General features: G+C 36.3%; 1 protein-coding gene across 1 annotated transcript; it reads left to right on the top strand.

The window, feature by feature from the left end:
• Positions 1-30,875: 30,875 nt before the first annotated feature.
• NOX3 (NADPH oxidase 3) lies at positions 30,876-68,150 on the top strand. The gene is made up of 13 exons (XM_026044395.1): positions 30,876-30,920; positions 31,563-31,658; positions 31,861-31,971; positions 33,466-33,550; positions 42,109-42,254; positions 45,207-45,388; positions 48,048-48,177; positions 51,239-51,331; positions 52,440-52,693; positions 56,373-56,535; positions 63,080-63,226; positions 65,700-65,824; positions 68,024-68,150. The coding sequence occupies exons 1-13, from the start codon at positions 30,876-30,878 to the stop codon at positions 68,148-68,150; spliced, it is 1,704 nt and encodes a 567-aa protein (XP_025900180.1).
• The last annotated feature ends 3,939 nt before the right edge of the window (positions 68,151-72,089 follow it).

Raw genomic sequence — 72,089 nt, 5'->3', positions numbered from 1 at the left:
CTTTGTCTGTCTAAAATCAAACTCTTCTGTAGGTACTGTTAGAAAAATAACTAAAAACAAAGCCTAAAGACACCACCTTGGGTTCTTTGAAAGTCAGTCCCACTCAAGAAGAAAGGCATATTTCAGAAACAATAAGGTGTTCATTCATACGAATAAGATAGTAGCATATAAATAAGAGAGTAAAGACTGTGTGGTTTATTCTGACTTACCTTTTCCCACCCTTGAATCCTTTCATCTTCTACCTCTGAGTTCAGGTTTTTGCTAATATAATTAGAGAAAAGCTGTAAAATTTTTCACTAAACATGGAACCTCAAAGATTTCTTTCTAGAATCTATCACTTATGCAATGAAACACACAACACAAATATGACTTAGAGATGGAACTTATTTACTTCTCTGGATCTGTTTTATCTTCTCAGTCCTGGATCATACTTATTTAACTTTTTGTCAGCTCTCCCATATCATAAGCTGTGGTGGAAACTTATAAAATGTCTCCTGAATGAATTAAGGCGCATTATCAGAGCAAAGATGTTCAGCTTCAGTTACGTCATTGTAGCTGGTATAGTTGACTTTTCCCATGCTACCCTAACTTGAACTACGAGTAAATCAGTGAAAGGGTTTTATTTTATACCTCAATTAAAAAAGTGGAAGAAATTCATTAGACAAGAAGATTGGTTACCCACAGTCTGTCATATTGCATGGCAAAAAGGGGTGAATCAGTCTGCAAAAAATCCTGTGAAATATAAAATTGTTACAGAAGGTAAAAGCTGAAAATGAAGGAAGCTTATATTGCTTAGATATAGAAAAATCTAGAAGGCATTTAATAGTAGAGAAGAGTGAGCATGCAAGCTATACTTATAGTAAACTGAAGGCCGTTGCCTTGCACTCTTTAATTTTTATCAGGTTTCCTACAAAGTTTGTGGCTGGGCCCTTTGCCCCAGGCAATGGGGCAGGGACTGCAGTAGTTTGGGCCAAGCATTGACCCCAGTGAGCAGTGTGGTAGGGACATTTGTTTGGAGCAAGGAAATGGTTATTCTTTAGCTGGACAGATATAAGCCAGAGTGCGTACTTGCCCTGAGAGACAGATTATTACAGGAATGGTCACTATTGGTCATCATATGGTCACTTTATTTGCTAGTTATTGCAACTATAGCCACAAATGTACACATAGTGCAGTATAGTCTTTTCGCTCCTAGAACCAAATATATTTTAATCTGATAATCATAGGAGTCCTATGCTTAGGTATTGGGTTGTTGAGGGGCTTGGGGTTGGGGCATGGGAACTTTATTGCATTTTATGGAAAGATCCATAGCCATTAAAATTATTGGTAAAATTTTACCAAATAAATCAATTCTTTTAATTCATTTCTCAGAAGAAACACACAAAGAAAGAGGAAAATCCTTCTTTGTTATCAGAATTGTATTGTAGCTACTATTGAGTAATTTTAGCTGTGTTTTCATATATGAATAAAGATTCTCTGAGGCCTAAGCAGTGAAGATCTGATTAGCAAAGCTCATGAAGATATTCAGCTTAATACAAGTGACACTTATTTGCCTACAGCCATCTTCCTAGTAAGTGAAGTAACTTAATGAATAATTGAAACATTGCTATTTAATATCCGCTCAATTATTCAATGGAAAAAGAGAGAATATAAATTTTTAGGTAAACATTGTTATCCTGAGTTTGTTTAGCCCTGGTGTAAGGATCACGGTGGCTGCTTTACCCCAGTGAAAGCGAAGAAAATACAGTTTCTGGATGGTCGTTCTGTGTTCTAGCAGACTAGAAGCTGTATTTCCAGAGATATTTACACTGGAAGCTCTCGCTGATGTTTGTGAATCTGGGGCATGCTCAGGAGCTCTGAAATAAGATGGGAGATTTTTTTGCATTGTGCAGCAAAATGTTTTTTGCTCTAGGCTTTGCTATTGTATCTTGCAGAAAATCTGTAATTTGTCATAGAAAACTGAAGCAGAACATATTTTGCTCAGTTACTGGCAATTGATTTAACTTTCTAGGCGACATATGAGGAAGGTAATAGGATTTTTATTTTTAGGATTTGAAACAGTGATCAAATCCTAATCCAGCTTTAACAAAAATGTATTTGTAGCTCTAGGTTATACATGTAAAATGAGGGCCTAGAAGAAATAACTACTGAAATAAATGTGTATGTATACAAGCAGTATATACATGCAATATACACATTTAGATAAAAAGAGAAAGCTTTCTCCCTTGAGAGAAATCAATGTTCCACAGGAAGGATTTTATTATATTTTTAATCAAAATAGCAAACTTCAACCATTTAAGAAATACAGCGTTTGTCAGCCAAAGTTCAGACCTGTGCAGACAGAAAAACTTTTTTTTTTTTCCTGCAGGGTTTGCAAGAATGTTTGAGTAGGCCCTTGGAGACATAGTTGAAAAGGGCTTCGAGCCAGTTATGGTTCTCAACAGTAACAAATTGACTTCCTTTGAGGTGGTCAAAATGAAAAGTCAAAAAAAAAATAGGACTCAAATCTGAGATGAAAACTGATCTTACCACTACAACAGTTACATTCTCACAGGATCACTTAAATAAAATAATGAAATCTTTCCAAAATCTGTCTAGAATTTAGATTTTATTTCCTGATAAATAAATTCTAGTCATTCTGTCTCAAATGTTGCAGAGGAATTCCAAATTGGGAACAGTTTGCTCAAACCCACCAACACACCTGAAAGGTTCAAAGGGGAGCGTTAGGAAACATGGGAACTGTTCACAAGTCTCTATGGAGTGAAGTAACACCATTTTCCTGACTGACCCTTATTCCCACATGATAGTGATCTGGATAAAGATCACTAAAGGTCACTAAAGGTCATTTCATTATGAATCTTTGATTCAAAGTGCAGAAACAAACCACCTTTTATGTCTTGCAGGGCTAATATTCTCAAGAAGAAAATCTTTAATAGCTAGATGTTTCTGGGAGGTAGCTGGTGGAAGAAACCATTTCATTACTGAAGCCCAGATCATATATCTGAAATACTCTTTCTGGACTTTCTGAAGTTTCTCATTCTAACTCTTCTAGGAATAACCCAGACCTTCAAGTTGTGAAGCAAATGAACTGCATATTCTGAAGGTAGTCTCTGTATAATGTAATCATATTCTAGACTACCAGTCCCAATTTCTTCGTGTGCACACCACTGTTTTTACAAAACTTTTCAAGAGTTGCCACTTGACGAATTGCACTCCTCCAAGCAATGATATTTGCTATCATCTGCTCTGGAATAGCGGGAGCATTAGATTATTATACATGCATAGCTTACATATACTTAATAAAAATATCATTTGTTTTCAATATCATTTATTCCAGAGGCATAACTGCTGGCTTAGATCCAAGTAATTGAGGTTATAGCATAATAAAATTGCTTACAGCTCGATAGAGGAAATATTTCAGTTTTCTCTAGAAAACTTCTTGCAAATATTACCGGTTACCACCTAGTCCAAGCTACTAATTCTAAAAAGGACAAAAGGAGAAGCAAGGAGAAGCATATGGTACAATTTCCTAAAGTAATTTTGTTGTCCCTGATGCTTTCCCAAGTTTGACAGCAATAGCAGAAGAAACAAGGTACTGTTTCCACAGCTTAATGATAATGCCTTCATCCAGGACAACAATAATTGAGTTTTAATATCCTGTGCTGTTGCATGTCATAAATCCTCTCTATGTGAAACTCTAACCTCTGGTAGGCAAGATTAATGGTTAACAGTGTATATAATATTTATTAAACCTCTTTTTATATTGCTTGGCAATCTGTGCTGCCATCAAACAACTTGAAATAATTGACATTTAACGCATCAACCTTCTTTTGACTAAGAAGCATGACATTCATGTAGATAGTAAACATTTGGCAATTGCTGTAAATGTCTCCAAATTTAACGTCATGACCTTTTCTCAGGTAAATGTTTTGGGATAAAATGTAAATAGTGATTTGCTGTATGTCAAATATCATGCAACGTCAAGTTTACTGTCTTGTTATTCTTGAGAGGTTTTCAAGTTTATTCTGACCTGTTGCTTCTTCTTTTAGACTCTCCTATGAAATACATGCAACCTTTTTTCACTCTCTTTTATGACTTGAAGAAGGGATAAATTCATCAGTTTTTTTTTGTCAGTTTTATAATTATACTGACAACAGTCCAGTAAAACTAAAATGAAAATAAATAAGATGACATACATAACTTTTAGCAAAATTACCTTTGCATTGTTGTATATGTTAGAGTGTTTTGAAAAAAGGAAGAGTTTTGTTCTTTGCATCTATTGCCATATACTCTGAAGACAGTGCTATAAAAACAAAGAAAACAGACAAAGCTCACACTGTGAAAAGCAGCTGAAGATTAGATGACTAGAAAAGCAATAAATGATGACTTTGTTCAGGTCAAAAGCTACTACTCTATGTTTGAATTTGGTCCAAAATGAAGTATGTGATTGAGTTTGAGGTCAGTCATTAATTGTTTATATTTAAAGATTTTAGAGTACAATGGAAGCAAAAACTGGAATATTATATCCCTATATACCCCTGTGGTTTAGAAATAGAAGCACTTTGTAACTAACAGTTCCCTATCAATGAAAATGGTTCCTGGAATGAGAACAGCAGGAGTATAGGCAGTTACAGAGATCAACTTCAGCTAATCGGGAGCCAAAGCAATATACTGTTATAAACTGGAATAAAGATAAGGCTTGGAATGTGAAAGGTTGAATCACCTGACTTCTTATTTGGCTCACGGTAATTTGGTTGAGCTTTAGCACACTCCTTCCTTGTTTGTTTTGTGAGCCCCCTAGAACCATTGGCCCGAAAGCCAATAGCTGTGGGAGCAGCTATTCATTCCTGTAGGAAGAGATGCCTCAGTTGTTGTCTTAAGGAAAAATGCCTTTGATACTGCTGTCACTGTCATTTTAGCTATGGATTTGGAAACAGTTTCTAATCTGAAGATGTCTGAAGGATAGACACAGCAGAGCACATGCTTTCTGTGACTGGATGGCTGATGCTTATCACTCCGTGGTCCTCTCTCATCTTTGTCTTCTTCAGCACCCTCCCTCAGTCAATCTACTGCTTTCAGAATACCAGTTTACACATTAAATTTCAAATAAGACCTGTGAGATTTCAGCAAGATTTTATTATAATGCAATACTGTACACAGTCTCAAAACATAAGCAAAATCCTATCTAGGGGCAAAAATAGTCTTCCTTTCTGTTTATTTGTTCCAATAATTAAGGTTTCATGCTTCTACTAAGTCTTTTCTGCTAAAGTGTTATTAATAAATCTGAAAGAATTATTAAGATTTATCAAGAATAATTCTGTAAGAATTATTAAATATGGAAGAATGTCCTGTAAAAAATGCAAAAACATCTGAAATTATTGTTGAAGGGGAACTAGAGAAGCAAAGAAATGCATAAAATAGGCTATCAAGACGTAACTGGGATTATCAAAATCCAAATTCTTTAGATTTGCATTTATAACAAGGATATGAAGTAATGAGAGGAGCACAGAGCAAAAACAATTCACTCAGCGTAACAGAAATTTCAAACATTAGGAGAGTGGTAGATGTATGACAGAAGTTAGAAGAAGTCATTAGTGTGGTGATAAAACACGGCATAACCTGAGAACAATAAAAAAAGTCAATCAAGGCAGCAGAGTAACAAGGACTCTATCCCAGGAAATACAAAACTCAAAAAAAAAAACAGAGTAAAGGATGCTATATTATTCCTTGGGTTACACGACTGGTGACATGACAAAAGGGATGAAACATACTCTGTCAATCTGTCACTATCTGCAGAGTATCAAATAATATGTGTGGATAGGTTTTTTAAACCTAAGAAATTAGGTTTGTGTTCTCAGTGACATACTCAGTGGCTGAAGACATCTATCAGCTGACTACACATTTGCAGAACAGGCAGTATAAAACTCATTATCTTTTGACTCAAACAATAATCAAAGACACTGATGAACAAAAGAGCTAACTCCACCAAGTCATCAGTAGACATAATCAATAATCAGAGCCATAGGTTTGGCCATCAAACTGTAAGTGGCAAGAGAAGATAGAGCACCCATTTGTTACAGTAATAATGACCTCGTAGTCAATAAAAATGTTTCAAACACATAAAAGTTTAGCTGGATTTTGCCAGCCTCTGTCTTCCTTAGATATTGTGTTTCTGGATCACATTTAGAAATTTTGACCTTCCTTATTGATTAAATGGCAATTTCATATGGCCAATGATTAAATAATCCAATCTCATCTGCCAAAAGTGATCAACTGTGTATGAAATAAAGGGCAGAAGTTGTGTAATTTACAATACAAATGAGCTGGTTCCTGTGGCTTTGATTAAATAAAACAAAAAAAAATCAAATTAAACAGTGATCAAATTACAAGGGTGGCACTGTAACAATTTTAATTTTTCATGATTCATTTAATTTAAGGCAGCACTTAGCTAAAAGTAAATAAATAAATAAGTAAACTCTCTTTACTCTTTTCTTCTTTGAAGTAAATTAGCCTTACTTGAAAGTATTTCTTGAAATGCCATGGTACATACATTGAGAACTGTTTTCAAAGTCATCCAAGTATCATTTCTACAGTATATAAAACTGCTGACAGCATCTTCAGTGACAAACTTAACTTGAGAATAATGCTTCTACACGTTTAAAAATATTTTTTCTAAGATGCCTCTGTCCATTCAAAAGAAGTTGTTTCCAGCAGAATATTGAAAAGATATCTTCAAAGTATCACCTCAAGTCATTATGCCCAGCAACTCACAGGGGAATTCAGCTTGGAGAACTTATATCAGTGATATGTGAGTATCGCTTAACCTCTTCTGAATATCTCCCTGATCTCTCTATGTGATACATAAAATTTACTTAACCTTTTCTGAATGTTCACTTGATGTCCCTTGTCAGGGTTCAGGAAGACAGCAGCTGCCCTGGGACGACCTCACCCTGGAGCAAAGGGAAGGCAAAAATATGCACAGTCATATATGCGTGTTATTTCTGGTGATCCCTACCAGGCAACAGAGGCAGTACACAGCGATGTTGGAACTATGTCAAGCATTAGGAAGACATGTCCTCAATGGCAGAAGTATTTCTGGAAATGGACAGGCTAGAGCTGTGCCTATCAAAGCATGGGATGGAAAGAACATGCACTTGTTTCCCCATAGTCTGCAACTTGAGACAGTTCTGTGTGATATAGCTGTTTTTGTCTGATATTTGTCTGGAGAATAGGATCTACCTCCAACCATGTCTTTGTGCTATCTAAGCATCAAAATAGCTTCCTGACAATCTATATGCTATCTTCATGACAACCTTTGGAGAAAGACCTCCCATAAGAAAGTATGATATAACAATATCAAAATCATTCCATCATTCTAATTAAACTTCTTTTCCTCTGATGACAACTGAAGAATTGATGTTGTTAGTTGCAACATTATGTGCAATACTGTGTTTCTTTGGTGCCATTATTTATCTTGGAGTGCTACTTCAGAAATAACTGTATCAGGAAAAGCTGAGACACAGAATTACCAGATCTGTATTCCAGGTAAAGTAGATAGACAGCCACTCTATGCGTGTGTGTGCATAGTGCAATTTTCAGAACTTATATTTCCAGAGTTCTCCATATCTGCATGAGTGCATTGTCCCCCAGGTAGATTTCATGGCCTTGATACTTTTAGTACTTTGGTATGTTCTCAGTTATGGGATCCTGCCTTCTTGGTAGTAGGAAGAATACTGCAAGGTGCATAAAGGTAAATGATAAAAAGCAGTTACTCAACACTAAAGAGGAAAGAGTAGATTCGCTTTATTGTAACCATCATTACCTGATGAGTTCTAAAATTACTGAGCTTTTGAGCACATGGTTGAAATTCAGTAAAATGATACCACTTAAATGAAAGGATGTATTTCAGGGGTGGTAGGGTGGGGTGGGAGTGACAATCCTAAGTACCTATGCAGATTTAGTCAATTTTCAATCCTATGAAGTTCCAGTGCTGTGAATATCCATGAATATAGACACTCCAAGTAAACTGCATAGTCATCTATGGGATGTCAATATAGCTGTATACAACAAAATTTGTTTTTACAATCACTGTAAATAACACACAAAAAGAAGAAAATTACAGTCACAAGTTCAAGAACATCAAAGGTAACATTCTTAAATCAACTCCCATTTATTATATATAATGATACAGACTTTAGTGGCATGATAATATAACCCTACCTCATTAGCTGTGTGGAATGTACTGTGATTAAAGGAAGAATGTTTTACAGCAGGAAAAAAAAAGCACCTTCTGTTACAGCCCATGATGAAAGCTCAGGTATGCCAGATGCACTCGTGCTTCTCCATCAGATTGCACATATGATGGCTGTGAGAAGGCAGATGAAAAAGGGTTTGAAGTACGATGGCATGGCCAGACTCACCACTTATACTTCCTAGTTTCTGAATGCTTGATTTTTTCAGGAGTATTGTTCTCTTAATGACATTTTATGCGTGCCATTTTAAACATAACTTACGTGCAAGCAAACTTCAGCAAATTTATGAGGTGCTTATTGAGTAGTTTTCCTCTGTGAGGATTTCTTTTTTATTTCAATAACATTAAACTATTGCAATTCTTAGGAATAGCAGACTAGAAAGTGTCGTTTTCACCACAATGGGATTTAAATTCTAATAATGGACTGCAAAACAATGAGGAAATTGGAACATTCTTGCCATTTTAACTCATCTGATACTGATTTACTCATTAAGTCATGAAACAAAGGACTCTTACAGTATTCAAAAAAAAATATGATTAAATATTTGATCTGTCCTGACAATGCTTTTCTGTACAAGACATTTTTTGGCACATAGTCAGTTTCTACACAAACAAATTTCAATTCTAGGCTTAAAAATATCGCACTGCATATGAAACAGGGCCTTACACAAGTAAGTTGTTGAGTTTCTTCAGCCAATACTTCATTAAAACACTTTGTTTCTTGTTTGTCTTCAAAGTATTGCAGCATTTCCAAGCACCAAGGAGGAAAAGGCATTGTTTGAGATATTTCTTATAGTTAAGACACTGCAGAGTAACTACTATCCTGAAAGATCATAATCATAAGTTAAAATGCATGGAAAATAATAGACGCATCTACTCTGAAAGCTCATTTTAAAGAAAACTACATATTTTTAAAAATGTTAGCTAAACTGTAATTGTCATTTGAAACTAAAGTCTAGTGAAATAGAAGTGATTAACAGTCTGGAATTGAGAATTAGTATTGGAAATACGTAAAATACAATGAAAACTTACAAACAGAAACATTTTAAAGCAAAAACCATTTGTGATTAGAACTACCTTACACTGAAAAACTTCTGTTGCTTCCCAAAATTTAATCTTAGTTCTCAAAGTCACCTCTATTTTTTGTACTAGATAGATTGTACACAAATACACAAAGCTAGTGTTTACAAATCAGAAAAAAAATAAAGATATTTTCAGAACTGGAACACCATAGACTAAAACCATTGGATACCTAAATGCAATGTGGAAAAGAATTACAAAAAATGGAATTTGATTCTATTCTCTCAACATTTTTGGGTTAATATGATGTATATATAACCTGTGAGCTGTGATTATTAATACCTGTAGATTTTGATCTACCAGTAAGTATTTTTGATTCTCCTTAAAATATCCTGTCTATTTCTGAATTTGAGCATAGGTTTTAAAACTCATTGAGAATAATGCTGTGTATTTCAGTTATTTAAGCTGCATTTTATAAATCTAAATACCTTTGATTATCTTAGGAACTTAATTCTATATATATATATATAAATAATTTAAGTCAACAGGAAGGAATGCACTTTGAAATGTGGGAAAGAGTGCAAAACTAGCACTCACTACATGCATTAGTTATACACTATCAATCATTCACCTCACTGAATGTGGGCTTCCCAGGGTTAGTAATGCTATTGTTGAGTTTTCTGTATTTCTGAAAAATGCAATCGAGATTTAGAACACCTTGCAATACAGATTTTAAGAACTGGAGCACAGGGAGCTATTTAATAATAATATACAGAAGAACTTAAGTGAAAAAAAAAAAAAAGCTAATCCACAGTTTTATTTCCATGGAGCAGGTTTTTTTCCCTACTCTAAAACATTAGCTAGAACAAGCCAGAGTCTCAGTTGTGGACTAATATCACACTGATTTATCCCCTTTATTTCTCCGTCTTGTAGAAATTTCAAATTACACTTCATCAGTTGTACCAACCTATGATAAATCAAGCTTTTAGATTTAATATTTACAGTGATATGGGAATTTAGGACACTTTCAAAGCTCAAGGGGATCTGTTAGATGACAAAAAACAAATAAACTAGAAACAACAATGAAAAAAGTTCATTTTCTGAGGATGGCTGAAAACAGAAGTTCCAAAAACATTTTTTATATATACCTGAGAGAATAGGTCTGTACTCAGCATTTTTAATTTGTAGATCAGGAATTAGGTTCCATGGAACCATTTCAGGCACTTGTTCCAGTTACTTGCCCCGCTTGCACAGAGCGCAGAAAGTAGCCAACCCTACCCTGTGACTATCAGTGCTCTTTCTCTAGCTCCCACATCAGACATTTCCAGGAGAATGACATACACTGGAAGGCACCTCTCCCAGCAGCTAGTTGAAGCAATGAAGTCACCACTTGTTGCCAGGGTCTAGGCACAGCAGGAACAATATGTTTGCACCATTCCCCTACATGTGTGCATCCCTGACATGAGCAAGTACTTTTCAATGCAAGACACACACAAAGAAAACATGAATGAGCACTGCAAAACAGAATGTATAAAATGGGACTCTGGGAACCCTTCTAGCATTAAAATTGTCTTGAATTTCTATAAGGGATTTTTAGCACTATATATTTTTAACTTAGAGAGCCCATGCACTTTCCAAAATGACAGGTAGCCCAATGTTCTTGAACATGGCGAGCCTGAGGTTTTAGCTTGAACACGCTATATAGCAAAAACTATTTATTATAAGTTAGTTTGGTGGGGTTCTTGATATTTTTTTTCCCTTTCCAGACTTCCTCTTGTACTGAGTTGAATGTCTGCCAGTCTTCAGATGAGCACCTTCATGACAGAAGTTTTCTATCTGAATGCCACAGTTATTCTTAGAAAATGTTTCTTTAAAAATCCTATTTTAATACAGCTGGTTGTTCTTGACTGCTAAATATATCTATATAGTGACTTTCCACCCAAATTAGGTCCAAAAATTCCCGGCATGGAAGATTTGACCCATACATCTTTGGGGATAGATCAAGAACTGTTTATTACACATTTTAAAAGTTCTTCTGAATTCATGCCTCTGGTCAACTCAAACAAGTGAAGTGCTACAGGAGATCCCCTATCAAGAAGATAACTTGTCATATTCCCTGAAAATATGTCAAAACACATAGAGTAATGCCCTTCATTTAATAAGGTGAAGTTTGTAAAATTTCGTAATACTTTTCATTTAAGGTCACAACATTTCATGTTCATATTCACGGTAATGTGTCTTTGTAAATACTAGAATGCACACAGAAAAACTAATTCCTAGATCATCAAAGACACAAAGAATCACACTTTAGTGACCTAAGTGGTATAAAAAAAAAAAAAAAGTAAAAGAAAAATGACCATTAAATTGTGCTTGTCCAAAGTGCTGTACTACTAATCAATTAAAAAAAAAAGAAACATGACTCTCAGGTATAAAATTTAATCTTTTAGGAAAGCAATGAGAGAGTCCTGCAGGAGGGCCATCCCTTGTCTAGATCTTTCATTGAGGTGAACCTTTGCAATTCACAACTAAATCTAGATGCACTAAGTGCAAGTGAGACAAAGCAGGTTTTGGCGTATGCAGAAATCTGAAGATATTCTTTCCTGATTAAAATAAATGCAACCAAGTGAAAACATGCTTAAATGCATTCTGTTCTAATAGAAGTTCTCTAAGTAACAGAGAAAATTAGTAAACATCCTATTTTTATACAAAGGACATAAATCATTTAATAGCAAATCTAGTCTACTCTGCATAGAGAAGTCATGATAATTCTTTAAAATAAAATAAATAGGAAAAGCAAACCATAAAACTATGCATACATCTTGGTTAGAATACTACACTATATGAACAAAATCATGTTCTTTTGAGATGCTAACTACTCTTTTGTCTCTTTAACAGGGTGTCCACTAACAGAACACTCAAACAAAGCACCGTATTTCAGAAACTACTAGAAAAAATATATAGTGAACAGAAAAGTTATGAAGTTATAACTATAAATAGAGCTTAGAACATGTTACTTTTAGCTCCTTTTCAGTGATCAAGCAAAGCAGTTATTAAGTGCAAAGAAATTGCTAGTTTTCAAATGTAGTTATTCTGAGTACACTTACTCAGTAATAGCTGTACTATTTAAGTTAAAATGCATGGTAGTAAAATGACTATGAATTGGTGACAATTATCATGAAAAGTATAAAAATAAGCCCTTACCTTTGTTAGTGAGCTGATAATAATTAATTTTTATTCTATTTCAAACACATGTATTCAAAATCAATTGTGAAGCAAATGTTAGATAAATCAGATTATAGAAAAATGCCAAGAATCAGAAATACATACCAGTTTAATCCTTTACTTTTTCATTGGACCAACAGAGGAATTTGTTTTCACGTTAAACATTTTACAGTGTACTGCACACAAGAGTATTTTAAATTAAGTCCTGAAAGATAATGGCTAATGATTTAACTTCTTGGATGTGATCTACATTTAATAAAATTGACAGCAACATCCCTAGCAGCATTAGGAGACACAAGAACAGACTGATAGATACATGAATCAGATTTCCTCCAATTGCCAGGAAAATTAATGTCTTAGAAATCCACATCTAAACAGGCCAAAATTTGTGCAAAGCAAGTTCTAACCACCTTGTGGTGTCTGTATATACATAGATTTTGACAGGTCAAAACTTGGATCCAAGTGTATAATTAGCTTCCATGTTTTAAAGATTATTTTCTTTTTCTTTCAGTAAAATTAGAAAATATTGACTGGATTATGTGGGAGCTCTGAAAATCTAAATTGATAAAGATGTTTTGAAGCAGAAGAGTTCACTTACATTTCATCTTCCATGAAGATCAAAGAAAGTGATTCCCATCAAAAGCTGCCACATGCAAGATATTGAGTACTACCTTTCACAGAAATCTGGACAGCTCCCCATCATAGAAAAATACAAAAGCATTTTGTTCTAGTTCTAGTATTGTACACTTCTCAGAAAGTTCCTCTCCCCAGAGACACTAGCAGCATATCTGTCAATGAAAAGACTTATCCTTACTAATCCCGCAGTAGAAGAGTTGCTGGTACAAGACTTTTCCCTTTTTAAATAGCTCATTACTGTGTTATAGAAGTACTTGAGTTATTTTCCCACTTGCAGATAAAAAATGGACTTAAATCTGCTACTATTTCACTACTTCCAGTGCTTCCTGAAGTTCAAAGCATTCCCCCAATGCCATTTTCACCATGCAGTCCTTATGCAGAAGCAGCAAGACTGTTGACAGTAGTAGTAGTTGATCTTTTTTTGCCCTTATTTCCACATATAAAATTTTCAGAGAAGTAGGATCCCAACCTGACATATTCTTACACCTAAAATTTCATGCTGCAAATGTATGGTCAGTGAATAGATTGGACCTATGATTGAAAGCATCTCAAATGATGCCATGGCAATGTTGTTATTGAAATACCCAACATATGAAGCCATATGACACAATAATTTTAAACACACCTTGTCTGAGAATTGAAGATAAATTATCAGTTGCATCATCAACAGACATATGGCTTGAAATCTGTTCTGTGAATTAAGACATTTGCTGATGGAATTTATAATTATTTTACAGATTGGATTAGTTGATAAGGCATTATATGTGATTTGTTCATACTGACTTTAAATGCCAGCAAAGAAAACAGTACTATTCAGACTCTAAAGAAACTTCAGCATTTTCCCCAACAGCTAAATCATGAATTAGAGGTACTTTGTAACTATCTTTTAAGTGAGTTTTTTTTAACAAGAGGCATTTTGTGAATGCACCTGCTAATATCAACTATCTGTAGGACATCGGTTGGCCATCACTAAAGTAAAAGTCACCACAAGAACTCAAGATTAGCTACATAGATAATGAAGGTACGTAAGTCACTAGTGTGCTTAGTGCTTCCTGTCCCCTTTTTTTCTGAAGTACAGAAGTGGATGGGTGAGAAGGAAGCAGTGGCAACCTTTTCTGAGCTCCTGGTAAAAGTAATAAACCTATCGCTACCTGGAGGATATTCATATGAATGTTCTGTGAAAGGGATGAAGTTAGAGGAGAAGGAAGCAGGGACCATGATGAATTTACAAGCATTATAGATTATCTGTAGTACCATTCATCTATGGTAACTCCTATCTGGGAGCATTTGACAAAGGTAAGCAAGGAACCAGAATAAAGTAAATCTCAGCAAGATTCTCAGTCACAACGTCAAACCTAAGGTCTGAGGGGACCCATGTCTGCAGTGGGAGAAACAGATAAACTAATTTCTCTCTTTTGAAATGCCAACCTCTGTGTATTGCTAGTCCACAGATCTGATATTTTTTGTCTTTTGTTATGAGGACACCTGAGAGGTAAAATATTTCTTTCTAAATGACTACATGTAAAAACATAGAGCATTAAAGGTAGATATATGTTTTTCTAAGGCAGTGAAAGGTCTTGAGCTTATTCTCGAAATTGTTTTTTGATATCAAAATTTAAAATGCACATACCCCACTTGTCTTTTTTTTTCTAGGTATCAATGATAGAAGAATTCAAGATTCCTTCTTATTGCATTTGGCATTAATCTTACACTTAATTTGAAGCATGTGGTGAAAGTCAGAGATGTCATTCTATGATCAGTTTCCTTTTCAACACACAGATCCAAATTTTATAGTAAACCACATTATCAGTAAAAATAACCTTTTTATTCCACTTCATATAGACTTGTTCACAGGAGCAGCTTATTAAGGCAAATTATCGAGACGTTCAGTTATTGGAAGTATGAATCTTCCCCCCAAAAAACAGGTATGACCTCTGGATTCTTTATAATTGAGATACACTGTAATTGGCTGCTGAATTCCTCATGGACTGTAGACTACAATTAAGAGGAAGAACAAACTGAGTAGCAAGGTGCCGGGTAGAACTTTACTCTCCTGATCTGTGAATTTTGAGGTACCTATATGGCTTGAATGTCCTTGGTAAGTTTTAAGAAACTCAGAGTATGATTTTACCGTTCCATGAGGATGTGTTCAAACTGTTGCAAGTTTGTAATCCTTTTCTTACATCATACAGACGGCAATCTATAGAGTTATCATTTTTATAATTTCCCAAAAGCACTGATGTCTTTTGAGTAAACATCTTAAGGCAATGAGATTGATTCAAGATCAGATTCAAGAAATAATAAAGTACCTTTTAATTTTACTATTGTTACCCCCTTTTCTTAAAATATTTTGCAGTTCAACAATTAAGAGGCTTACAAATATGACTTCTTTGATTTTCTTCTATTGCTGTAATTTATAAACAATAGGGAAATTTTTGCTGTATCATATGCATTTTCTTCATCAGTTTCATATAATTCTGTCTTATCTTAGAGCACAGATACTTCCATAACAAGCTGCAAGTCACTGAATGGCACCTTTGCTTTGCTGAAGTTAATGGTTAAGTTACCAGAATTTCATTTAGATCTTCTTCTAAATTCAATATTTATATCCAATAGCTGGCAGAAACCATAATTGACTTTTTCCATAATTCTGTACCATATTTTGTGATAAATAAATCATACAGACAGTAATACAATCATGTGGATGTTCATGCAGTGTTTTACGAAGGTCCCTCTGCATGATTAAGTTGTTGAAAGGTTGTGAGACAAGTTATGCTCCTCTATACTGACAGATACAACTTCCTAGCTCGAGCGTTAAGTATCTTGCTCTTTTATACATGAAAAAAAATCATTAACTAAACGTTCAGTTTTAATTTAATAATTGAAATATTTTATCCACCGTTAGTTATACATTTTTTCTTCCTCTTTTTCCCTTCTTCCTCTTCCCCACTTCATAATGCCATTAAATTATGAATGAAAATGAATGCCTCTGTTTTTTTCATTTCAAAAATCCATAAGATAAAGCTATCATAATGAAATTGGTTTTGAGTAATTCAGTACTCAAACTGGATTGAAGTGTGTAGAGAACTTGGTGCTAAATTATGCAAAGAAGCCAAGTTGATTTGACACCTTTATTGTCACAGTATTTTTCTCCCATTATTTAGAAATGACATCCTAATTTGCCAGATAAGAGCTATAGGTAATCTCTCCAGTGGTAATGCTAACTTTATGAAACTTAAGCTTACCTACCTAGCTGCTGCTTGTCTTTTAACGAAATTGCACGAAGTTGTATCTCTTGAAAATGAGATACATTACTACATTGGCTGTACAGTACAACTCAGATGGTACTAAACCCCAGCAAATATATCAGTCTGTATTTGTAGTTTGACCTTGCAGCTTGTATGCTTTCAGGTTCATCAGAGAATGAATAAATTTATTTACTATGTGCTCTTTACTAAAGAAGGCAATTCACATGGGCAAAAAACAGTCCAGGTTACATGCATAGTCGAATAAATCATAGATATACTCCTTCCCAACTGACTTTGGCCATTTAAGAATTAGGTCTTTACTTCATGAAAAAAACATCTTCATATGTCTAAAATTCTGAAATTGATTAGGCACTAATAAAAAAAGATCACACAGAATCACACAGAATCACAGAATCACTTCAGATAATTAAATCTAGGCGAAATGAACTCTGCCTGTAGTGCATGACTTACTCTAAAATCTTGAAGAAAAATTTGGAGAAAAGACTTCTTGTGTCATCTTACTTCCACTGATGTAGTGGACTAGTGTGTGTAGTATTAAAAAATTCCATAAGATTCTTTACAGAGCCCGAGTTTTGCAAGTTCATTTATTTTTAGCTGTAGGAGACTATACAAACCACTACTACAATACTAAATATGTCTCATATCCAGAGCTACATATTCTATTTTTACTTTGTGAAATGATGGAAAATTGGGTGAAAATATTCCATCTATTAATTTACCAAGCATATCATTTGGAAGTTCTGTTCTGATAAAATCATATATGAGTTCATACATTGTCTATGGATACTGACAACTCTTCATAAAGCAGAAGTATGAAATGCTTATTATTGCTTACTTGAGCTTTTTATTGCCCACTAGTTGCTTATTATCGGTCTCTTGAAATGGAAGGAAAGTACATACCGTCCTTTTAGAGAAATTCACTAAAATAAGATTCTCTTATCATTGCATCTTATTGAAAAAAAAATGCAATTACACTTTTTTTCTAAAGTATAATTAATGGTCAAACAAAAACTTTTCAGATATTTTTTAATGAAAAACAAAAAGAACATTTTCCTATTAGAATTCACTGAGTTCCAGTGTTCTCAAGTTTTTTGAGTTCTATAATCTTTTTCTGTGAAAAATAAGTTATTTTAATGGTCGTAAAACATGTTTTTAAAAGTTGCATCTGCAATACTAATTAGAAAAAGTCTTTGATATCTTTCCATCTTCCATTTTCTTGTGAGGAAATAATTTCAGCTCTAGCCGCTGCTGTGAGCTGAGGAATGTACCAAGTATCTAGGGGTCATTATTCCCACAGAGTTAGAAAGAATGTTAGGGGGAAAATGTGAACCACACAACATGCATTTTTAGCAGGTCAAGCTATTGATGTAGCTACTATATAGCTGGATGTGTTGAACCATCATCCCTCCCAGGACTAAGTTTGGAGAGATTTTCTGTTTTCTTTCTAACCTGAACAGCAAATAACTGGGAGTCGGACAATACAACTGTCTGTGGCCACCTAAACTGGAATGAGTTTGGTATTAATGCCATGACTCTAGAGGAAGCACATGAAATTTTGTGCAGATTCAGCTCACACTGCCAGAGCAGTTCTCTCTTACTAGCTCAATCCACCTGGTTTATCCTCTTTGTTGGGGGCTATTTTCAAAGATATACAGAAGATGTTAACCACGCTCCTCTGCTTCAGACTTGAACTCATGGTGTAAATGTGCTCCATCATTAGAAGAAACTTCTACAATTGTTTATTAATATACAGAGAATATCCAAATAAAACAAATACATCCTATGCAGAACAAATGGAGAAAAATTAATTCTTTTTAACCTCTTGCTTTTTGTGAAGAAGCCGTGCCTTCTCAGGATATTTTATTTGCTTCATGTTTCACCTGAAATTTCTGAGAAGGTCCAAACTTCACCATGTCAGTAGTAGTTAAGGAGAATTATAGTGATTCAGCCTTAATTTCTTCTTAAGGTAAGATCATAGGAGAACTTCTGCCCAAACCATGCTCTAATTCCTCCATCCTGAGCGTTGTTTATTCTCTTTAACAACTTTTTTAAAGCTATGGGTGTCTTCAAGGAGGAATGTTTTCTGAAAAACCTCATTTATGTTATGCATTTCATTTAAGATAAGGGGAAAAAATGTGGTGGGTGTCAAGAAAAGGGATTTAAAAATGGCTTGGCTAGAAAGGATCTTCCTTTTGTGCTAGTTATTAGTAAAGGAACAAAAAAAAATAATAATTAGAAGATCTGAAGCCCCTCAGGCAAGAAAAGGACCATACATAAACTTAATGACTTTCATGTAACGGTTACATGAGAAAGTTGAAGATGCATCCTGGGAAAATATTCATAAATTGCAACTCAATTTATGCATCCCCCATGGTCATTTTTGCAAAATGATGTATTTGACCAGCTTTGGACCATGGACAAAAATTAATTTCAAGAGAGTCTTGGCATGTAGAGCTAGATTTCCATGAAAGGACACAACAGTTCTAATGTGGGACAGGCTATCAATTTTTTTTGCATTAAACTATACTTGTTACAACTAAATTAGAAGACAGCTTTAAAAGATCATATATTATATTAAGAGCATCATAGAAGCCATTAGTAAAATTGTTTTCCAAAAGTAGTAAGTAATATTTTCAGTGTTCTTTTTCCTCCATTTGTTTTTATTTAAAAAAAAAATACTTGTATGAAAATTTCTGCTGCTGCTTAGAAGAACATTTGTTCTACAGGGATTTTGATTTCAAGTTAGGAAAAAAAAAACAGCAGCAGCAGACAAATTCCTATGTGTACATTTTTATGCCAATATTTCTAGTAATCAGTAGGGAAAAGTGTTAAAAACATACATACTCTAGAAATTGACTTTTTTCTATATAATATGTTTTCAAAACTTCCCATGAGAAGACAGTAGATTTAGAAAGTAAGTGGCAAATACTATCTTTAATCTGAAAAAAAAAAAAAAAAGAAAAAAAAAAAGTACGGTGACTTTTTCACAATATATTTATGAAAGGCACAGAAATAAAAATTAAAGGGAGCACACACTGTCAGCTTCAGAAGTACTTCCCATTAATTATGTGCACATTTCTGCATATTGCACTGAAAATGCCTCTGTGAAAGCATCTGGCTGAGCACTCCTTTTCAACTATTCACCAGACTACTGTCAAAGTGAGCAGCTACTGCATGATTCAAATATTTTAAGCCTCAAGAGCCTCACCAGACAAGAGCCCAGCACTGTTTTGTGTTTTACCAGCCCGGCTCACTCATGGGACGCTACTGTGCTCCTTTGGATCCTGCCCTGAGTTTTCTCTCAAGGGACACTCCTTTTCTTCCTGACTTGTCCCTCACACCTCATCCTTTGTATCACCTGTGCACCATAATAGATATTTGCCTGCTTTGTGGTTCATCTCTCTAGAAGTCACACTATAAACATATACGGTAAACAGGGAAATACATAAAGGTAGGTATAGCTGCACAAGTGATTGCCCTAATGAATGATGTATTTGCTTGCATCATTACTTTTAAGTTAGAAAGAAAAAGCATCCAAGTCATTCAAAAATAAACTTCCAAAAAACAGTGCCACTGTTTTGTTTAGACATTCAGGTTTAGAAGTAGATGCCAGAAACTCATGGGTTTTCTACTTTGTCTTTGAAGAGATCTGCAGCTCAACAAATAACCTTAAAATAAAAAGATCAAATCTTCCCTATATGGTCTGTTCCCCATTTGTGTACTTAGCTAAAATGTTTTGTCATTGAACCCTATAAATTCTTGGAAAATTCTAGAATCTTTGAAAAGACAGAAAATATATAGATAATTCAGTATCAATAGGAAAGCAAGCAATCCAGGGCACAACTACAGTCTTATCTTGATTTCTTACATTCACTCATCATATCAAAACAAAAAATGATAAAGTATTTATAGACTTGTTAGGCAAAAGCTGAAAGTGTGAAACCCATAGTTGTTGTTATGAACTCTTTATCAGGAAATGTATTGCCTATGTAGGCAATTTTTTTTTGTGAAATACGACACTTTCATCAAAAGTAGGAAATGATGATTTATGCTTTGAACATAAATAACTTTATCACTCAGAAAAAAAATCTTCAATGAAAATATCAAATTGTCATTTTTTTTTTCTTTTTGAAAATGTGGTGAGGAAACAGTTATAATGATATGCAATTCCAAAACTGCTTATTTTGTGTATATATAATGTAAACAGCTGTCTGACTATTTCAATCTAATTCTTGATAAGTTATCTTTTCAAAGAGAAAAATTTATAAAATAAGTACAAAAATTTTTGTTTTAACATATTTTAAATATTATACTCAAATACAAAAAAATACTGTCAAATTTGCTACCACATTTTCAGTAATGCAGATGTGACCAAATAGTATTCTCTGATGGAAAACTGAATATCAACAAATTTTCTAATGGCTTTGAGGATCAGAAATTGGATAAAAGGGAATCGAAGTAAAAAAAAAATTACACAAATTGGCATTCAGTGAATGTTCAGACAGTGTAATTTACATGCATAGGAGACTGAGGGAAGTCATTAAAGAAAAGCAAATTATTGGAGAATGTGAGTCAAAATCTGTTCCCTTGGAACTTTAATTAGCTGCCCTCATCATTGCTTTTCCTTTATATACATTTCTGACCCATCTTATCCAAACTACACCAGTTTAGTGCACTACCTGAAGTCAAGGACAAATTATGCATTTTAATAAACACACAAGATTTTTGACGGGCTCACTCTACAGCTTGTATCTCTTTATGCTAAAGTTTGGACGGTTTCAATGGAGGTTTCACTTACCTCCACCCTGATTTATTCGTAGTAGAAGCAAGATCTGAGGCAAGCACATTACACTTTTTAAGAACTCCAGTGGAATTTTTACAGAAGTAAATATTTATTTCTAAGGGATATTATGCATAATATATACAACAATGCAACAGCATGATTTATATGGCATATTTGTTATATTTATTTCATATTGTCTATGCTGTTTCAGCTTTTAATATAAATAATAATTTTTAGGTTTGAGTTAATGGTTCATTAATATGCGTGGGACACTTCATGTTCCTCAGCAGTCATCGTGTGATGTCTTTAAGTTCTGGTAAGCATCACCAGATTGGTTTACATTTGATTTATATTTTCAAGGTTGTCTCCACGACAGCAAGGTGTAGGCAAGTTTTTGTCAACAGAAAGCTGAAAGACTTGAGTGTTGCTCCTGGGCAAGTGCACATAAGAGTGTTTCAGCAGATGGTATTTTATTCAGCCCTGATATTTATAATGATATTCTTTATCCCTCCCATGTTTCTACACCGTTTTTGCACACCAGGCCTGGATGTATTTTCATATACCAATTGTATCAGTGCTATAAAAGAAGTATTGTACCTTCTCTTCCTCAGGACTCCCACAACTATATGGTCATTATCTTGCTCAGACAGCTCACTGTAACGGGAATTCAGGATGAGTCAATTTTCTACTCAAGCCCACTAACCTTCCTGAAGTCATTGCTTTTTAAAATCAAAACCTCCATTCTGTATATATGAGCTTCATCCTTAACTGTAAATATTGGCATTCAAAGTCCATTTCATCTGCAAAATGGCCAAGACAGTAGAGGAAGGTGAACTGCAGTTGCAGCTGATGAACTCGTGACTCCTCTTGACTCGATAGACGAGGGAGATGTGGTCTACACCTCAGACACTTCAGACGCACAAACCCACTTCAGACTTCCCCTTCAGCCCTAGGGACAGAGCTGAAGCTCTAGAACCGCTATCAACTGTAATGTGAGGACAACACTTCCAGGCAAGGTAGCAGTTTCCAATTTAGAAAGAATAAATGACATGGGAAGGGCAGAAGAAACTTTAAAATAAATGCAATGTATTACATAATAGCTCTCTTTCCAAGTTTTTCCTGTGTTTCTCACTTAATATTCTCTCAAAACACAGCAATATTTGAGTTTTGAGATGACATGTTATCATTTTCTGTGCTAAATATCAATTAACATTGCTTATTTTATATTGGTGTTTTAATCTTCTTGCACACAGTAGCAAAAGCAGTAAAAGTCTGGTGATCTGAAAGTCTGGGCAGGTGCCTAAAGCTTCTTAATTTTAGTTATGCACCTATTGGCAATTGCTGTGTCTCCTTTGGCAAGTCACTTAACCTTCCCTTCTGAATTTAATTTTTATAATTACTTATCCTCATCTCAGTAAGAGAGAAGCTACCAATGAAGTGTCATGTATTATTTAGAATGAAAAATGTAATTTTACCATATTCACTGGGAATCACAGTACATGAAACAGAACATTTTAACAAAATTGCTGTTAAAATAATTTATATTTAAGGATAGTTTGTAAACAGACTACCCCCAAGTATTTGTTTCTAAAAAATAAACTAGAAATTATGTTAATTAGCTTTTTAATTAATAGTGCATTATTGGTTCCTATTTGTGAATAAAATTTATGACTGTATTCACAAAACATAGTCAACAGGTAGAACTATGAAATAAGTGATATCTTTATGCAAACCCACTTGAATCTCTTCCATTTTAAAACAGTATTCTGGGGAAATCTTCAACAAAATTGATTTCATTAGATTAAGGTGTAAATAAAACATAAACAAGCATACACAGGCATTTGCTATGTTACACAGTAAATACTTTAATCACTATGTTCTTGCAGCTACCACTATATTCATACTTAAAAATAAGATATATTTTCAGCTCTATAGAAATTGTGGGCAGCACAAAGCCATAAGACACATACAACATTTCATTTAAATTCTTTCCAAAATGACTGAGGATGCCCTTGGCAGAGCCCTGGTGCTGTCTGGTGGTGGCTCAGGAATGCCCATGGTGAGCAGATACAACCAGGATGGTAGAGAGGGTCTAGGGTCTCTGGATGGCACTAGTGACAGTGACAGATCAGAAGGAGTGTCAGTGGATCACTGGGTGGGTGGAAACAGGGAGAAGAGGAAGGAGTCATTCATGGTTTTCTCAGAGAGGACCAGTAAGAAAAGGCTGCTGTTTTCTCCTTATTCAGTCTCTGACCCACTGAATGGGAACTAGGATGCCATAGGTGAGGAAGGGTAAATCTTGGGTCTTCTTTGAAAGGAACTGCTTGAAATTCAGTTGAGACTTCAATCAGCAGATCATGAGGGTGTCCAACACTTGCAACCACTGTGCCTTTTGGGACATTTCATCCACAGCAGTTTTAACCTAGGGTGGTATACTTTTTAAATGAAAGACTTTTTTTCTACTTATGCCACACTATCACTGTGAGATGGTGAAGCTGACATAAAATTAATAGTTTTAGCTACTAAAAATTACAGGGCTTTTATAAATAGAACTTTGGATGAGTAGATAGAGATGTGAGGAGAAAAACATTGAAAGGAAAAACAACTGGAATCATGCATCATTTTTCAACCTTTACTCACGGAGTCCAAACTATTGCTTAAAACAACAAAATATTGCTTAACTCTCTGTGTCACCCTCCCGCTTTCTTTCTTCACCCTTTCTTGGTGAGTTTTTTTCTTTATTATCTACTGCTTCCTATGCTTCCTCATGGCTTGCTTTCACTATGGAGAGATACATTATAGAGAGTGCCACTGGCTTATTTGAATTTAAGGTAACGGGAGCAAATAACATTTTAGTGACAGGGAAATGAGTCCAGAATTCTTACAGTTTATGCTTTTATATATTGCCATGCTGCCGTTTTAAAAAATGATGGCCTGTAATTGCTTGAAAATACAATTCCCACTCTGAACATGCTAAAAAATGCTTTCTAGTATGTAAAGACTTGATCTGTGTGCAGGTCAAAATTGTACGCAGTTTTGAAGAGCCATCTGCAAAGATTTCATGCAATGCTGCTTTTCCCGTATATGTATGTGATAACTGATACCAAGGAGTACCTAGAAAAGACCCTTTAATGTTCCTATCCTGGCAAACGATATTTCATTTTTAATTTAATATGGAACAAGATTTAATAATAATCTCAGAATGAATTTGGGAAGTAATATAAAGTCCAAATGAGAGGAAATAATTCACTGTTTGAAAACCATTCAGATAACACACATTTTTATCAACTCTGGTAATTTTGCTGCTATGCAAATGAGAAAATTTTGCTATGATGTGTTTTTCAGAAAAAAAAAATGACTTGGAACCAGGAGTCTTGAAAAGCATACATATATACAAGTCCTTCCATTAATTTAATGAAAGTCTTTACTCATATTGTGGCTACTTCTTTTAAGAGAATATGTAGCCACGTAAATATGTGTATTCTTACCTTATTGTTATTCTTGATATACCCAGTGAAAGAATTAAGATTGTATCAAGCAAAATTGTTATAGAATATTTCACTGAAAATATTCAACATAGCATTTGAAAATATTTCATCCTCGTAAAAGCTGACTGCTAATGGTATCACAAAGTTCTGAATAACAGCCAGAAATAAAATCAGCTTAATTCAATAACTTCTTCCTAAAAATGTTAACAAAGGGCAAATTAATTTAGTGAAATTATATATGTTCATAGTCTAGGCTAAAAAACTTTCAGAATACTTACTCCACTTCCTTTTAATAAACTAAGAAGACATCACAGAATTATAAATATCACAGAGCCGTTGAGATTGGAAGGGACCTCTGGAAAATGTCTACTCCACTCCATCTCCCCCAGCTCAGAATGGGATCATGTAGAAGAATTTGCTCAGGGCCATGTCCAGTTCTCTTTTGAATATTTCCAAGGACACTCCACAACCTCTCTGGGAAATCTGTGCTAGGGCTCGACTTCCCTCACAATAAAAAAGATTTTTTCTTGCGTTTAAGTGGATACCCATTGATTAGATCCTCCTACACCTGTGATGAAGAGCTGAAGCAACGTCAACAGACACACAAGTTGCTCGTGCTGTATTATGAACATACAAGACAGGAACAGATTATAAATATCTTCCATATTATGGCATTGTTCAAGTCTGGTGACACAGAGAAGACATCATGGATGCTCCTGTTATTCCTTTTCCTCCTGCTTCTGTCCTTCTCCTTTCTCAGGTCAACAGTGGAGATACTTTTAACCTGTAATAGCTTACTACCTACAAAGCCACTGAAAGGAAAATCCAACTTAATAAACCATGAGAACACCTATTTGTACAATATTTTAGCTGCTTTGGAGTTTTTTGGTTTGGGTTTTTTTTTTTTTTTTTTTTTTTTTTTTTTTTTTTTTTTTTCTACGCTGGAAAATAGTGTGGGAAATAGCATTTTGCACATGTAATGAAGAAAGTAGGATACAATGCCCCTATTTCTGGAAATGCATAGTCAAGATTTGGAAAGTTTGTCACTTACTGAAATAAATAGCTTTTGAAGGTCTCAAATTGCTCCTGAATATGTTTTGATTACAATATGAGCATAGTAATTAAAGAGTCCCTTGAAAGATACAAGATTAGGTTTCAAATATTAACATCATTTGGCTAGGGCTGGATTATGATCTCCCTAGTTAAAGCTGTTAAACACTTTTTGGGTTGGTAAACTCTTCTTTTCTGCCTGTCTGTGGAAAAAGTAGGAGCTGGGGTTGGCTCTGCAAACAGGGTGCAGAACCCTACTTCATACAGAATCAAGAGTTGTTTCCATACTGGTCAGTAATGTAAATCTCTTCCTGTTACCAGTTTCCATTTTAGCTTCCAATATGATTTTTCATTTTGATCCCAGATCCCGTGTGTTTCACCATCCTCTTGATTTCCATTTTTGATTCCTCTCAATCCCTTATATATGCTATGGTTCCAGACTTTGGCACAGCCCATCAGTTGAAACATTCTTGACACTATTATGAGATCTACTAACACCAAAAAAAAACCAAAACCAAAACCCACAAAATTCAAGCTCTGCGCTCCCATTATTCCATTGGCTTACGGAGTTCAAGGAGAAACTGGATCAGTCAGTATTTGTTGTTGGAATAAAATTTTATTCTTTCTTTTCTTAATAAAGATAGAAGACTTTCTCTGCATTATGTCATTTAACATCATAATCAGTAGCTAAGCTTATGGACATAATGCTTGCAACAGATTCTTTCAGCTGTTGTACAAAAAAAAGAAAGTTTCCAAAATTAAGAATGTGGCAGTCTGGGAAACTGATCGTGGAGTACAAAGGAGAACAGAAATCAATGCTTACTATGACATTCTTAATACTAGCAACTGTAACACAAGGTTCTTGACAAATATAGTTGTTTTTGTTCAAGCCCACTTCCTGTGGCCAAGATTTTTAACAGAATTCATGCATTTTATTAAAAAATAAACACATGCTTAGAGAGAAAAGCTGGAAATGAGGGGCCAGATGCCCTTGAAATCTCAGTGCTCAGTCAGCAACCCCCTGCCAACCATGCACTTTTGTTTTTAATTTTATAAATTTTAGAATAGTCTGATAATTTTTGAATCTTTGGCACTGACAATGCTAATATTGCATTAGTCTTTCAGAGCTTTACAGATTTGGTGAATGTTCTCAAACTGCAAAACAATTCCTCCATCTGTAATGTGAGTACAGTTCATTAAAAAATCCATTAACATTAATGAGATACTTTAAAAAAAACTATAAGAAAATCTCTAAAATGATATAGCTGTTTCTCTGCTATAGAGAAATCTTGTCATTCAGTCACTGTTTATGGAAATTCATAAAGTTTCTTTTACAAAGCTAGAATAAAACAACACTGAACTTTGGCCTCTGATTCTTCAGAATTATCTTTAAAAGAAAAAAAAAATGGTTTGCACTCTAATCAGCATCAGCAGCCTCTCCATGAAAGTTGAATGTTTTATCAAATAAACTGTGGAGTTTCTTCATCCATTCAACAGATACAAATTCTCCTCTCGCTTCTTAAATATTATAGGGGTATAATATAAAAATGGCAAATACATCAATTCTGCCATTTTGTGTAGTCTGATACAAAGTGTACACTCTGACATAATGAGCAAGTAAATGTCTGTCAATTAAATCTGATCAATTAAATAAAAATGGCCTGGTCCTCTGGGTGCTCACTTTTTATGTCTATCCATCTGTATATGTAGCATAGGGGAATATTGAACTTATCCAGGTTACTAACAGATATAAAGGAAGACACACACACAAGAACTATAAGAGATCTTGTGTAAGAACTATAAGAGACTATAACCTGGGCAGATTCAGAAGCAATTGAAATGATTTCGTCTTTGAGAAAGATGTATATCTGATATTAGCATCGGGAAGGACTAGCAAAAGTTATATTTATATGTATATATGTATGCATTCATGCAATCTAATGTTAATAATTAATTTGTCATGTAACAGATAAGCACTGTGTAAAGTACTTAAAAGCATGCAACTGACCTAAGACAGAAATTGCCATCAAATAGAACTAACTGCAGTAGGGATCTGCAGCAGTAATTGACATAAACAGTGATATTAATGCAGACATATTCACATGGAAGAATTCAGCACCTCATAAACCTCTTTCCATGCAAAAAGTGACCTTTTAAGCTAATGACAGCCTTGCCTTTCTCTTGCAGGGGCACTCAGTATGTTTAGTGTTGCTTTTTCCTGAGCTGCTAGAACAAATCCCTTTTCATCCTCACTCCACATCCTTTTTAGGACAGTTGCATCTCACGATAATGATAAAACAATAACAAACTGAAATACATTTAGTTCTTTAATCAATGAAATATCCTTCCCTCAGTCTTGTCTGAATAGTTTGTGCTAGAAATTGGCTGAGATCACTGCAAATCAGTATAATAAAATGATGATGATCGGTCCCTTTGTAGAAAATGAAGCTATAAAGAGCTTTTGTGTTAGCTTTATGTTTTTATTGATAGATACCATATTGAAGACCACACACAATATCATTATACACAAGAAAAAACATAGTTGCTTCAACAGACAAAAAATAAAGTGCATTTGATTCATTGGCTCCTTTAAGAGCACTGGCATCTGGACCACATGCACTTCAAAGTCAAATGCTGTACTGAGATGTGCTGCTTTGAAGTACAGCTGCTGATCCAGACAAATTTTGGAACCTAAACTAGCATATGAATCTGCTACACTCTGAAAAAAAAATCTATTTCAGATGCCAGTTTTGACTCATTTTAGAAAATTGCTGTCTGGATCACTGAACTTCAAAGCAGAACATCTCAGTGCAGCGTTTCCCTTTGAAGTGCAGCTAATCCAGATACTTGGTCCCCTCCTTCCCTCTCTTCCCCCCCTACCCAGCTTTCTTTAATGTTGTTAAAATTGGCATCTGACATTACCAGTATTTCTCTTCACAGTTTGTACATTCCTCTTCCCTTCTCCCTAATTTCCTCTTCTTTTTTTTCTCCTTTTTTGACCTCTCTGAAAAATAGCACTAGTCACTATCTTGCTAGCTGATGCATTACCAAGAGCTTCTATAAAGAATATGGTTGTGGGATGTGACTATATCAAGTCACATCATGGACAATGGACAATTCTTGCATTAGGCTTGGAGTTGTAGGTTGCTGAGTTTGTTAATAGAAAGGTTTAATCTTACTGTTTAAGGAAAAGAAAGCTCAATATAAATCTATCATAAATGCTTGTATTTAGAACATTCACAGCCACATCTCTGTGGTTTCAGTAATGCATGTTAATGGTCACTGGTGCTTGCTTATAAAGCATCTAAACTTAATAGTCACTTCAAATCTCAATATTATTTCCTGTGGTTCTTCGCATTTTAGAAATACAAAAAAAAAAAAAAATGTTTAGACTCACACTTGAAGACACTGTGTCTAACAACATCTAGAAGTTTGTCTGCTGTTTTGTCAAAGAAGTATCTCCTTCTGGGTCAGGCTGAGAAAGACCTTCAGGAAATGGTTTCACTGGGTAAGGAATTAGATCATCACCGCCAGTGCTCACACAGCTCCTGGCAGAGGGGGGCCAGCAATAAATCAAGAGCGCTCATCAGGACAGGGCAACCTTACTGCAGTAGCTACTGACAGTGCTTCCAAGCAGCCCTAGTGTGAGACTTTGGCCTGTTTCCAGGAAGATCCTTTGCTACCAGTTCAAGCGTTTAAGTGAGGCAAAAGAGAAGGTATTTCCCTTTAGAGAGTGCAGAAAAGTCAATAAATTATTCTTCTCTCTTAGTGAAAGGAAATCAGAAAATGTGTTCTCTGCATTGAATATCACCACAGTGCTGGCTGTTCAAATAACTACCTACTAAGGAAGGCCTTGAATAGGCTAACAGTGTTCTCTGATATACTGACCTGTCAAAAGGTTTTCATCTTGCCGAGAGGAGCTGAATTCTGCTGTCTCATCTTTGCAGGTGGCTCATTAAATCCTCACTGGAATAAACTTCCAAAGAAGGAAATACGCTCAAAAATTCTTAGGACAAACTTTAAAGAACAAGCGCATCTGTTTTTATAAATTAAAAAAAAAAAAAAATCCCTCTCCCTCAAATCTCTGATTCTAGGTATTTTTCATGGGGTGTATTTACAAGAGACTTGTATTTCTTGAGTACCATAAGCATTGCCAACACAGTGACCCTACTGCAGATGAAGGGCAGGAGCTACAGATGCAGATGAAGGCCCTGTATTTCCTGTAGCCCCTGCGGCAGATGAAGGGTGGAAGCTGCGTTAGGAACATGCTGGGGGGCTGCAGAGTCCTGAGCACCTTGAAGCGCTGCTGGGTCCATGATCACCATTAACGGAGCCCACATTTCCATAATACCTCCATGACTCTATTCCTTGCCTGTGAAGCAAGTATTCTCTCCTCCCAGATCTGAGGTGAGGGTAGCTGATCTTTATGGGGCTTTGAAAGAGAAGTTCATGAGGAAACCGGCTGCTACTTCTCTCCTCCAGCCAAGCAGAAGGGACAGTACTATGAGTAGCTTTACACCAAATGGTGTGGTCAAGAGAAAGTGACCACTTATTTTATGACTGTCATGAATTATGGAAAACTATCCCAAATTTAAGGCTGCCATAATCCACAATCATGATTAATCCAAATGAATGTTATGCCCACAGCATTTAAATTGGTGATTCTTTGTTGCAACTTTGTTGCTTCCAAGTTGTTTTAACAGTGCTCCTGTCTTATATCCACATAAAGGATGTTCCCATCTGCTCTTACATTAAAAGACAAATCATGAAGAATGTTACACTCAAACTGCAGAGTGGAAGCAAAAAACAACAAACAAATAAAAATAAAACAGAAAATTAAAAAAAAAAAAAGGCAAGAAACATAGAAACAATTTAATGAAAGCTTCTCTTATTTGTTGAGAAATAGTTTTGGAAAGAGGAAGCACTGGACAACAACCAGTGTTTTATTTGCCCAGGTCATAAGACATGTCTGTTAGGTGATCTGTTCTTGTCAGGGAGTCTTTAATTAGAAAATTCCTAGAGAAAGCTCTCACTAGGTGCTCATTGAGATCTAAAGACAGAAGAGTTAGTAGAAAAGCCAGAGGAATGGCCAGAGACCTCAGGTTACACTGGAAGGCAAGAGTGAGCTGCGGCAAGCACAGGAAGAGGCACTCAAGATGGAATGCTGGATTTTAAATGAAAAACTGTCAGTCCTGTTATTAGTGAGTATTTTTAGCATTAAAAAAAAAGTAATTGGGCATATATAAATATTTTAAGTTTGCTTAAAAGACATTTTATGGTTTGCTTACAGTAATACTCCCAAGCTAAATGTAAAACTTGCTATAAAATATTCAGCAGCCTTTTTACAACTACTCTTAAAAACACTTTAAAGTCTTACTCTTTTAATTATTTTTAAGTCCATGTAGTTTAGTCTCAGATAAAGGGAACAGAGAGATGGAATTGTATTTCACATTGTATTCTGGATTATTTTCGGATGCTTTGGTGAGCTGGGATGAAAGGGCAAACCTCCCCAGCTCCTAATTCCCTTCGTTTCTGAAATTTTTTAATTTTAGATTCTGTTGGCTTTTCAGAGACCAAGCTAAGTCCTGCCTCTAGATCAAGTTTGCTATCACACAGAAGATGCCATTTACATCCTGTATGGGATGTGTGAGGATATAATCCCACATTTCTAAAAAACAGCCTCATTTGAGCAAGCATTTGTGATTTCTATCACCTGTGATCAAGAGCTGATTTGTACACTGATTTTCACGTGTCTCTCGGATTTTTTTTTTAAACTATAACCATAACAAGTCTTATATGCAGTAAAAATATTGTAAGTCATCAATCCATGGCCTGTTTTTCAGGTGCTATGGTTGGGACTGAATTTATATTTGTTTATTGATACCTTCTACTGGTATGAAGAGGAAGATGCTTATATTTATACACGGATTATGCTGGGAGTAAGTACAAGTTAGATTGTTAAAGGGGTCCATAGGGAGAATGTATGAAGAGCATGATTTTATTCACATCATTCATGATAATAATTTTCCTGATGTTTCAACAGTACTTTTTACATATGAGTATTATGATAATAAATACTTTTCTTTTGTTCTTGCTATACCAAATTTGCAATCTAATTTCTTCATATTGCTATGTGTACAGTCAACATTGGCTTGGGCGAGAGCTTCTGCAACATGCCTTAATTTTAACTGCATGCTAATCCTGTTACCAGTCAGTAGAAACCTAATTTCACTCTTACGAGGAGTAAGCACTGTAAGTACCACTTTTCAAATAACCATACTATCCTCTTTTTATTTCTACATTTCAGCAATATTGTCTGTATCAAACATTTTCAAAGGAACTTTAATTTTTGACAGAGAAGTCTGTATCCTATTGCCTAGTTATTACTGCTTAAATTCCCAGATATTCATGACTGAAGAGAAATAAATGGTTTGTTTAACACAGTACTCTAAACGCAACATTGATTTTGGCAGCCACTGCATAGCACAGTGCTACAAAAATGGGACATAAGAATGCAATTTAGCCAAATAGAGAAAATATGTATCCTGTGTAGCCGCAAAGTGAAAACCAGAGAGAGAAAATGTATAGATAAAAGTGCCATAAGGATGAAAAGGAGCATGGTTAAGTACTTGCTGCTGAGTGGCCACCTTTCAGCTCCTTCCTTCTTGTATACATGTGTTTTTGTAATTGAGTGGTCATCTGTTTAGAGACATTTATATTAACTGCAGCATCCTACATAGGAAGTGCTCAAGGCTTTAGCTCTACTTAGCCAAGGCTTCAGCTGACAGGGAATTATTACTGTCAGGAGAATTCCAAACACCCACGTTTGAGGAAAAAGTCACCCGTCACTTCACCCGTTACTTCATAATTCAAAAAACAACAGGAATTTCACAATCACATTTTTTTTTTAACCTGTATTTTTTTTTCAGTTTTGCTCTTCCTTCTTTAGACTTAGAGTACTGTCACATATCAAACAGTCCTCAGCAATCGACACTCTTTTATAGCAGGTTGAATTCAGAAGATTTTTCAGAAACTTAAGGAAGGAGGCTCTGGACTTCTGGAAAGGCATCTGAAAGTCTTGTTGTATTTATCAGTGCATAAATTAACAATAAGTATTTCCACATACAGTTATGTGCTGTGTAAAAACTTAGAGAATAGAGTGCTTTCTTGAATATAGTCAAAATTTTGTCTTTCTGATCAATGTTGTCATCTTGAAGAGCATCTTCAAGATAAAGCATGCAACCAACTGAGGTCCAGACAGCCTTATTTCCCCAGAATTTGCATTTCATGAAAGTGGCTAAAACGTTTTCATGCAGAGCTACCTTTGCCAGCAGTTTAGCTGTGTTCATGCAATAAGACTCGAGCTGCACGCAGTGGTGGCCCAGCTGGGCTGTGTATGGTATGGTACCAGCTGGGCTGTGTATGGTATGGTACCAGCTCCAGCACTGGTACATCAGCAAATGAGCTAATCCCTGTCCCAGGTAAACCACACAGAATTACAGCTCACTGCAGCAGAGTTTTAACCAATCTGGTTTTGAACCACCATGTAGGCTGAATAGCTTTAAGAAATACTGGAGTGTAGCTATGCTAACAATAATTACATGGGACCCAAAGATAAGGCTAAACCAAAAATTTCCCTGAATTCCTTCATTTTAAAAGTACTGAACTCATCTCCTATCCAAGGTGATATTAAAGGGTGAGTTATAAATAAGAATGATATAAAACAAATTTTGATTTTTCACCAAGTGTTGTGGAAGAGCACTGAGGAGACAACTTGACAAAAACATCGCATTTCACAAGATGGTTGCCTATGGAATAGCTGTAAATGCAAGTAAGCTCTCTTTTCATTTTTTCTTCTTTACCTTTGAAACGTTTTGAATTTCACAGTGATTTACAGCCTAATGCTGTAAGCCCCATCAGCTCTGACACATGTGCTACTTTAGTGCGATCATTTGTTGACTGCAACTTTAAATAGGTGTAAAGGTTCCATCCAATTAATCATTCACGTCCTTGTTTTCAACACTTGATGAACTTTCTGTTTGGGTAGTGGCAACTATTTGCCCTTTTATGATCTTGACCAATTTGTGTCCTCTTAGTATAAATAACTTCTTTAAATCCTTGGGAGTGGATGTTTGGAGAATAGATGTGGCATTGTAGTCTGATTTTTTAAAGGAAATTACACTTGTGAGTTGCTGCTCATCTGTCCACACCTACATCCCCTTCTTCAAAAATTTTTCAACCAGATAAAAAATTTCATCAAAATTTGAAACAAGCAGTTATCTCGAAAATATTCATGACTTGCAAATTTTAGAAAAAATAGGTGAGGGGGTTCAAGGAGCTAATGACTTCTTTCAGAGAAATGCTGCAAGTCTGTTCAGTTTCACCAGCAGACTTAATGAGCCTGTTCATGTTGTTCGCTGGCCTGTCCAGGAACAAAACTTAGCACTCTTCTGTTCCCAGGTGATTAAAGGACCTGGAGAGGACTGGAGCAACTAGGAATTTAGACAATATGAGGGGAAGAGGAGATACAATGAGAGTAGGAAGGATGTGCAGAGAAGGAAGAATAAAAGCTAATAGTAGGACGTAAATATGTAAAGATGGAAAGGTACCTGGGACAGAGGATGTTGTTCTCTTTGGTAATTAGATTTCTGAAAGTTCACTGTTCTTAGGACATTTTGTCATTAGACTGTGGTCTCAGCCTATATTTTTAAAAACATCTATTTGATCTTGGGCATGTTGAGATGCTTAGGGAAGTCCCATATTCTATAGTCACTTTATGACCAAAGATATCAAAGGGAGATAGCCCATTGTTTTAAAAGGAAAAGGAGGTAAATGAGTTTATGGCAGTTATTTACAGCACAATGCATTCTCATATAACCATTTTTCCCCCCAGTTGTCACAGTGGACCTTGATTCCAGTATTCTTTTCCCTATATACAAGGCAGAAGCTCTTGTTTGCATGTATGCATGTATACTCTTGTGCCCACATAGTTAGACAAGTACATGGGGTCAGAGATACCATTGTGATCCAACAACTAAAATTTCTTCTTTCTATATAAGGGTAAAATTTTTGGAGAGGAAGGCATTCGGATGAGAATGTGCTTCTAAAAATGTATTACAATGATTTGCTTATCTGTCATGTCCATTCATTTATCAGAGTTCAGTTTCAGCATAAAGCAGATTCCTACAGAATGCAACATTGCTTCTTTAATTAACAAATCAACCCAGGAATGTAAATTAACCAACTTCTACTTGTTGTATAATTTGTCATGCTCCAAAAAGAAAGCAAAACTGCGCAGTCAAACCTTTTAGGTTATATATATAAACATATAAAATGTTTGCTAGTGCATTAAGGTGGACAGTTTAGGAAGTGCAAGTTTATCAGAAAAGTGATTACTTTATGGCTTCAGCAATTCCAAAGACAAATACACAGGAGCTGATGTCAAATGAAAGAAAGCACCATTATATAATTCTGTCATTCTAGAGGGGATAAAAAATGAAGCTTTGGGGTTTTTTTAGGAACATCAAATGGACAGATAGCTGATGAAATTGTTGATGAATAAAAAAAAATACCACAGAGTCTGATAAACAAAATATGACAACTTAGGAACATGCTTCTTTAACCAATAAGTGAGAAACAAATATCTTGTTTGGGAAAACACTACATCATTTTACAGTCAACTTTAGATAAAGAAGGGCCAGAAACTCAGTAGTCTTGAAATTTAATTTAAAATACATAAAAAAATCAATCTTCATAACACATAGTATAAGAAAACCACAGTTTCCATTTCTCACAACAGAGGTACCTACAATCATAGAGAGTACCTTATTATGACATTTAAGTGTTACAATGATATGTAAATACAGATAAGTCATTTTCCACTCATCTGACACATTATTTATGCAAGGACTACCTTTCTTGCTTTTTGTTACACAAAAACATAATGAAATCCTATTGAACTGTTGCAGCTTAGTCATTCTTAGCTAAGTTAAAGCTCTCTCCTTATGTGTTCAATATCCTAAGTGTGGCAGCAAGAAGTTAAACCAATTTGCAGATCAGGTATCTAATCTTATCCTCACAAAATAAAATTGTAGACTCCTTTGTTATTAAAGCAACATGTTTTCATCTCAGCTTGCCAGGTGGTGTTATTCCAGGGTGTTTATTTAATAGCATACTAAAAATAGTGTGACATTAGTACTGTCTGGCTCCTACAACTAGCTCAGTCAAGGTTTGTGTGGCTTTGGAAAAAGTACCTCTGTAGCTTTAATTTTTCATCAACTCTAATAGAAATTCAAATTTGGGCTTTAATTGGTCAAGTTATAAAGGAATATAATTAGAGACTAGTGAAAGAAGGAAGAAAAAGAGAGTAAACAATGCTATCTATAATCAAGTGCATCATTGAAAATTCAGTAAAGGGAATTCTGCTTAGTTTGGCTTCCTGAGTTCTGCATGCCTGTCTATGATAAGAGCTGTCTGGGAGTTATTCACCCTCTAATAAATCTTCCTTATAGACCCGTAACTCAACTAGAATAAAATCATAGTTTCACAGACTCTCAGTTTGATCAATGCAAATCATCCTAGACTTTTTGATTCAAATGGACCTTTTAGTTGAGAGGCATTACATTGAACCCAAGGATATCTTTAAGAGATGAGTAAATAACATTACGTACAACACATTTCTCTTATTGTGTTGTTTTCACCATCGTGAGAAAGCACATCCATGTATTTTCTAAAGTAAGGAGTGTTTGGGGGGATTCCTTTGTCTTTCCATTGGCATGTCTTGAAGAATTAATTGCTTCTCCTGTTGCTCTGGTGTTTGCAGAAGGTTATACAAATGCATAGCTCCAACAGTCTTTGACTTATGATATGAATAAAGCTCAAGGAATTAAGGGAGAATAAAGGATGAAATGAGAAATCTTTTGGAATTATTCTGTTTGAAATAGTGTTTCCTTCTCTTCAAAATTTCCAGTAGTGTGTATTCCTTTAGAAATATGCAAAATAAAGACAGTAGTGGTGCCAGATGTGCTTAGTTTCTGGCAAGCACTGAAAATGCTATAGCTGAAAGACTAAAAAAAATTTCAGTTTTCAACTGCATATTGTTAATGATGGGTATAGAGAATTAGCCATGTGAAGAGATTAAAGATGCATTTTTGTGTAAATTAATAAGTTTTTAGGAAAGCAGATTTTTATCTTAAGAAGAGGTTTAGTTGAAATCTGAGTTCTGGACTTTCAGAATTTGCAGATTTTTTCGATCTAATTTCAATTAAACTTTTTTTTTTTCAGTCAGATTGTTTAACTCTTGGAATTCCTAGAAAGCACAAGGAGTAAAATTACTATAAATTAAGGATGATAAACCTCCAGCTAGATTAAAAAACAGCCATCTGCAAATTCTTGTTTGATGTAAATAACCATTTTAAAAAATATAATGCAGGTCGTGTGTGGTGACTATTGCCTTAGATTTAACATCACCTATGCTTTTTCTGTTCAAAAGACAATATGAAGTCGAATGAAGAGTTACATGTAACTAGAAGTGACACAAGGTAGTGGATGGCATCGGAATCCCATCTGGGTTAGCACAGAAGACCCAGGGTCTTCGTGAAATTCCTGCAAAGCCACTCTCTTCACTGTGAGCAGAAAGGCCACCATTTGCCCATCTGATTTTCTCATGAGATGTTGGTTAATCAAAACATTTAACTTCGAGCAACAAACTCCAGTTTGATTGTTATCCTGTACAGGCATGTAGAAAAGGGAGAGGGAAATCTTGCCCTCAGATAAACACATGCAATTTCTGTTTAGTTCAATGAGAGTTGTGCATGCTTCACTGAAGGCACAATTGGCTGAATAAGACTAGCTAAATTGACCAGACTTTCAAGATAATTTAATTACATCTCTTTGTATTTAAGAACATGTACAGTAAACACCATGCTCTAATAGCAACCCTTTTCTCCCTCCCTCTTTCCAATAAAACCTTTTATTTGATCTCAGAGGTGGACTAGATAGAACATTTCAGGGTCAGATACAAATTAATACATGTTAAGTGCTTTAACGGTTCCAGATGTTGTTAAAAACAACAGCCTGAATCCTTCAGTCTTCATAAACTGATATCAAAAGGAATTTTACTTTAGAGATTGCACGGCTTAATTTATACTTAGTCATGCAGAATGAGAAAAAAAATGCTGAGATATAGTACCTTAAACTTTGTATTCATGGCTATCCTAGTGGTGTGTATGTGTATATACACACATACTTATATACACAAAATGTAGAAAGCTCAGATTTCAGAAATTTGCATGTTAATTTTGGAAATCCTTAGTAAGTTCTGTACACTGCAGATGTAAAGGACTTTCAGAAAATAAACTTTAAGGATGTAAAATATTTTAGCTAATGACAGTGTATCCAGTACCAGACTGTAGCTTGCTACAACTATTGTGTATTAAACGAACCACACTGAAAATGGAATTAGATCTTTGCATTACTCCTACTATCCAGCTATAATTCACTTTTAGATTGCATCATTTGTTCCTAGTGGCACACAAGAAACCCATCAAAAGTAGCACTCAGGGCAATATTTAAGATCATAGGAGATCCAGGGAAACCAGCATACTAAATGCGTTCATTTCAATGTTAGTATTTTCCTGTGTTTCATTATACTCTGTATGCGAACAGTCACCACAGAGTAGTTTGCAGAAAAGACCTATCTTATTCATTCTGGTAGACTTCTATGCCTTTAATACCCTCTACCTGGATAGTTGAAAGCTGGAATGAATGTCACCCAGGAAGGAAGAAGATATAAATCCCAAAGAAGACAGTATGACAATGTTTCCAGTGGCAGTAACACCTGCAATAAAGTGGAATAAAATGCTGTTGGACAAAAGCATTTCTTAAAAGCCTGCAGACCAGATGGAGAAGCTTACTAGTTTAAGTTGCAAAAATCTGATCTTCTAGGGAAAAAAAATAAAAGCAACATTGAATTTTGCAATTAAATTTGGGGCTAAAATAATTATTGGGAATGTATGTCTACTCAACCTATGTTTTTTTTCTATTCAAATTCAAAATCACTGTTAGAGTGCATGGATTTCTGACAGTCTGGGAGGAACTACCAACTCATTTCATGCTCAACACTCAGCATACATGAGTAGTACTAGGCTCTCTGTCGCTGTTGACCTGGCTAGAATTTTTATGTATCACAGACAATCTCACAGACAATCTGAGAAAATGCAAGACTTCATAGTCTTCTAAACAACAAAACTTTCATCATTGTGCCTTAGAACTTCACAATGTGCAGCATTTAATTTCTAAGATCTGTTTACTTCAGCAGAGAGAGATAACATGTTTTGCTTTGAAAACAGATTTAAACTTCCACCTATAGCAAATCTACTTTAAGTAACAGAAATAGTGCATAACCTGCAGCATATACATTTCAGGGAACCCTCGGTAAAACAACAGAAAAACACTGTGAAATTCATCTAGTCCAAGGCTGTGGTGACTATTTGCTTCATATTGGAGTTATTAGGAGTGCTGTGCATGTATAGAAGGCAAAAGGCACAAGTGTCACTCCTGACTTAGTCACTGCCCAGTAGCAGATGGCAGGGTAAGCCTGCTCAGCCCAAGCCCACTCAGAGATTCACTGTCAGGTCTCCCTGTTTTGGAAACTTTTCTGTCCTCTTTGCCATGGGCAGGTGTTGGGCTGTGTGCAGCCCTCAAACCCACCGCAGCCACCCCTCAGGCTCACCTCAGAATGAGCTCTTTCAGCTATCAGAGAAATCAGGTCCTTGTCAAGCAGCAGCTTGGTTCCCGTCCAGCTGGATCCAGTAACACCCTCACCAGGCCAAAACATCTGCTCTGAAAGGAGCTCCATCGAGGAGCAGCTCCCCCCACTTCCCACTCAGCACTTAAAAGTACTGTTACACTTAAATACATAAACAGTGTTTATATACTGCTTATCCATCAGCCGTACGCTCGGGAACAGATTGCCACAGCCCCCGCACAGCTGCTGCTAAGCCTGACAGCTCAGCACCTCTCAGGTATTTTGGTTTCAAAGATCTGAATCTAGGTGCCTTGCTCTCTGCTCATGCCGCACCTCCCACATCCTAGCTCCCTATCTCAGCATTGCCAAATCTCTGGGACCCCAGTCACATAGGCAAGCTCCAAGGAGGTGCTCCAGTATGATGTTGGCCAGATTGTTCCACATACAGCAGCTAATCCATAAAAACACACACAGAACAAGTTGGGTCAGACAGTCTGATACCTTCTAATGCTGGTAGGCACATCATATATGCTGTTTCATAAAACTGACCAACCTTCAGCCTAAAGCCACTTAGATTGCTTCATTCCATTATCCCGTTTATTGAAAGGTTATTTTAGAATCTCATTCCTCTGATGGCCTGAATCTGTCTTCTAATTTCCAGGCTCATTTTATTTCTCTGCAGCTTATATCTATTTGGATTCAGCCTCGATCCCGTTGAAGCTATATTTCGGTTTGTATAAATAATATATTATTCATTGGACCCAAGATTCAGAAAAGAAAAAGGGAACTTGATTTTGCAATGGGGTGCTCAGAACTTGGGATACTCACTTGTCATCCCTGTGCTGATAAATTGTTGATTATTCTTATTAAAGATTATGTCAGAAGTCAGCTCCCAAGAGAATAGCCCAGTGGCTAGGGCCTGTGCCTCAATTTAAGTCCCTACTTTAAATTATGTACAAAGAGTAATTTAAAATAGGTCTCTCATCTACCAGTGAGCATCTAAGTATGGGGCAATGGGGTAAAATATGTGTCAAGCAATGATGTGGGGGGACCTATGCTATCATTCCCTTGTGGATGATATATACAATCCAGAAGGGCTTCAGAGTGCATGCCTACCACAGTGCCTAGCCCATCTCTACAGGGATCACATCAGGAGAAGTGAAAACAGCTCCTCACCAGCCAGGATAGACAGCCTTAGCTCCTCCTGAGAGGCAGAACGTAATCTTCCACCTTTCACACTGACTGCTTTGAGTGCTTCTATGGCCAGAGTCTGGCTTTAAATCACTTTCCCCTGCCCAGAGCTCTTCCAGGCAGTGTGCAGGAGCTCACCTCTCACGTGGAGCAATGTAGCTCACTAAGTGGACACATACCCAAAGGACTTCACAATATCAACGTCCTTATGCACTGTGTTTTTATTTATGGTATGATTAGTCTAAAACAGCTATCTTGGGCAACTAGAAACTTTGAATTGAAACAAAGAAAAAAGTGAAATAAAACTTCTGAGAGAACATTATTGTTCAGGGAGGCAGATTAGTTTGGTTTTACCTCAATTATTGCACTTTAGAAAGGTCTTTATAATGGTCAGGCACAGGAACAGAAAAACACTAAAAAAGAGATGATGATGGGAAGCTAATTATAAAAACTAGAAATAGTGCATCCTAATAGGTGTACTGTAAACATATAATTGCTTTCATTGTTTTCCATACTAAAGTATTAAATATTTTTCATTAATGACAGCTGTCTTACAGTAGATTTTAGAATCTCACATATTTAAGACTGTGAAACTCTGCACCTAGCATGATTTATGTCAGCCAATAATGGAACAATCTTTACATCCTCTCTTTTGAAATGAAGATATCTCCATTCAGGAAAAGGTTTATGAGTGTTATTTCACTTTCAGGCATTTTTTTTTCTAAATTAACTATCTTGTGTACCTTTTAAGAACAAACCAAGCGAAGAGATGGTGTATGACCATCTGGGCAAACCATAACTAATATCAATGTGCTAGTGATTCAGACCTTTTCCTCAAAATCACAGTCCCTCCTGTTTTCCCTCACTGAAGTAAATATTATCATGGCCCATAATGGGCCCCTCCTTATTTCACATAAAACTTGCCAGCTCTACTTTCATAAAGTGATGCTTGCTCATATGGGAAAAATTGGGATACCTCTCTTAAATCTCCTCTGGTATATGTTGTAAATCGTTCAGAGCCAGAGTGCATATGTTAATGTCCTGTGTCACAACATTAGATCAGACCACATCCTAATTTTAACAAAATCTAGGGATTTTAATTAGTTACCTCATTTTGAACTATATAAATCAGGGGCAAGTGCTTTTATCTCATCTCTCAAGAGATCCTCCTTCTATAACCCTGAAGAGTGCAGGGCACTTGACAGTAAACATGTGAGATCACACTGGTGCTTTTCTTCCTCTCTGCAATTCAAAGCAGTTGCTATGCATTAGACAACAATAAATTTTTCCTGTTGTTGCTAGTTCATCATGGGGAGCTCTCAATTAACTCTTAACTTAGTCTTAATTTAACTCTTTTTGAATAGTTTATAATATGCTTATTGATATTCCTCTGGCATAGAGGACACGTGTAATTGCATCTTCAGTTTTACATCATCCTTCCTCGGCTGCAGGCATCCATATTGTTGCCCACTTGATCAACATAGAGCGGTATCATAGGAGCCAATCGAAGGAAGCAGGTGGGTTGCAGAATAAACTTTCTGGCCTTGGCAAGAACTCACATGAGAGCTACCTGAACCCAATCAGGACCTACGAAACGGTAAGTTGTCATTTTGGGGGTTTCCTCATCTAAAAAGCTTTCCTCTGTGGATTCTTTTGTCAGTGAAACTGTGTTTCAAAGCCTTTTAACCAGAGCAAGAAGGTGCTGCCTGAGGTTAACCTCAATTTCAGCTAAGAACACTTACTCTGAGCTGCAGTTTTCAGGTTGCTAAGCTCAAAGAAATGTCTATGGTATTTTAATTAGTTTGTCAGAAGGCAGCTGACAGGGGCAGATCAGCAGTGTTATGAATAGTAGACTATAAAACAAAGCTGCAGAGATTTTATAAAAATTAGATTCAGCTTTTGATATATGGAACAAATACAGCAACTTCTTTTCAGAAAGAAAAAAAATAATAGCACACAAATATATTTCTTTCACAGCTGATTTTTGGCTCTCCCCATGGTTATGTGCTATCTTCCTAGCTTGGATGCTGAGTCTGTGCTGTAGCTTATAGAGCTTGGCTATTCCTTGGCTACAAGGAATTGCATGTGAAAAATCACCTGGAGGCACGCTGCTTGTCAGAGGCAGTTTACTGAGAAGCTAGCGCAGGTGCATGTTCTTCAGAGCCAAAAAAGATCTCACTTCTGTAAAAAAAATGGCTCTAGTTTGGGTGAAAAAAAAAAATAGTTGTGCTTCCTCTTCACTTCCTATATTATTTCACAATAGCATGGATAGAGCTCTTCCTCCTACTATTCATAAGAATAAATAAACCTTTTTCTGTAATGCATGCTTGTAGAAAACATGTAGAAGTTGATCAACCTTTTCATTTTATTGCAGTATACCATACATCACATAGATGCCATTTGCTTGCTTGTGTATACTACTGCACACCCTAGACTTGAAAAAGAAAGTCTGCAGCACTATTGAGACCCTCACATGTATTGTGTCTGCTCTTCAGAAAATTACCAGACACTCAGCATGCAACAAAGGCCACTCAAACACCAAGGAGCAGGCTCTTTCAGTCACTGGTGCCCTCCCCTGAAAGCAGAAACAGAGAGAAATGACAGCGGGGCAGCCATCAGTACAGCTTCACAGTATTCACAGATGTGAAGGGCTTTGTCCCGTTTTTGTTCATTTGTTTTGTTTTGTTTTTCTCCATTCTTTTTCAGTTTAGATAATGTGGTTTTGTATCTTTCCAAGCAAACAAGCAACCAAATCCTAAGTTTGAAGAAAAACAAGCAAATGAAAGAGCTCAGCAATAGGAACACAGAGGTCCTGATGCAAATGTTGACAAAAGAGTCAGATTTATCATTCAGGACAGCAAGTGAGGACTAAAATGCACAGCCCTTTCTGTGCACTCTCTGCTCACTCTCACTGCATAAATGTGACATTTTCACCTAAAAGACAGTAGAGCTTACACTGCAGAATGGCAACTTACCTTCTTCCAGTGGTTACTTACAAGCCTTTTTTTCTCCTCTAAGCATTCTCACTGTGATATAATTGAGTGATAGGCCTCAAATTAACTTTCAGAACCTAAATATCCTTTAGAAAGGAGGCTAGCACTTTCTGCAATTCCTTTCCAGATTTCTCACAGGCCAGAAAACTACATGACAATTTACAGTCTAGATTATCAGTCTAACCTCTAATACTTAACATTTTTTTTATTGTTCACTTGTATCTTAGTAGTACATTCAGAAGTCATAAATTATGAAGGAAAGCAAATAAGAGATTGTTCCAGTCTTCACAGAAGAAAGTTCTAAGAGCAACAATTCAGGTTTTCTTTTCAGTTTCCTTGTACCCCTATAGTAGCAATGCACTAAGTGCCTTTCATATTTTCCCTTATTTCATCTCAAGATGCAAACTAGCCACTGTAGTAAAAACATTTAAAACATCACCTAGGTCAATCCTGTTGAAATGTAACACAATCTGAATATACTCTTCCTAGGCAATTATTTGAAAATGTACTGTGTGCTTTCAAGTGAGAACTTTTGAAAAAAAGATTTTACTGTAAAAAATGACTGTAAAGATAGCAAAAGCAGAATTTTATAACCTCTAGGATTTCCATATCAAATGAGTGCACTTTACAGGTACAATATTGTGGGGTTTTTTTTTTCCTCATCTAATAAGCTTCAGGCTCCAGAAGGCATGATGGTCCCTTCCTTCCTGAGCATCAGCACTGGAAACACAGACAAAATTTGTAGGCCAAATGGAGACTTCACTTACACTCTACCAAAATATTCTCACACACTCTTCTCATGTGTGTGCGATTTTTACAGCCTTTCCTTCTGTTTTGCACTTTATAACTGATATCAGTATGTGTTCAAAATAGACCTTTATTCTCCCTTCAGTTGATTTTGATGGGTTTAGACAGAAGTAGGTAACAGACTTGTGCTAAGGTCTGCTAGTCATGCTGCCACAGCCCAAGAGATTAAAGTTTCAGCACTAACAATCATAAAATTGGAAATATAAGTAGATATTTTTAACCATAAAAATAATTATTCTCCAGTATATCTCTAGGTAAGCGTGAGGAATAAGTGAGATATACTATGCAGATAAATGAGAGCATACCATTTTTATACATCATTTGAAGGATGTAAGAAAACCATGTACTTTGAAGCAAAGTAAGTATGAAGTAGTCCCACATGTTTTAGGGTTGCAGGTGCCTTCATTTTTATCACCTTCAGATGAATAAACAGATTTGTAATGTTCTTTTAATTATTACATCTCTAGGTATAATCTTCTCATTTGTCTAATATTTTTCCTTTCTTTTCTGAGACACTTTTTTGTATCCTCTGGGATAAGTCTAAGTGGAAACAGAACAGAATGGTGTGTTCCTATGCTATCTCTAGGTTAAAAGAGGACATTTGCCTTGCCTGTGTTTCTTGTTCCAGTTTTCTGCCTGTGCTGAAAATAGAAGTTGGATTACAGCATCACATGTTAATGTGATGCTGAAATATTATTAATAACATAATATTATTAATAACAAAAATAATACTTTTTTTCTTATTCTAGAACACATTAGGAGAGGTTCTAACAACCACAGCTGGGGTAACTGGAGTTGTGATTACTGTGGCTTTAATTCTCATCATGACTTCATCCACGGAGCTCATCAGAAGGTCGTTCTATGAGGTGTTCTGGTACACCCACCATCTCTTCGTAGTTTTCTTTATTGGTTTAATATTGCATGGTATAGGGTGAGTATCTGCATGAAGTCTGTCAGATATATGTATACAGTCTGAGATGAAACAGGATTCAGATCTGTAGTATTCTTTGCTTACATTAACAAGCTGCTGGGATCTTTGCTTAGAGACAAACTGCAAAATGAAAGCACTTCGAAATTTAAAGGCATCATTTTTATGAGGGCTAAAACTGTGTTTTTGTTCTTTCAAACCCTTCTCACAAACTGCACCTTATCAATAGATCAGAATGAATGAAAGAACTTCCACTCCTGGGAGCTAGGGCCATCCCAGGTTAGAAATCAATCTTTTGTCTGTTCAAATAAACCTTTTGCTCAGACCTCTTCCGCGTAAAATGCTTGTAAAGCACAAAGAAGACCAAGTGAGCTATGAGAATTTACAGCACGTCAGCTACCCAGTAGTGAATGTCCCTGTGGATCTTTTCCTACGTATCCATAAAAGTAAAGTGGTTTTGTTGCTTTTTCACTATGACATAAAGAACTACAAATTTTCTCAGCATTAAGATGCGGTATGCAGCAATGGTGGTCCATTGTCAGTCTAAATGACCGTAGAAGAAAAATCTCAAGCTTTGCACTAGCCTTATCAGGTGACTTTTAGAGAGAAGGGTGTCAGGTCACTGATTCTCTCCCTGTTATTTGTCACAAGACAAACATCTGTCCAACCCTGTTGGTATAGGGTTTCTGGTTCTCACACTGAGAACAGACCGCAGGCTTGCGGGAACCTGCTTAAGAAGCTCAGGGGGCAGTAAGACCCTTGGTTATTCTGTGCGAGAGTAAGAAGTTGTCTGTTTATGGAAAAAAAAAAGTTTCTGTCTTCTGTTTCTAGCTCCATTAATATCTTCCTCCTTTGCCTTCTTCACTTCCCTCCTTTTCTCATTGCCTTTTTTTTTTTTTTTTTTTTTTTTTTTTTTGAATCATATCTGCTGGTCATTCTCATTTACTATGCTTTTGTTCATACTAAGGAAGAGTCTTGTACTCCAGTACATGGCCTAGGCTGCTTTTGGATGAAACTATACTGAAAATTATTCTGCAGGAATGCTCCCATGTGGTCCAAGTACTAACAAGTGATCAGTTCATGGGACCAAACTGGAGTTAGTCCAGAGTAACCCCCTGAATACATGCAATGCAAAGTCCTAGAGAACAGGCTTTATGGATCTCCTGTTGACTACTTACAGTACACATAGCTTCAAGTTATAGTAATGCTTTTCATATCTATGGACACAGTCCTTCATGTCATCATAACGTGCTAGTGCCTGTTCTATAAAAAATTCAGCTGGTATTGCCCACCCTAAAGCATATACGGACAATAATTCTCAGATGCAGAGGAACTTTTGGACCAGCTTTCAGCTGTGTGTGCATGTGTCTGTTCCCCTGAGGTGTATGGGGTTACCAAAGGGCAAATAACACAAATAACAGCCTTGTACACTTTTGTGGTGTGTTACTTTTCTCACCTCTTCCCTTGTGAATTGAGAGTTTTCACATTCAGTCTGGCTTTTGAGTGTGCCTGAAACTGGCCCAGTTAACTAGTCCTAAGCTTCAGGGGCAGAGCTGCAAACAAGCACTGTAAACTACATCCTGCCTTTATTAAAGAGAGATCTCTCTCTTCTTCTCTCCTTCTCTCTCTCTCTCAAAGGTCCATCTACATAACCAACTGATCAACACCCACCAGCAACTAATTTAATTTTCTTCGAAAAGGGGGCGTTTGTTTAATACCAATATCAGTAGTATAAAACAAACACAATAGTTGCTCAAGGTTGGGGGCAGACAGCACTAGAATAACTTCTGCTGCCCCAAATCATCTCTGTCACTGCTACTTATCAAAAGGAGGGAGCCAAAAATCAAGGTTTCATCCCCTTCCCATCTCTTTAACCTCCCCAAGCAACTACTCACTGGAGTCTGCATCATTTTTTATCTTGGTGGCAGTTCATGACATAGGCACAAAAAAGAAGGCACTTCTTGTCCTCTACTCTCTCATAATACAAGTGCAGGACAGGCTAAAGCGGTAGAACTAAAGTAAGCATGCAAGGGAAAATAAAGAGAAACAATTGAATTTCCTATAAAAATATTCTTTCTCTACCCATAATCCATACTAGTTGAAGTCCATTTAAACTGACAAGTCAGGATTAATGAGTTAGGGAAATCTCACAGCGTTAACATTTTCTGAAGTAAAGAAGCCAGAATTTAGTATGTTTAGAATGTACACATCTCACTGTTGTCCCCCACCTTTATTTTCAACTTTCAAAAATGCATTTAGAAAGCAGCAAAGGCAAAAGACAGGGTATGTCACTATTAAGTTTTATAATCTTTTCTTTTATAATCTTTTATAATCTGCTATTCAAAGCAATACCCGAGTCTCATAGATGGAAAGCATCTGCTCCAAAGAACTTTCAAATTCTGCTAGACAGCCAAATGTATGTGTTCTGTGCTAGGACTTTCCATTTTAAAATCCATTTATATATACCATTCCTTCCCTTGATAGAAATCCATGGCAAACCTACAGGAAATGTGATTAGAACAAGAGAGCAGAAAAGGCTTGAAAGAGCCGACTGTTGAATATTCTGCTGAATGCATATCTGCATTGAAGCAGTAGTACAAACCTACAAATACTTAGAAAAAATGGAAAGAAGCATTTCACTGATTAATATTTTTGTTTTAAGTCAGCTTGTTCGAGGTCAGACGCCTCAGAGTCTGCTGCTTCACAATGTCACTTACTGTAAAGATCACTATTTAGAATGGGAGAAAGCCACTCAGTGTCCCCTGCCAGAGTTTTCAGGCAACAGACCTGTGGTAAGTTCTGCTCTTGACTTAGTGCTCAAGAGACCAAATATCTTAGTAAATAGGTGTCTGGAATGTATGGTGCTACTGCTCTTCTGAGATTTATGTAACATTTTTGTTCCATGTCCTCTCCCTGTACAGTAGAAAAAAGTGATCCCTACCTACAGATAATGCACATAACGAGTGCTTTATAAAATTTTCATTCTATAAATAATTATTATTTCTGGAAGATCCTTTAGCTAGGCAAAAATCACATTGAAGGGTATGGATTTCAGAACTGGTCTTTATTTAAATCTGTTGTGCACACTTATTTTTCATTCTTCAGTATTACCACTATCTTTGATGTGTTTGTTGCATACACATAGTCTTCAGGTGAAAATCATACAAGGTTAGAGATACAGAAAATATAATGGAATAGGAAATCTAGGGATGCAAATTATTATTATTATCATAACTAATAATGCTTTAATGTGGATATTCTAAGTATCAAGGGAGAGAAATTGGAGACAAAATTATGTCCTTCCTTTGGGGCACACTTCATGTTGTCCAGCCTTGAGATCTTAAGTTAGTTAAAAAGGAGAGGATTTGAAAATGAGAATTATGAAAGGAAAGGGAGAAAGGCAAGAAAAATGTCCCACGGAAGGGTGGTTTTGCTGCAACAAGATTGCAAATCCACAGGGGGTAATTAAATAGCAGACTTGTACAGCATGTCAGATGTCTAGCATCTAAACAAGATCATTTAACATTCACAACTAAAGATTTAGCTTGCTCATATGCAAGTTTTTGTTACTCCTTCCAAAAAGAAAAAAAAAACACCAAGAGAAATCTTTAAGGGGAATAATTAGCATTTGGGGTCTTGTAGCTCTTTTAATGGCTGGCATAGATTTTTCTTAAACTAAACTATTGTTAGTCTTTATCCAACCCCCATATTAATGAGAAAGTGAATGCCTCTCTAAAAATTTCTGCTACAATGTCGCCATAAAAATCAATACATGGCTATGTACTGTGAATACAGACACAAGCTTGCTTCCAATAGTATCCCTTGAAACTCCTTATTAAAAAGCTAACCAGAGAGATCTTCTACTTCTCTGTGTTAAAGTTAGTAAGCCACACTTCTCTGCATATTTGCAAAGTCAAGTTTAAATGAATTGTGATATCACCATACGGCATACAGACCATCAATAAGAACAGTGCTTTGCTGGATGAGTAATGCACATTGGTCTGATACACGCTAGACATTTGATTCATCCAAAAATTCATTCAGAGGACAGAAATCCATGGATAGATCTCTTCAATGCACACAGGGGCAGATGCAGATGTGGCTGAGGCAGCAAGGGGACAGCCCTGTGCACAGCTGTGACCATGTCTGGGGACACCAGACTGGCCCTGCTGGCCACTGCTTCTGGGAGAGGCTAATGCGACCAAGCTCATCTCTCAGTAAGGCCACATCTGCTCCCTGCTCCTGTGGGAGACCGATCTGACCACCAATAGTGAGACACACTTTGGTAGTACCCAGGGCACCCAGACTATTGTTCTTGCATTCTCCTCTGAGCCTTCACTGCCCCATCTGCAAATTCTCATTACAGGAGGAAATCACCAGTTGGGCGAGAATATGGATGTCCTGATTATCTCTCCAGGAGCTGTGTTGCTTAGCAGCCCAGCCTTCCTAGTTGATGTCCCGTTGCCCTAAACCAACCAAAAGACGTTTTGAATTGAATGCTCTGTTTCGCTCGAGGCAATGGCACATCTGAAATCTGAACTGAGCTCCTGTCTTGTAGGATAACCTGAAGTCTTAACATTCCCATCACGTGTTTTTATTTACAGGTAGCACAAATAGAAGACAGGAAAAACACTTTTCAGCATTGTTGTGGCTTGATGTATGCTAATATATTCAAGATATGTGAAATTACCCACTGTGCAGAGAGACACCTGTAGTATTTAGGGACAACGGATGAGTTGAGTTTGTGCTTTAACTCAGAATCTTCTGGCTGATGCTGGCTTCTTCACATTATTAAATCATGTATTTTTTTAATTTAATTTTCAAGACTTAACCTTGGGAAATTGCCACTCCATCCTTTTAGCACTTTCTAAGGAAGCCACATAATTTTATGGCTTGCCTCCCATAAAATACACTTTGTAACCTGTGTTACCCAGCTTGCATAGCAAATTCAATGTTTCAGCAAGCAAAGTTACTCTTTGGAGATTTTTAAAACCACATGATTCTGGTGTCTTCAGTTAGTACAAATGAGCTATGCGTGTAGTTACTGGAAATAAAATGGTATCTTCTATAGACAGAAAAAATTGAAATTTTTAATCCTGAAGATTGACTTGCATCTAATTATCTAAGCTATCACAGTACAATAGAACAGTAATATAGAATAAAATCATCAGCTAGTATACTCGAATAGCCAAGTACCTTTGACTGTCAACGTGATCAGCACATATGAGTGAACAGCACGTACACGTACAGCAATCATCTGCAATACTTAAAATATGATCAGCTTAGTATCTTAGATCAACAAAACACATTTACTGCTACAGATCAGCCTAATGAATTAAATGGAAATATATCCCATTCCTCTAACTGAATATTTGAGGCTTAATGCTTTTTCATGCAACATCAGAAAATTCACAGCTGACAATGAGAGCTACTCTGATCCTCCTGAATTATTTTAGCCTCTAAATAGTAACAAAATAGTAAGGCCACAGGTAATATTATATAAATGTATGCATCTATACTTCCTTACATCCGATGACATCTCTATATAACTTCTAAATAAATTTATCTTTTTGCTTGTTAGTAGGAATAGATTTTTAAGGCTGGTTCTTGGCCAGAATACAGATGGTTATTAGCACTGCTTTTGGAGTATGTCTGTGAAAGAGTCCCATATGTCTGTTCTAAGAAAAAGCCATAATTGTTACACAAGAAATCAGTCTTAAGAAAGGTGGATCAAAAATTACAGAATTCAAATAATTTTCTTTTAGACTAAATGCTGTTTTATGCCAGAAATATAAAATAATTTTGTAGAAATTAAAATAAATTTGTGGAGTTTTAACATGAAGCTTTCTATAGGCTTGGAAGTGGATTCTAAGTCCTGTGTTGTTGTACATCTGTGAAAGAATCATTCGATTTTGGAGATTTCGTCAGGAGGTGGTCATTACTAAGGTACGCAGTGTAACTTGTATAACTGCATACAAAGAACTGAATGCAAATGATTTTTTGGTCTTAATAATTTTTCTTCATTATGATCTTTTTTCGGTTACAGATCCAGCAGCTTTTCCATGAGAATCCTAGTTTCAGTCAGTTACTAATTTTATGTTTTGCAATTATTCCAGTAGCAAATCCATTGAGTGCATTCCATATAAGATCAAACTTGAGTGTCGAAGTACCAGATTTATGAGCTTTTATTGCCATAACACAGACCTCTGGTCAGGGAATATCTTTTTCTGAAGTGAAAGTCACATACTACTGCAGTAAATGGCACAGAAACAATCAATTTCATTTTTGCTCTCAAAAACCGGAGTCTTCCAGGAGATTAAGGAATGTATTATCAATTAGCATAAATGGTCAAAGCTTCATTACTATCAGTAAAATTGTAACTATTTATCGTAGCTGTAAATAACTTTATGTACTTAGGGCTTATTTAATATACATCAGGATTAATCAGGAATGCTGCTATTCAGGCAGCCCAGTCCAGAATCAAGCTTATCTCATATGAGGGGGAAAAAAGTGTGCTGGATGAATTTTGCTATAGTATGTGTATTGCATGTGTGATGTTTAGAGCTGACTGCTTAACAGAGGTGAGCTCTTAATTAAAGTATATTAGAACTGAACTCATTGGGCTTGTTTCTTCTTGAAAAATCAACAATAATCCCATGTCAGTCAATTGTCTTACTTGAGTGTAAAACTGGAAAAAATCATGCTAGTCAATTAAGGAATAGTTTTGTCTAGGCTCTGATAAGATAGAAAGTCAAAGTTTTGATTTGTTACAGGCCTTACTCTGCTTCTTAGACTCATAGTTCATGTTGTTGTATGTTACATACTCTAAATACTCTTAAAACTATAGCATATAGAAAACACAATTATATATGATTTTTAAAAATCACTATGCATCACAATTTTTATTAGCTTTTTGTTGAAATCAAGTAGAAATGATTATAGTCACCTATAACCAAAGGGAAAAAAAAAAGTTACCTTTTATTAGGCCTTTTTTATTGTTTAGGGCTCTTCTTATAGACCTTATGCTTAAATCGGATCTTTTATTATTGTTCAGGTGGTGATGCATTCCTCTGGAGTCCTTGAACTTAATATGAAGAAAAGTGGCTTTAAAATGGAACCTGGTCAGTACATCTTTCTGCAGTGCTCATCTGTCTCACAGCTGGAGTGGCATCCTTTCACACTCACTTCAGCTCCTGAGGAAGAATTTTTCAGTGTTCACATAAGAGTAGCTGGGGACTGGACTGCAGCCCTCTTCAAGGCCTTTGAAGCAGAGGAAAATGTTTTCAGGGAACTGTGGATGTTACCAAGGTTTGAATAATAAGCAATACATTTCAAAATATTAGTTCTACATCTAAAAATATATTTTAACAATTTCATGTTAATTAATTTTGTGTGTATTCTGTGTGACACAGAGAATCACAGTTCTGGATCCAAAAATCAGTCATTTTTCTAAAGTATTCTAAGCAAACATGGTTGTCAACTTAGGACAATGGCAATCAAGAAAACCTGATGACTAATCAAAGATCTAAAGTCCATCTGTATGGACTTTATCCATATTTATGTCTATTTATGTTTGTATCATCTACATCTGTAGATATTTATTTCAATAGGTGGATATTTGTGAATTAAACTAAAATGAGTTAGAAGTTATCTGCTAGCTATTTGCCTGAACATATTCTCCTGATGACTTCCATCACCTGATATCTAATTGTCCTGTTTTTCCCCTTAAATATTTTGTGGTCCTACAAGTTTCTACCAGAACTTTACTTTTTTTTTTTTTTTTTCCCCCAGCTGTTTCTCTCAACTCTTTTTCTGGTGTCCAAAACCTGTTCCAATTTACCAAGGTTATCAGCATTCAAATTCGGTGTCTTTGGCAAACTAACACACACAGGTTGATTTCTTCGTTGGTGCAAGTCAACAGGGCTCCACTGAAGATAATAGAGCCACCTTGCCTTACACTAGCTGCATATCTGAATATTTATGTAATGAATTCAAATCATTTAGCTATTTCCTGCTGTAGCAGAAATTCTAGGAAAAGAAAATGACCTGGCAGAGGATAATTCTTATGGAATATGTAGGATCCAGACCTGAAAGGTTATTTTTCCTGCTAGAAGACTGGTTTTGATGAAGTTCTAGTAAAGCTGAGCAGCAAAAGGCACTTGTTTAACTACATTTATATAAATTAATGGGGCCTGCATGCTAAAGGACATTCCCCTAAAAAGCTTATAGATGCCATCAAGCTACAGAAGCATACCAGAATGTGGGGGCAGAAGTGAAAGCCTGTTTCAGATCTTGTTTTATAGCAGTTAATAAGAATTAGAAATGAAAGCTGAGCTTTTGTTAAGGGCAACCAGAATAAGAAGTATGCTATTTTAGCAGAACTGGGACAGAAATGGTCTGAGGTGATTGACAGCCAGGGTGGAGAATGGGAAAGGGAAAAATGCTATCAAATATTGTTGGCCACAATACAGGGTTGAAAATGACAGTTCTGTCATATATGAAGACCCTTCTTTTTAATCTTGTTAGGGTGTCTAATACCGCTATTCAGTTGTTTCTTGCAATATAATTAAAAAAGATCAGTAATTAATCTAGCAATAAATTAAAAAATTTCCATAGGTACCGATTTCTAAAAATAATAACCTAATCAGTGACTATATTAAAAAGTAATATGCAGCAAAAACTGAGCAGAAAACAAAAGATATTTAGCAACTTAATTGTAAGATAGGGTTCTATAAATAAAATATGTATATTGTAATTAATAAAGAGGGTTAAAATAAAATACGCATACATTTATACAGCTAAAGAAGACTGTTAACTGTGATTTCTGGTTAATTTGAGAGATAAGACCATAGAAGAGACTACTGCTATAAAAACTGCTAGATTCTATTTTGTGTTTCCTAGGGTTTTTTGACTCACATTATTACTCTTTTAGCACCTTGTCCCTGAATCTTCCTCCTATTATCATCAAGAATACTACAGATGCCTGCTGATCAAGATGTTTAAGTTTCAGAAATAACATGAGAAAGAATCCTCCAACATTACCTTTTTAAATTAAGTAGCTTCCATGCCTTCCCTAAATGTACCATACATCTTTTTAATGAAATTGTGCAGATTGACATAAATAATGTGGACAAATCAAAATATAGTTAAAAACATTTTCTACTCCTCTGTTTTCTACTCCTTTCTTGGCATACACACTTCTACTTGGCACACTACCTTCCTACACACACTGTAGGTCAAATGAATGGATTGTATAGGTTGGTTTTATCTTCTCCCACTATTGTCCTCTTTACTTCTCTGCATCTTTGAATCAGTTAAAGCTCTCTACTTACAGGAACAGCAAGGATTTCAAACAGATTATAAAATCTCTGCCACTGAAGGGTTTAGAAACAGATTGACTAGACAACTATCTGTAAAGAACGATTTAGATAAAATTGATCCTGTTCTGCAGCATGGAGACAGATTGAAGAATCTCCTGAAATTAATTCCAGATCAATCCTTTTCAATCTGTTAACAATCATGAGAATTGTTACCATGCTCACACTGAACTATGTATAAGGCTAACCTCAAAGCAATTCTTAGACACTTTTTATATATATACACAGGCATATATATATATATACACACGCATATATATATATATATGTATAGTAACATTGCAATCTGTATATCTGATGAAAAGCTTTTCCTATTGCATTTTAAATTAACAGGAAGTTTTGAAAGTTCAGAAAGTAGAGGGTTGGTCAATAATCTGAATAAGCATATATCAAAAATAATTTACATTTTTTACATCTGAGGCCAAATCTTCAAAACTTATCCTTGAGTAGCTGTTTACAGACCATTTGAAATACTGAAATAAAAACAAACCTTCTGAGAAGTACAAATAAAAGAGAAAATGCTAAGACTTTAGGCGTACATAAGGAAAGCAACAGTAGTTTTCAGATACATTACATCCCTGTATTTGTGTATACCTTTGCCTGTGGTACTCCTTTTCTTGTTAAAACACTTCATTCTTCATATGTCTGCATATTTGTTTGTACTATTTCAATTGAATTTTTAAGATGATTCGTGCCATAATGAGCACAAGGCTAGAGGAAATCTGGAAGAAAGCACGCTAGTTTTCTCTGAAAGTGAGTGTCAGATAGTGAAACAATCTTCCAGAGAAGGGAATGGAAGATCTCACATATATATTATTTAAAGACAGACTGGACAGAGCACTCAGAAGTAGAGCATGCATTTACCTTCCATGTTTCTATGAGAATGGAACTGATTATTTAATACTCTTTTTCATCTCTAATTTTGACCAAAATAAATGCTTCAAATGCACAATGTTGATTATAGGAGTAAGTAATATAAACAAGTGGTTCTGCTCATAAATTTCCCCTTTTTGCCAGTTACTAAGTATAATATTACTGCCAAAACCATATTTTTTTAATTCTAATTTCTCTGAAAAAATGAGAAAGTAATATTTTCCTTGCATATGATGATATCTTTCTTTCTTTCTTTCCCTTTTTTTACTTTTATACATACAGAGAATTTTTCAAAATGCTTAATATAATCTGTTCCTCTCCCCTTTGAGATATACAGTATAGAAAATGAAGCTCTAAAAACAGGATGCTTTTCAGTAATTCATAATTAAATATGCAAATTTCATAGCTAAATTTGGACATGCATTTATATGACTAATCACATTCCAGAAAGCCAGAAAATTGCAATTGCATGCCTAAATAAATGGCCAGGCCCCAAAACCACATGGGTGCTCTTGTTCTCTCAGTTCAGGAAAAACAGTTGCTTTGCTATTAAATGGCAAGCTCTGAAAATTAAACGCATTTGTATGTGTAGTTCATGTGCCAGCTTTCACATGTCTTTCTTTCATTTTAACACATTCAACGGAAGTCCAATTTAAAAAAATGTGGCCTAACAGATCTTAACTTTTACATCCCTTTGATATGCTGCTGCCTCTTAATTAAATGTCTTACTGCTGTAGGTTGGCTGTGGATGGACCGTATGGAGCTGCAACTACAGATGTTTTTCACTACCCAGTGAGCGTGTGCATTGCAGCCGGAATAGGAGTCACACCATTTGCCTCTATTCTAAAATCCATTTGGTATAAAAGCTGTAATCCTAGCACAGCTCTGACACTGCAGAAGGTAGGTGGGAAAGCTTATCACTCTGTTAAAATAAGCTCTATTGGCTTATTTTGCCACAGCTGAAGAGGCAGTACAGAGCTAGAGACTCACTTGAGTGCACTATCTCACCCCCAGCAGCAGTCACTTGCACGGCAAGGAAAAATGGGGAAAATAGCTTCCTCATTTAGGCACTAGGGCCAGCACCTCACGGTCACGGTGCTATGAACAACCTCTTCCACTCTCCCAGGTGCAGATGAGTTTGCACAAGTCCCCTTTGTCTCCTTTCCTAGCTCTGCTCGCCTCTGCCCTCAGGGAGCCAACCTGGCTTGTTAGCCCAGTTAGTGGATCTGGGCTGATCCATTTTTACTGCTGCAGGGAGCACAATGAGCAAGCAGGCAGATGAGCAAGCAGGTTACAGAGCTGCCCCAGAAGGAAACAGCTGGAGCAGGGGGTTCCGCAGGGAGAGAGGAGCTCTCCAGCAAGCCCCAACGTGCCAATCTACACCTGCAAATGCTTTTCCCTACCGCAGTTTTTTATATCTCCTTTCTGTTTTCCAGCTGTTTCTGTTGCTGTTGTAGGCAGGACCTCCTGAATTCACTGTCATTGCCAGATGGAAGAAATATTCAAAATATTGACATTGAAATATTCCTTTATTAAAAATTAAGGAATCAGCTTTTTTAAGTAGTAATTGGGAAAAAAAAAAAAAAAAAGGGAATGACTTTTGCAAATAGATAAGTAGATGGTCAGCTAGAAATTTATCCTCTTTCCTACAGAAGAATTCTGTAAGTTCACCTCAGACAGTCCTTAAGGATAGCATAGGCGCTCTGTCTAGCTGCAGGTTTCATGAAGGCCTGTGGCTGATCCGGTGTTCAACAACTATTACCTGCTTTTGTCATCTTGGAAAATCAGAAGGATATTAGTCAGTATAAAAGTAATATGAAAAGGCCTTTTAAATGCAGGATGAGATGTGTTTATCAAGATGCATATTACTGCCTGTGAACAACTTTAATTTATTGAAAAACATTGGGAGCTATAAAGCATGGATGGTACCAATTGAGTTACCATACTCTTGATTTGTTAACTTATTACAAGTTTTTTGCTAAAGATTCATGAAGCATCACTGGGTGAGGGTAGGGGAAGTATAATTGTGAGGTAGGGTGAGGAATGAGAAGGTAATGGAAAAAAAATCAGAGTTAAATGTCCTATTCTCTGTCCATAGAAACAAAAGGTATCTCATGGACCTTAAAACTTCTTTAAGCTCCTTTTCTAATATAAAAGCTGAAGTGGGAACTGTTCAACCTTTCACATTTAAGGACAGATGTTGAAATTGCTTTTGAGGGACAGAACTATGAGAGGGTCAGTGCATACGGAGCTGATTACAGGACCAAGGGGATGATATTTATAAATGAAAAAAGGCTAAAACAGGCATCTTAATGACAAGCTGCCACTGAAAAAGCATCTGGGATTTTAGTAACTGAGGAGTTTGAGGAGGAGTCCAGTTTGCCAGAGGGGTCTTTGGAGCTGAGAAACCATTTGGAAGGGATGGAAATTAAAATTAAAATATATACTAGATGTGAAAAGAATTGTACTTGCAAACATCCCTATTGTATCAGAAGAGTTTTTTTCCACTAGAAGAATGATATACAGGTATACACATTGTATACATATATGTACATATGTTAGATATGTATATTCTGTACATTATATATGTAAACATGTTAAATTGTTATTATTATCATTGCTGTTCTTATCTTAAGGAGAAAACAAGATTAATTTAACAATGCAAGGAAAGTAACGTTTACTTCAGAGTGTTCATCCTCGCCCTGAATTAGGCAGAATCCCAGGCAGCTGCACCTAAAGGGCTAAATGCATGTAAGCCTACTGCAGTTTTTTGCTATAAGAAATTCACTCTCCCTGAATTCCTGTGAAATACAAATATATAACGATTTCTATACATTATTTTTCTCTGTCTTTGCTTCCTTATTGGTGCAGTGTGAATCCTGCTACTTATTTTTCACAGGTGTCACAAGACTTAAACATTCTTAGTGTTTTTAAAATATTTTGAATCCTGGATGAAAGGTGCTATGAAAGTTCACAGGTTTATTTTAAAATTTATCAGTCATTTCACTGGGAACAATCAATCTCAGGGTAGCACCACATTTTTTTTCTGTTGGCTAAAAGCTTCCACTTGTGGTATAATTACAAATAATTTAATCTTCCTCAAAGTATTCAGCAGTCTCTTTCTGCCATGATGAGTACCATAGAAATGTCTATTAAGGGAATAAATAAGAGGTTTTTCTTTTTTAACAACTTCATTTTGATTTGAGTATAGCTATCATTACGCTTATTGAACTAATATTTCTTAGTGTTGCCCACATACGGTTGAGATATAAATACTCATAGCTTCCATAATGTCTGCAGCTGTATAATTTTAAAAATCTAGCAAATCAAAAAGAGTACACATTTATCTAATTGATTCTTCACAATTAAATAGCCTTAGAGCCTTCATTTCCCCATTATTTTTTGAGATGAGGAAAGGAACTACTACTAGTCATGGCTGGATCGTTTCTACTTGCTTTAGTTACGCATATACTGATCTTTTCCTCACATTAGTGGGTCATTTTTCAGATCAATTGCTGTTGAAATTGGTGAAATTGTACTGATCCATCAGATGCTAATATTAGCTAACTTCTACTTTCTCTTTTACCCTACGTAAGCACTTAAGACTGGTTGTACTGGATCTTACCAAAAACCCATCTAGTTCAAAATCCCATCTCCTACAGCAGTTGTTTATGAATGCCTAGGGAAAAGTATACAGACTGTAAAATTGTCTACTGATATTTCTTTGGAGAATATTTCCTTGCCTTTGTGCAACCTGTAGTTCAGTAATGTCTTTGTACAAAGGCAGTATCTTTGTGTTTAATAACCCTTAGTCGATTTTTTCCATGAATTTCCATGAACTTGCTTCTTGAACCCATGTAGAACCCTTGCTTCATGAACCCTTTGATGACCACAGCATATTATGGCAGTAATTTCTAAAGTTCAGCTACATATTGTATGCAAAACAAAAGCGGTATCTTATTTGCTTTCAATCTGGTCATTTCCTACCAAAGGTAATATTCTTCTTTGAGCTGCACCGCCTCCTCAGGTTTTTCAGCAAATCATTTTTTGTCTGAAACGCTAAAAACTCTGGACTCTTTATACTGTAAAATATAATTGTGTTTCTGAGAGCTGTCTTTAAAAAGCAGTTTTTGTCTCGATAGGTTTGACTGCTAGTTGCTGGCTGGTCTTACCAGTGGACCTAATCTCTCTTGAGTGTCTCCTAGAAAAGGATATCAAGGCAGCATGACATAGGGTTCTGGCTGCGCATTTAGGAGTGTGAATTTGAACCTTGGACTGCATTTGTATGAAAGAGTGCATGCTGACCTGCAGTTACCGTAGCTCTAAATTAGTGTCTTGTTGTGCAGGCTGCCAAGTCCCACTGCTTGGTGTGATCTTGACTACTGCTGTGACCTCACTCTACTGGCCCAGGGGTTCAGTGAAATGAAGGGAGGACTCTGATCCTTTTTTGGTACCTTTCAACCCTTGCTGGTGTGTGGGATATTCAGGAGCAGGCAGAACTGGGGTTTTGCAGGGAGGTGTCCAGCTGTAGGTTTAATAGGGTAGAAAGGAGCAGCTTTATGTCCAAGAAGGGGCAGCAAGCGCCACTGATGAAGTTTCCTTCCTTGGCATCCCCCTGTTCATCATCTCTTACACCTCTTTGCTGAAAAGGTGGCTTTGGTCAGAAGCAGAGCTCCACTTCTGTCTCCAGGGAAGAAGAAAGGAACGGATGGTCATCCTCAGATAATTATTAATGACTTTCCATATGAAGCTGACCTACAAAATATTTTCTTTCACCATACAGTAAAGATACATCAAAGCTCTTGCTCTTGTCTGTAGAATAAAATTCAGGACAAGGGAAAACATATGATAAAATATGCACACAGTGCAAAGGAGTGGAGTAGCACCCAAATAAGCGACTATTCAAAGCCATGCATTATGATCTGATTAATAGCAACACTGCATCTAACTCAATTTGCAAAAAGAGCACTTGGAAAATTTAAGACAGTTTACTTAGGCAACCCATCAAGCTGATGAATGTAGCTGATGGGGGTAGGGTGGGTGAAAACTAATGAAGCATAAATCTAAAACACATTTTTAAGGGTCCTAAATAATTCCACAGTCAGATAATATTATGAGGCTTAGAAGAAAAAATAGAGAATTCAGAGTAATTGTTTAACTATAGAAATGTACTGATGTTGGCTTTATTCTACAGTACTAATAAGGATGAATTTTACTGTGTGTTTATCGTATTTTAATTATATATATCATACGTAATGCTATGCTACAGACGCTCAGCAGAAAGAAAGGAAAAACCCTTTGTAAACAGCATTTATTTTAATATATTATACTAGAAGTCCTTCTTGGTCTAAGGCAATAGGATATTTTTCCATAGGTCAGCCTTCTTCACTAGACTTTTTCTTTCTCTTATATAATCCTATATCCTTATATAATCCTATCTAAGCCTATAATCATGGCAAAAAAATATTTCTGGTAATGACAGTTTTTATTCATTAACATTTTGCTAACTGATGGAGAAGGTTTACAGGTTCGAATTTTGGACTATACTGAAGATTTGAGCTCCGAGGCAGCTGCTGCTCTGCCTAACCCAACTGAATGTTTCCATGTGCTAATTAAGATAATGGATGGCTAATTTAGCCAATCCAGAGACTCCACAGGTGGTTCTGGCTGCAATATTGATCAACTTACGTATAGATAAGACATATAAATATTCAGCAGAAACAGTCTCTGCAGAAATGGTCATATTGGACATTCATTTACACAGTTCAGTAGTTAGAGGATGCTTTGTAGATAAGCAGTCATAATAGATCATGCATGTACTGGAGTGGTCACAGAAGTTCCTGGACTGGCTTGACTTGAGACAGACAAGGGTGTTTGAGATTCTCACATGATCCTGCTGAAGATCACAGAATCACAGTATGGTTAAGGCTGGAAGGGACCTGTAGAGATCATCTAGTCCAACTCCCCTGTTCCAGCAGGGACACCTAGAGCATGTGGCACGGGGTGGCATCCAGGTGGGTTTGGAAGACCTTCAGAGAAGGAGACTCCATACTCTCTCTGGGCAGCCTGTGCCAGGGCTCTGTCACCCTCACAGGAAATAAGTTCTTCCTCACATGGAGATGGAACATCCTGTGTTTCAACTGGTACCCTGGCTACCACTGAGAAGAGTTTGGCCCCATTCTCCCTACATTCTCCTCTCAGGTCTTATACATATTGATCGGATCTCCTCTCAGTCTTCTCTAGGCTAAACAGGCCAGATCTCTTAATCTTTCCTCATGTGAGAGATGATCTAGCCCCCAATTATCTTTGTTGCAGAGGCTGGACCCTCTCTAGAAGCTCCACGTCCCTCTTAGACTGGGGAGCCCAGAACTACGCCCAGTACTCCAGGTGCGGCCTCACCAGAGCGGAGTAGAGGGGCAGAATCACCTCCCTTGACCTGCTGGCAACACTCCTCCTGATGCAGGCCAGGATCCCATTGGCCTTCTTGGCCACAAGGGCATATTGCTGACTCATGGTTAACTTGTCAACCAGGACTCCCAGGTCCCTCTCTGTGGAGCTGCTTTCCAGCAGGTCAACCCCTAATCTGCACTGGTGCTTGGGGATATTCCTCCCCAGGTGCAGGACCCCGCACTTGCCCTTGTTGAACCTCATGAGGTTCCTCTTTCCAACCTGTCTAGGTCCCTCTAAATGGCAGCACTGCCCTCTGGAGTGTCGGCCACTCCACCCAGTTTGATATCATCTGCAAACTTGCTCTGTGCCCTCGTCCAAGTCATTGATGAAGTTGAACAGCACTGGGCCAGTACTGATCCCTGGAGGACACCACTGGCCACAGGTCTCCAACTAGACTCAGGCCCATTTATCACGATGCAATCACACAAAGGCTCTTAAAATAGAGACTTTCACTACCACATGGGGCATATCCAGCCAACCAGTTTAAAAGGTCTGATTCTCTTAGCAAGCATTACCCTATGCCAAGATCCCAAGAAATTATATATTTTTAATACTCTCTTTATGAATGCCTGTGCAACAGAGGAGGAAGATTCAGAGAAAAGCCACCAAAATGATTAAAGGGTGTAAAATGTGTCTCTGTGAAAAGGAAAATTTCCTTTTCAATTGTAACTGAGAATCAAGCCAAATTTTCAAAGAATAAATAATTTATTTGCAAGAAATACAGGATTAGGCATTATAAATCAAAGCTGAGATGCATTGGCAGAGGGACATGGGAAACGTCTATCTTTATTAGCACATTAATATAGTAACTCAATCTTTAAGATGAAAAAGAAATTATTTAAAAGGCAGCAACTATCTCATCCAAATGACATGTGATTATGTTTAAGTTTACAGTTGAGAAGAGTAGCACACTATACAGCTGATGATTTTACTCAGTTATTAAATTTTATTGGAAGTTTGCTTCTTTTTGAATCTCACTCTTTTTGTCTGACAGGTTTATTTTTACTGGATTTGTCGAGATCCATCATCATTTGAGTGGTTTGCTGATCTTCTGTCCTTTTTGGAAGCAAAAATGGCTGAAAAAGGGAAACATGATTTTCTAAGCTACCATATATTTCTTACTGGCTGGGATGAAAGTCAGGTAATAATGAAGTTCTTATGAGTCTGAGTTAATGTACCTTGCTTTTCCAGTATGGTAACATATGGAACAGGAACAGTTGAATGAATGATGGATGAAGCAGAGAGACAAAGAACCGTAAGTATAAAGATACCAGGCTGTTTCCATCTCATCTTCATGAAAACAAGAACTCAGTGATTTAGCTAGTAATCCTTCCTCTCCTACACCTCATTTTGAGCAGTGCTAATTACAAGGTATTTTAGAGGAAAAGTCTTTCAAAAGTTGGTGAAGGGACATTTTGTCCACACATCTTTCTTTAAGATGGTTGTGACATTTTGCTTTGAAAAATAAAGAGTTGTATAAAAAGTGTTGTCTTTTTTTACGCTTAATATTTATGATAACTCTCATTGTTCATATACATGTCCAGTTTGAACATTGCTACACTCAGAACATTATGGCAATTAATTTTATGGAATAATTCACCTTATTTAAAAAGGTATTTAAAATTAATATCTTGTAATTTCAGGCTCATCCTACCATAAGGCACTTTAGTTCTCGGATAGGTGGATTTTATTCTACATCTTTATTCTACATCACAGCATTAGTCTTTATCTAGATCCAAATAATTTTATTTCTTTTTTTTTTTAATGATCAGTCAGAGCACACTGCAAATAGACAGTTACCAAGCAGAAAAAGTGTCATAGAAAACTCCTTGCACTACTGTTTAATTTCCTGCTCTTTCTATTGAATGAAAGGACTGTCTAGTAAAGACAGAAGAAAATTTTACAGAGCATTTCCATTCCTATCTCCTCTGATAAAAATCTATTCTCATTGTGAGGTATATGGCACTTTTACCAATGTTATATAAGCCATGACCCTGTTTTAAAAGTATCACCAAATACTACCTATTATGTGTTTTGAAAGAAGCAATTCAAGATCCTAACAGATCCTAACTGCTGCCAGCATCTTTCAGCTCTCAGCATCTCACTGCCTTCTTGGACAAATATCATTTCAGAAGCTGGGTATGGAGACGACACTTCTTGCTGGGATCTCTTTTGAGAGTGCTAATACCTTCTCCCCAAGCTCCTTTATCCAGTTTCCCATGAGCCTGTTGAAACACTTCTGTAATTGAGCCAGCCTACCCCAAAACTGGCCCTGCCCTTGCTCCTGAAGATGTCAAGCACATAACACTGTTATTCCACTTCTAAAAGGCTATGGATGAAGAGCAGTCCTTTTGAAAGGTTGCTTCTCCTATGCAGGCCAAGGCCAAGGAATTGTGTTGGCAACTGGTCCCCTGTCTTTAGAGAGCTACAACACTCCCTTATCTTGTACATCTTTCCTACTTAGGAAATACCAGTTAATCATTCTTCTCAATGAAAGCTTCAACATCAGTAATATTTGAATGATACTCAACTTCACTTCAGCAGAAACTGAACCAAAGCAGGAGGGACAACTTACATCTAGAACGTATGTACATATATATACTGTTACAAGGGTTTTTACTTTTCAGTTACAATATTTTTTCAATTCTTCAAGCTCTTTGTGGATTCTCTGTTGGCATTTGACGGACAGATGTCAGATATATATCTCGGCTTAACCAAGAAACTATGCTCCTTCTAATGCCCTTGATACTTCTAGGGAATAGTAACACAAGTTTTATGTCAGGCTGACACCAATAATCCTAATAAAAGTTCCACTTGATGTGAACGGAAAAAAGCCAATCTACTAAGTGGCACAATTTTTCTGTTAAAATTCGACAAACCCTGCACCCTGCACACCACTTGTAAATACATTTCAAGATCTTAGGATTTGGTTTCTTGGCAACAGCAACTATGCAGCTTACTTAATTCAGAGCTCAACCTCAGCTGATCTACTCTCTGCCTCTCCCTCCACCTGATGAGAAGACACGAAATGGTCAAGGTTTTACCCTGAAGACTTGGTACATGTGCTAGTATCTTCTCCATGAACAGTAGGAAAAAAAAGAAAAATCTGGATATATCTAGAGTTCTTAAGGTGCACAATTTCTAAAATTTGTCATCACACATGATTGCATTGAACTTCCTTCCTTTCCTAAACTACAACTCAGCCTTAAAATAGTTATTGTTCCTCCACTGTCTTCAACTAAAAAAATATATGGTGTGATATTCAAGGGCGGTTTGGAGGGTTAGGAATCTAAGATTTGTCTGTGAAAAGCCAATGCCAGTAAAAGTAAGTATTTAATTTCTATTTCTTTCAAATATTTCATCTCAACAATTGTGTGGTCCTGGGCATAATTCACTTTTCAAAGTGCTTTTTATGCTTTTAGTCATTTTATGCAATTTTCAGAGTGTAATTCTTCTTCCCCTATGCTAGAATGCAGCCATTTGATAATTATGCAATTTTCTTTCCCTAATTAATATTTCTATCTTTCTTTCAGAGAGAATATTATTGTTTCCTCTTCTTCCTTGGCATATATATTGCTGATACTAAGATGATTACTTTGTAAATTTGCCTTTAGGCTACTCACATAGCCCTACATCATGATGACAAGATGGATGTAATTACTGGTTTGAGACAGAAGACCTTCTATGGAAGGCCAAACTGGGACACTGAGTTCAAGCAACTAGCTGAAAATCATCCCAGGTAAGGCAGGTTCGCTTCTAACCTTGTTATGCAACTCTTCTCTCAGCATAAACAGTGGGAGGAAGGGAGAGCGAACCTTTTTAAATGACCCTTTTAAAATAATTCAGTTTTTTGCTGTGTGGAAAGAAGATTTATGCTTAATGAAGCTTTTAATGAAGAAATCTCGGAAAGAGAATGCCAATAAAATCTAATTTTTGGACAAGAAAATCTAATATTTAGAAGTATTTCAATATCCTGGCCTTTGTCCAGATATAATTGAAACACACAATCCAATTACTGTTCTGCACAAAGGACAAAGTAGCATTAATTTCCCTTGAAGATGGTTATTAAAGAGATAAACTGTGATTTTTTTCTTATGATGTCAAGGATATGTTTGTTCCCCTAACATATTTGGCTACTCTTGCAAGACTATGCTGTTCTGTTATTAGTTCATCTCTGCTGGCAAAGACAGTTCATTTGAACTTGGTGGATTTGCCAATGGTCTGTGAAAAGCTTCTTTGTTCCTGAAAGCCTTTGAAGCAAGAATTTGAGATATTTTGTGTTCAGCGCTAGAAAATTCCAGAATCTTTGTGACTCTTTGTTATTTCCAAAAATTTACCTTTTAATACAAAGTAAAGGCCTGTACTTAGGAGACAAAGATACAAAAAGAAAAGCAAGAAAACACATTTTTAAGGGTGAAAAAGATCCAAGAAAAAGCTGAAGCGGGGAGGGGGATCAAAGATAATATAGTAAGCTACAAGAATACCATAAAATTGCAAAAATAACAGTAATAGAAAAACCACTTGATAGAGGTCAAAGAGTAGAAAACACGATTTTTGAAAGACCTTTTAAAATGACTCTATTGCAATATCATAGTTTTTAAAGTTACAGATGAAACATTATTGTTTTGTGATTTTTCTTAAGTAGAACTGAGAAAAACCTGGTTTCCTGATGCTCATGGAAGAAGATGGGCACTAATTTTCCATACTGACTATTGTGATATTTCCTTAGAAAGCCAGCAATGAAGTAATAGCAAAACCTGTATTTACGATTACATATTGTATTTACATCCATAGTTATGGAAAATCTTGTCTTTGCTTCTAAGTCAAGATGCACATGTTTATTTTTGAACCTTTTAAGGAAAGCACTGAATGAAATAAATATTTATTGGGCTCCTAATGCATCCTGAAGAACAAACATACAAAGTTTTCTAGGTTTGTGTTATTGCAGGTAAAAAATATAGAAAAACCTTGAGAGTTCCTATTGTGTGAAGGAACAATGAGCTCTCATGAACTGACTAAATTTTGAGTCCCTGACTAAATCTAGGTCCGGGAGGTTTCTCTTGGCTGCAAGTTAGTGGGAATATCCAACTCGAGGTTAAACTGAGTATAACAGAGCACTAAATCAAATACTAGGGCACTACTTCTGAGGACAAAGCCTTGCATTTTTGGCACCAAACTCAGATCTATAGCCACTGCTATGCGGAAACACATGTTTTGAACCTCATGCTGCCACTTGCATCTTGAGCATTGTTTAACTGCATTCAGATTTCTTCGGTAGCTCAGGAAGTGTGTGTCTCTGTGTGTGCAAACACAGGTTTTCAAGGAAGATGTGCAGCATATCTGTTCTTAAAACACATTAAGGCACTTTGCAGTAAAGAATCAGGCTTCCAGTTATTTCAAACAGTCATAAACACATTTGTTTTTTACACTGTAAATGTTATGTGAGCTATCTATAAGAAAATTTTAAAAATAAATCAACCATTTAGAAATTATCCATAGGTTAAAAAAAGGGTTAAATGGAAAAAGAAAAACTCAGGAAAAAAAATCAGCAAAATAAGTGAGATTTCTGTCTTTCTTTTTAGAAAAAAAAAGTAGCTGAAGAAAAAGCATAGAATAATTTCAGTACAAGGAGTGTGTTGTTTGCCCTTGTCTTTATTTCTGTGTCTTAACAAAGAGCTAGGAGGATCAGAACTAGAAACAATCATTTAAAATAACGTGACCTCCAAAGTAGCAATCCAAATAAATAAAATAATAAGAAACTATAAACATTGAAGTATTATGAGTTACAAAGTAATCCTTTGTAACAGTAATACAACGGTTTTCAAATATATTTCTCAAAAGAAAATTCAAAATTTGCAAAAAAAACAGGAGGCTGTCAACAGTTGCATTTTCCTGTCTGCTGTGCTACCTTTATGTTTCATTTTTATTGTGATTACAGCAACAGCATTGGAGTATTTTTCTGTGGACCCAAGAATCTCTCCAAGATCCTGCAAAAGACGTGCAGTTCATATTCATCTGTTGATCCGAGAGGGGTTCAATTTCACTACAACAAAGAAAGTTTCTAGGCTGTACTTCTCAATTATGTAATAGATATTGGCAAATAGTAATTTTTTTTCTCAGCTTCTCCAGTTCTCTACTCATTCTGCTGCATTCAGGCCAGATGTTAGCTGTTGTAAAATGAAGTAATGGCATTGACTTCAGTGGAAAAATCATAACATAGGTCAACTAAAGATTTGGACCCCATCTTTAGTATCTTATTTGAAGTAGAATTCTGCATATTTCAATTTGTGTCCACTGCTTCTTGTCCTTCTTGTCCTGTCATTGGATACCAGTGAGTAGAGCATCAGGTATCACACATGATGATAGTCTTCTCCTTTCCAGGCGGACAATCCAGGTTCTGTCAGCATCTCCTCATGAGGATGATACTCCAGTTCCTTTCTGCTGGATTCATTCCAGTAGGCTAATGCAGGCCATGACACAAGATCTTAGATAGCCGTTCACCCGTCCCACAGTAGAGCTCCATGCATTCCCATGGCTTTCTCACACAAAGGGTGACACCTCTACCTCACCATCCTGCATAGGTCTTTCTAAAGAGCTAGTATTCATCCATTATCCCAGTCATACAAGCAAAGACACCAGGTCCCTGTGACCACAAAGACAGCGTACCCCTGAAACAGCATACAACCTTTAATTCCTCGTGTTGGTTCCCCATGCTGTGTGCATTAGTGTACACGCAATCCAGACTCATACTGATTTACCAGAATGAGGTTTAAGAGCTTTCTTCATCATGGTCTCCTCTAAGCACCTCATTATTTGTGTGCATATACTTTGCATGGACTGTTTTCTGCCCTCCTTTGTTGATTAGAAGGTCTCTCCTGTCCACATTGCCCTGCACCCTTTGCTGGCCAGCCAGTTATATGAGTCCTCATCTTCCTCCTTCATAGTTTTCAGTTTAAAGTTCTCCTCACCATCCTGGATAGCTTGTTGGCAAAGATGTTTTTGATCCACTTGGGTTGGGGGATCCCACCTGTTCCTGGCAGCCCATGATCTTCAAAAAGGGTTCCACAGCCACAAAAGCCAAATCCCTGTTGTTGACATAAGCCACGTATCCATCTGCTAACCCGCACAATCCAACCACTACCAAGTTCCACATCATTTCTAAAAATCTTTTTTTGTTGTTTTGTTGTTGCATAAATTATGTTCACATGCCATTTCATTACACTTACACCAAGCTAACAGTCTGGAGAAAAGTGCATAAAAATATACCCATATATGTATTATTATTTAGCATTTTTTGAAAAAGTCTAATTAATATCTGCATTTCTTGTTTTGAAAACTCCTGTGTAGCTGATCCAGCTTTTCTGCATAGGTCCCAGATTATGTCATTCAGAACAGGTATCTGTTCTCTGATATACTGAGACAGTGTTGAGAGGTAGATACAGACCAGTCAGCCAACATCTCAGCTCTGCAAGCCACCTGCTGACAGGTGCCGGGAATCCCGGAGCAGAGCTGCTGTAAACACCCTTGTCTCACCACTGTGCCCAGCCAGAGCCAGGGTTCCCTGCAGCCATGTCTCCTAGCGTGCTGGGACTAGTATAAAGCTACACGGGCCATCTGTGCAACCTGCAGAGCTTTCCCAAAAAGAGATCTCCAGCTGGTTAGGTCTTACAGCATTTTGCATGGCATAAGAGCAAAACAATAGGAGAGCAGAATCTATTTCTTTCTTTACTCCAACCTTCTGGTGATTCTCATTGGCACAAAGGCTGCCTTTTCTACAGCTCCTGTCCTCTACATCAGTCCTTCTCCTCACAGGCTTGCGAGGAGATTGCTTATCTTCAAAGCCTATCTGAGCATGTCATTACTGCCTCTCTAGAATTTAATTTGTCCTGCTCCTCCAAGTATTATTTATATCCAGCTTTGGGACTTCAACACTGTCAAGCATTTGGAACACAAGCTAATTTGTAAATGGAAAAATGGAAAAGGCAGGCAGAGAATGAAATAAAAACCTTGTAACTTTTACATAGACTGAAAGAACGAGAATTTTCTTCTTTATTAAAATAACCTTTCTGCTCCCCCAAGAAGTATATAAGCTTAAAGAAAATCTACATTAGACCTGGACTGAAGTATAACTTAAGAGTTCACTATGATCACGTAACACATCTAGCGACTCAGTAAAAAAGGGAGGTAGGAAACATCCTCTGCATGCCAGCAGCTGACTAAGATAAATGACAACATTACACATGTATAGTTATACCAAAAACATGGGAAAATGCCCACTGAAGGGGATGTATCTCTATAGACAAATGAAACAGAAGGAAAAAAAATCGTCACAGAAGACTACAAGATTATTTTATATCTCTTCTATTAGGGGATACAATGTGTGTGAACTGAGCCTGTTTTACAAGATACAGTTGTATTATTATTGAGTTTAGGGCAATGCATTTTTGGTTTAAAATTGCTGAAGTTTTTCTAAATGCCTGCCTATGTGAAATGATTAATGCAGTGCATACTGTGTAGCAGTAGAGTGAATGGAGAATTAGAGCCTCTGCCAGTTCACCTAGAGGCATTTATCTTTTATTTTTTTCCCTGGTGCCCGTGCTGAGCCTCAGGGTAAGCTGACACATTTCTTAATATAAATTAAGCTTCTTTTTTTTATGTGTGTTGAAAATCTTGAAGGAAATGAGAAATGCATGTAGGCACCAATACCAGCTGCCATTGCATGAAAGAAAGAGGTGACAATTTCCTGCAGATTCTGAATGATTGTTTTAATGGGGTTGGATCGGAGGTAACAAGCACAAAGATATTGTGCTGCCAGAGAAGCAGGATCTGTTCTCCCCCTAGCCTCATGCAACAAGATGTAACATTTAGCTTCTGGCTCAACATGGCATCTCTTCACTGCTTTGATTTATTCCCACTTTTGCAAATCACTGTGGTATGCTACAGGAGATGCATTTAGAGCTCTTGTTATAGTTCATTGAGTAGCACTGCTGTTATCACTACCAGTGGAGAATTTCACTTGTATCGGAACTGAATGACCTAGAATAAAAGAAAAATAATAATAATAAAAAAGAAGTGGGGAGGTTTGCTGGACTTGGATGAAATGCATTTAGGTTGAATGAAAATCCCTTTATTACAAATATAATTTAAATCAAAATGGAAACCAGGAAGATTTGGCTTCCTGCCTTGTTTTGAATAATATTGAGCACAGAGCAGCTATGATAATGTGAGTGCATATGTAATGACTCTATTATTATGTTTGTATATAGAAACATCATTCACTGTCAGGAAAATGAAAGATATCTTCATGGATTTGTCTGTTCAGCTTCTACAGCAGGAAGTGCTCTGCACTGTGTAGGAAACCATTAGTAAATAAAACATAGTCATAACAGCACAGACTCCCCACATCCTGTGGCAGAAAACTAATCACAGACAAGCATTGTAAATATATAAGTTAATTACTTTGGTTCTTACAATAAAAATGGTGTTATTACAATTACTGAAGGTGTGCTACAATAATTTAAATTTATTCACTAGTAACTTATTATATGTCCTGAGTTTCTCTCCTCTTCTTCTCCCCCAGTTAAGCATGTAATGGAAATTATTTAACTTTGCTCTTTAGCTTATACTGAAAGATCAAACAGAAACTGCACTTTTAACTCAACTTCCATGATACTATGCTTGTATCGTGTTATTACCATGATAAGGAATCTCTTGCTTTTTTCCTGATTTTAGATATATATTAGATAGTTATTTTAAAATATGCAGAATATTCTATATCATTAATAGCAAATCCTATTACCTGCAAAAAGTGCAAAACTTTCCAAATGTCTGCGTGCTTCCAGTTAGCAGAAGATTGTATAGGAACTGCCTTAAAGACAGCTCAGCTGCTCTGGAAAAGTAATAATCTAAGTGACATGGTAGATTTATAATCTCAGCTGGTCAACAATTTCAGTAATTATTTTCCAGAGAATATCACTTGAATTTCTTTATGGAGAGAGAAAAGA

Source organism: Nothoprocta perdicaria, unplaced genomic scaffold, assembly GCF_003342845.1.
Source record: "Nothoprocta perdicaria isolate Ctin4 unplaced genomic scaffold, notPer1 scaffold_36, whole genome shotgun sequence".
Taxonomy (NCBI): domain Eukaryota; kingdom Metazoa; phylum Chordata; class Aves; order Tinamiformes; family Tinamidae; genus Nothoprocta; species Nothoprocta perdicaria.
This window is presented reverse-complemented; position numbering and strand designations above follow the sequence as displayed.

Coding starts and splice junctions, on each gene's coding strand:
- NOX3 (XM_026044395.1), top strand. CDS start 30,876: ATGGAATGCTGGATTTTAAATGAAAAACTGTCAGTCCTGTTATTA. Junction 30,921..31,562: donor AACTGTCAGTCCTGTTATTA/GTGAGTATTTTT, acceptor CCTGTTTTTCAG/GTGCTATGGTTGGGACTGAA. Junction 65,825..68,023: donor CTAGCTGAAAATCATCCCAG/GTAAGGCAGGTT, acceptor TTGTGATTACAG/CAACAGCATTGGAGTATTTT.